This window comes from Hyperoodon ampullatus (genome assembly GCF_949752795.1).
Source record: "Hyperoodon ampullatus genome assembly, chromosome: 5".
NCBI lineage: Eukaryota > Metazoa > Chordata > Mammalia > Artiodactyla > Ziphiidae > Hyperoodon > Hyperoodon ampullatus.
Window position 1 is genome coordinate 59,244,189 of NC_136918.1, and position 72,089 is coordinate 59,316,277.

At 39.1% G+C, this 72,089-nt stretch overlaps 2 protein-coding genes across 6 annotated transcripts in view; both read right to left on the reverse strand.

Annotated features, from left to right (window-relative positions):
- Window positions 1-6,989: 6,989 nt before the first annotated feature.
- On the reverse strand, window positions 6,990-20,804 carry CLDN11 (claudin 11; the record flags this gene model as incomplete). The annotated part of the gene is made up of 3 exons (XM_079705614.1): window positions 6,990-7,222; window positions 16,623-16,787; window positions 20,579-20,804. 3 exons carry the CDS (start codon window positions 20,802-20,804, stop codon window positions 6,990-6,992), a joined length of 624 nt encoding a protein of 207 aa, XP_079561740.1.
- Window positions 20,805-47,084: 26,280 nt separating this feature from the next.
- The window catches only part of SKIL (SKI like proto-oncogene), a gene marked incomplete at both ends in the record, with an annotated part of 27,153 nt that continues 2,148 nt past the window's right edge, over window positions 47,085-72,089 (reverse strand). The window contains 5 exons of one of the 5 annotated variants that reach the window (XM_079705072.1): window positions 47,085-47,243; window positions 47,908-48,132; window positions 48,426-48,667; window positions 51,865-51,959; window positions 60,636-60,729. In XM_079705072.1, the coding sequence (XP_079561198.1) occupies window positions 47,085-47,243; window positions 47,908-48,132; window positions 48,426-48,667; window positions 51,865-51,959; window positions 60,636-60,729 (815 nt within the window). Of the gene's footprint in view, window positions 47,244-47,907; window positions 48,133-48,425; window positions 48,668-51,726; window positions 51,960-53,578; window positions 53,795-54,129; window positions 55,109-60,635; window positions 60,734-72,089 lie in introns of those variants that run through there. The other 4 variants (XM_079705071.1, XR_013810910.1, XR_013810911.1 and 1 more) reach the window with 4 other exon arrangements.

The following is a 72,089-nucleotide window of genomic DNA, read 5'->3' on the forward strand; positions in this document are numbered from 1 at the left end:
GGCTTAATTCTCTGCTGTTGGCATCTCGGATTCTTAATAATTTTATCATTGAACTTGTGTTTTGTAAGTGAAGTCTAATGGGACTTGTATTTTGTAAGTGAAGTCTAATGGGACCATGGAGCATGCGTGTGAGCTGAGAAAATATGTGCAATGCATGTGTCCATCACTTCTTGCCACCTTATCTGTGTTCGTGATTCCCACGAGCACAGATTTCTGATGGACCCATGATGTATGGGAGTTCAGCAGGACTCATAGCAAGTTCAGAGGTAAGTGTTAGTTATGCCTATGACTGAGTGCCATGGTTTGAATGTTTGTATCCTCCCAAAATTCATATGTGGAAATCCCAACACCCACAAATGATGGTACTAGGAGGTGGGGCCTTTGGGAGGTACTTAGGTCATGAGAGTGGAGCCCTCATGAAGGGATTCGTGATTTTATAAAGGAGGCCCCACAGAGCACCCTCACTCCTTCTACCATGTGAGGATACAGGGAAAGGGTGCCAGCTCTGAAGCAGGAAGAGGGTCCTCATTAGGTGACCATGCTGGTGTCTTGATCTTGGACTTCCCAGAACTGTGAGAAATAAATTTCTGTTGTTTATAAGCTTCCGGTCTGTGGTATTTTGTTATAGCAGCCTGAACAGACTAAACCTAGGTAAACAGGTACACGGACAGTCCCCAGAGGCCACATTTACCATTCAAACAACAACTTTCTTCAAATAGAGAAAGAAGACAATGGAATTCTAAGAAACATGAATGACCAAGGAACATTATCTTTGTATTAATTCCCTGTATTCACCAACCACTTTACACTGAAAATGATGACATAGAAGGAAAGGGAAAGATAGGGCAACTTATAGGTCCTATTCATTTCAATCCTTCCTTACTTATCAGTAAGCTGAAGGTAGAGCATGTTGGCAGAATGTGTGCATATCAAGAAGTAAAATAAAAAATGAGTTACTTTTGTGCAATGTTTCCACCATTCTAATAAGAAATACTAATATGTGTACATGCTACCAAATAGAAAATCTGGAATTTTAGTGTTTCCATGTAAAAGTGAACTGTTCTTTTATTTGCATTTAAAACAGATGCACAAAAGAAAGAAGAATGGTAAAATTCAGGCTTGTAATTTAAAATTTTAATTTTTCTTTACTTAGAACAACATTAAATAGCAAAAAAAAAAAAAAAAAAAAAAAAAAAAATCCACCATGACAAGTCAAGAGAGAGACCACAAAAAAAAAAGGAAAAAGCTTTATGTTTTAAGTATTTTTAACCATACTTTTTCCCTGCTTTTTGTAAAAGGAGCTACATATTTTCATTTTATCCTGGGCGCTGCAGATTATGTAGCCAATCTTGATAAAGACCATACTTCCCAGCCTCTCTTGCAGCTACATGTGGCCATGTGACTTACTGCAAGCAGATTCCTGCAGCAGCTTCAGGGAACTATCTTAGGAGATGGTGGGCATGAGGCTTTGGCCCTTTTCTTTGATCCTTTCTCCAGCTGCAATGTAGAAGCTGCCATCTTGCACCATGAGTTCAAGAGTCACCCCCTGGGGCTAGCAAAGCGGTGAGTTGGAAGGAGCCAGGGTCCCTGAGGGTTTTGTGAAGAAGAACCATCTAATAGGCCAAGACTGTGAATTGCTAAACTTTTACCGTGTGTAGAATGGATTTCATGAAATGACTTGGTAATAGCGTGTGCCTGTATTAGTCACTCGGTGAATGCCCAGATTTTTACTTTTATTGTTTGTTTTTTAGTCAGCTAAGAAAAGAAATATTATTCTTCATATTTTTCTTGGGAACAGTTCAGCACCCTTGGACCATCTACAATCCCCAGCATGGGGTCACTGCTTCAAGTTTCCTCTTTGCTCACTATACCTGGTTGAGCCTTCTACGACAAGTCAGTAGCAGCTGACTTCACTGTTCTTGTTGCACCTATCGTAATAAAAGCTGAGCTCTGACACCTGGAGAGGAAGTTTTTATATCATTCAAACAAGAAAAGATTGACAACTTCAACTAAATTCCACCCCTAAAAAACAGCATGCTCCTCTGTGGAAGGTCTCAGCAGGACACGGTGCAGAAACCTGGAGAAAGCCTTCTCTGCCCATTACTCACTCTTCTGTGCATAATTAAATCAACAGAGATTAAGGAGTTTGGGGATTGGCTGACTTTCAACACCCATAAAAAAGGTGCAAAGTTGGGAGAAGATCTGGTCAATATGCCTTTATATATCAAATATTCTGTAAACTCTTATCTTTAATCTGTGCACTAATGTGTTTCTGCTGGTATTTTATTTTCTCCTCTCAGTCAGGGTGTAGATTTCCAAAGTAGATTAAAGATGGCAATGATAAGAAGCTAACGGCATCATGGTTCATGACGTTCCTGACTACACCACTAGGCTGTGAGTTAACTGAGGGCTGGGATTGACTTTGAGATTCTTTTTCATATCTGGTGGCTAATGCATGGCCGGCACATAACAAGTGCTCATCAAATGTTTGCTTAATTAACAAATGAATCAATTAATGAATAAATAATTACTTTTAACAGATGCTCTTAAAATCCATTTTAGGATGACTAAAGTTCTAAGAGCTTGTGACTTGTCTTTTTCTAGTGTTCAAATTTTCTTTAATGAGTGTATACAACTCCAGGTATGAGTCTAGACCAAAAGCATCAGCATGCCCTGAGAGCTGGTTAGATATGCAGAGTCCCAGGCCCCACCCCAGACCTGCTGAATCAGAAGCTGCATTTTAACCAGACCCCTAGGTGATAGGTATGAACATCACAGTTTGAAAAGCAAAGTTGAATGTAACTTGACCTAACATTTTAATTAAAGAAAGCCCCAGACTGTGACAACTAGGTGCTCTTTGCCATTTGGAAGGTAATTTTGCTATAAAGCATAAGCAATTCTTACCTTCTACAATCCTCTAGAAATGGCTTACAGTTTCCATGCTTTTCATTTCAACAATGCGGCATGGAGCAGTGACAAGCCCTTCCATCTCCACTCCCTCCCCCAGCCCCAGGGCCACAAAGCCTGAGCTCTGAGATTCTGCGTGAGGTAAAGAAATATAGATTCCTCAAGAGCTGCTATTCAAGCCATAAGCAGCATGTGCCAATGTTCCACCCACAATTCTGGTTTAGTCTCCTTTAAGCTGCACATCTGGCTGTCACACACTCTTTTGTGGGGACATCTCAATGGCAGCACTGATGCTGCCTTTGCCCAAAGCCAGCCCTACAGTGGCCTCCCTGTCCTCCCAGCATGTGAGGTCATGAGCATGAATGTCCTGCCAAACATTTAAGATGTTGCAGTTCACATTGTGTACATTGTATAGAGAAACACTGAAACGCAGATTTGAAATTTAAAAAAAAACAAAACTACAGGGCAAGATACAACCAAACCTTGTTCTATTGTTATCCCTAACCACCAGTTCAGCACAAATATGTAACTTGTATTCTTAAAGTAGACAATCTTCTCTCTCTCTCTTTTCTTTTTTTTTCTGTCATTGTAACTAGCATCTGTAGATTCAGAGATTTCCTTGAAACATTCTTTCTCTAATGTGGTTTCTATCAAATTCTTGGAAAGCTTGAGCAGAACTGGTTCATTTCAAACCAAAGGTCCCCTGCATGTGGTCCCTTCAGAATAGGCCAAAGAGTTGGAGGGAAGCTGCATATAACTGTTAGAGTAATCTTGCCACCGAGGACCATCTAAGAGGGATGAAGGAAGGGATTAGCTGCACTACAAAAAAGGCATGAGGAAGAGGTCCTTCCCTTCACTGTTTATCAAAGTGCGGCGTGGGAACCACCTCTTCAGAATCACTGGGGATGCACAATAAAAATGCAGCTTCTTGGGAAACAACCCATATCTATTGAGTCGGTGTCCAAGGTGAATCTGCAATTTACCTGACTTCCTGTAGTGATCCTTATCTTGGAGAATAAGGGCTTTAGAGCTAGACTTGAATCCAATTTTAGTTCTCTACAGGGGCAATCTGACCTTGACAAATAACCTGAACTCTCTACATGTTCTTCTCCTCATCTATACAACAGGGAAGGATTGAGTGTGTGAAGTTCCTGGCACAAACAGGTCTCAAGAGCAGGACTTCCCTTTTCCCTGTTATTCAGGTAGAGCTCTTTGGGTCTGCCATTTTACCTGTGACCAGGGGTCATTGTCTTCCCCTGAGTGACAATTATGATATGTGCCAGATTCTAACGGAGCTCTAATGAAGGCAGCTAAAATCATCAAGACTGAATCCCCTTCTGTTGCTAAGGGTGGACCTGCTGTTCTATAGCTGTGCTGTCCAATCCAATAGCCATTAGCCATATGTGGCCATGGCCACTGAGCACTTGCAGTGTGGCCAGGACAAATGGAGAGGTGCTGTAAGTGTAAAAGCCACACTGGAATCCAAAGACTTAATACAAAAAGAAGAGCATAAAATATCCCATTAATAATTGATTACAGGGAATTCCCTGGCGGTCCAGTAGTTAGGACTCCATTCTCTCACACTGCCAAGGGCCCGGGTTCAATCCCTTGTCAGGGAACTAAGATCCCACTAGCCGTGTGGCACAGCCAAAAATAATAATAATAATAATAATAATAATGGATTACATAATGAAATGATAATATTTTTGATGCATTGGATTAAAACAGAATATATTAAAATTAATTTTGCTTGTTTACTTTTAGCTTTTTAATGTGGCCCCTAGAAAATTTTAAATTATACACATGGCTCATATTACATTTCTACTGGACAGTGTTGTTCTGGAGGAACAGCTATACCCCTCCCTCCTACCCTCACACTGATAATAAGACCCAACACTGGAGTTATGACCTACAATATGGGATTCCCTAACTAGGCGGGCAACGATCACCTTGGAGAGACTGGGGTATCTCTTCTCCTGCTGTAGGGAAAAGTGGGGCTCCTAAAGCATACCCCCTCATGAGAGAAAGCAAGCAGCAGTCTCAGGGAGGGGGCTGGGTCAGTGAGTGCATGCATCCATAAGAGGACACTTCTGATTCAAGCCGGTGGTTGTGACGAGGGGGATGGTTGTGGGGACCTAGGGCCTTCCTTGTCCACGCCCCCTGAGAGCCTCCTGCTCTATCCATGTTCCCAATCATTACTCCCTGACAAGTTTTCATGAGGTAGGGAGAGTCCTCCAATATAATCAATCACACCACTTGTGTCCTTACAAGACTGTATCATAACTAAGCAAATATTTTGGTCAACAAGATTATCTTTTCTCCATAGGTAATTTAGAAATAGTTTCCACCAGGTTATAATCTCCTGATGTACACAGATCTCTACAAAAATGACTAGCCCAAGTGGATATTTCCAAAGAGGAAATGTTTGCCAATCATTATACTATCAGCTAATGAAATTAATATTTTTGGAAAAATATGGCCAAAATAGACTGTAATCTGTTTTTTTAGAGCAGACTTGTAACTTGACAGAGTTTCTGGTATAGAAAACACACATAAATCAATTCAATGTATTTGTCTTTGTTCAAAATTACCAAACATATACATACATATGTTTGAATGAAATACATTTAGATATTATGACCTAAAGATCCAATAAAATGGGATTGTTTTATAGTTCCCTTTATACCTAGCCAATTCCTTTACTAAGCACTCAACATAGATAAAGGAGTTTAACTGTGTGATACTTGGCACTTGACATTGATGGCTGCCTATTTATATGTGACTTAAAGAAGCCATAACATCCCCACTTAAGAGACCTAGAGAGCATCTAGGTTACATTTTTACTACCACACATTACCACCACAGTACAGCGAATAAAATATAACTTTTCAATTATTCATGGCAGTGCAGAATGACTTGTTTTTGAATCCCTGACCAGGTTTCCTATAAATTACTAGTAGAGATTAATGAAAAATTTTTCAATTGATGAATGAATACCTCTGGATACAACAGAATATTAAAGGCCAGTTTTGCAGACAGTCCGTTATTTTATTGCACAGATTTCATTTAAAGAACAAAATGCACCATCAATGTTTGGAGAGTTTGGGGTCTCAGATACTGATACACCATCAGTGTTTGCCCCCAGAAAGCCAAATTCAACAGTACAATTTATGTTAAACAATATCGCTTCAAGGCAGCTAACAGAATGAAAATAGAGAGAAATGGGGAAAAGCTTCTAAAATGTGTTAAATTGAAGCACATGCAAGTGTAGGATTCAAAACTACATCATACAAACCTGGAAATCAAAAACGTTTTGTGGAATGTCAGTTAGAGTTATACTCACTTGTACTGTTATTTATGGTATCATTAAAGTCTATTTGGTTCATTTCCTTCATACTGATGAATTGAGAATTTCAGGAAAACCATGGTTATAAAAATGAGCAATCTTGAAAAAGTATGTACAGATAAATGTAAAATCACAAACTAAAAAGTATCTCCACCCCTTGCCCTCAACTTACAAAAGGGAAACCTTCCCATGGAGGGAAAGTTCCACAATTCCCCACCCCATGTTCCCAATTCTATCTTTTTCTATTGGTTATAACTAAGTGACCTTGGAGCTGACAGAGGAGGGAGGGAACAGAGAGGCATCTTTATGAGGCTCCCATTGTCATCTGTAACACTTTGAAAGTGTCTTTTATTTCTCTCCCCACACCCAACTCAGCAATGTTTGCAAGATATTTAAAAGTTAAAGAGAGAGGGAAATTTTTTCCCATATATATGTATATATATATATATATATATACATATATCTATATATATGACAAAGGAATGCCCCCAGAAAACAGCTAATAGTGGGCAAAACCATGGAAAAATTGTGTGGCATCTGAGCTAAAGATTTCTCTTAAGGCAACAAAAGGAGAGGGGGTGTTGAGACTACAAAATGCCAGACAGGATGCTTTTCTAGACCTTTGGCTTTGGAGCCTGGCAGAGGAGTGGGCTTCCCACCCCCTCACTGTGGCAAGCAAACCTAGGGCCATGGGCCCAGCATCTATAGCACCTCCATGGGTAGGCTGGTAGCTCTCTTATACATGGGCACTCTTGGCATGAGTGGGGGAACTGGAGCCCGAAGAGTAGTAGAAACGGTTTTCACCAAACGACTGGGCATCTCCGGCGCAGCAGATGATGACACAGCCACCCACAAGGCACAGCATAGCACCGATCCAGCCCGCGTACAGGGAGTAGCCAAAGCTCACGATGGTGGTCTCACGGTGGGCGCACACAGGAAACCAGATGGTGGCGACCATGGCACAGAGAGCTGGGGAGACATGGAGAGGGCTGTGACTGGGCATCCCCATCACACACCAGCAGCGGGCAGGCTCCCCTTCCCTCCACATACACACCCCTCTGGCTTCCAACCAACTCCCCAAACTCAATACACTCAGCTCTGCCCCCGCAGGGGCAATCTGAACCTAAAGGTTTGAATCTATGGAATAAGCTGATCAAAAGCTTGTACCAAACTGCTAGGTCCTTATTTTTTCAACAGGTGATGGAGACAAAAGAACTCTGATGTAAAAACCTAGAAATACATCATTGAAGTCCAAAAAATATGTATTTGTATTTATTTATATATCTTGACTTTATATACCTATAATTATAATTCTACTCTTACACCTACCTAATTGCATTATAATTCTCTCTTTACATGTCTACTTCCCATTCCAAGTTCTGAGTTCCTTGAAGGCAGGGCCCATGTCTTATGTTTGTAAAGTCAGAGTTTAGCTCAGTACAAAGCACAGAGTATGTGCTCAATGTATACCAGTTGAATGACTGGATGACCTGAGCTATTCGAAAATGAGAAACAAGACAGTGCCCACTCAAATTTCCACTCTATTCTTTCAGTTTGGTCAATTCATAGTACAAAGACCGGAAGAAGCTATGAAAATTCTCTTGCTGTGGTGAATACTGCCAGACCTCAGTGGAGTATCGGCGAAGAGTCTGAGTTTGTATTGTGCTGCTTCACAGTCACAAAATCTCCATACACACATGAACAGTTCTCAGAGTAAAAGAAGTTACCCATTCAAGGGTTGTGACCCATCACAACAAATGTCATCACCATAAGAAATAGCCTCTACATCATTTAGTTCTTCACCTCCTCCCAAGCAAAGTAACAAAACAGGGCAGGCATGGGCTTCCCTGGTGGCGCAGTGGTTGAGAGTCCGCCTGCCAATGCAGGGGACACAGGTTCATGCCCGGTCCGGGAAGATCCCACATGCCACGGAGCGGCTGGGCCCGTGAGCCATGGCCGCTGAGCCTGTGCGTCTGGAGCCTGTGCTCCGCAACGGGAGAGGCCACAACAGTGAGAGGCCCGCGTACTGCAAAAACAAAACAAAACAAAAAAAAAACAGGGCAGGCAGGAGCCTATAAAGACTTGACAAAACATTTTAAACCTCTACACTAGCACTGTCAAATAGGGTAGCTACAAGCTACATGGGCTATTGAACATTTATGAGGCTAGTGAGACTGAAAACCAAATTTTGAATTTTAATTAATTTAAATTTAAATGAACACATGTAGCTAGTGGCTAATGTACTACACGACAACGCTCTAGACAAAGTAACTCCATTCTTCTTTTGGTATCATCTGATCTCTCACAACTACTGCAGGACAGAAATTTTAGTTAAAGATGTAGGTTGGGATGGCACATTAAAGTTGACAGACCAAAAAGTAATAATAATAATAAGGTTTCTCATTGTTAGTCAAAAAGCCTTTGATAAATTCACTGCAGGGCACTGCACTGTTTGCTACAAGGGGTACCCTTGTCACTTTCAACTCAGAAAGCTTTTTTCTGCTCATACAGAGTAATTTTCTAACTTACTTCTATGCCCACAGAGAAAAAAATGTAATTTTTCTTTAACATAGCACTCAAATCTAACAGCCCTGTACATTAGTTCTAAACTGAAGAAAAGATTTAAGTCTTACCCATTTTGAAAGACCTTTTAGACTATCTCATTGCACTTGTGTAGCTTGTAACATAGGGTTTTGTTGACAACACACTAAGCCCATCCCCACAAGGTGTGTATAGATATATATAAATAGATGTGATTCCTGTCCTAAAAAAGTATAGATCCCAGTTGGAAGTCAGAAGTAAGAAAGTGAATTTGGGGGCTTTGAATTGCTCCAACTGGCTTTCTAACAGTTTAAATTCATTCCATTAACTGTGAACTATTCATATATTTAAGCAGTTTATATACTGATAGATTATCTAAGAAGCTAAAATCTATCCATATGTTAATAGCTTCACTTAAAGAGTAAAGCACCATCATGCCAGCTTCTGTAATGTTTTTATATGCGATACCATAAGAAGATGTATTTTCCTTCTGTGAATAGAATATTCTCAAGAACACCAGTTGATCTGGTTGATGGAACCTTCCCTTTCCAACGCAGGGCTTTGAATACTTAAGGTACGATTTTTTTCTTTCTCTTCCTCTGGCCACAGATTCCAAATCTGGCACTCTTGGAGAACTGCTTGGCTATCGTCATAGTTATACTCTCAGTGAGGCACAGAGAAAAGCCTTTTCTCTATCATGAAAGGGGCACAAGCTTTTTCTAGAGTGTTTGAGCCAGAAAGAATTGCTCTAGATTCTTCATATCAAGACACAATCCAGCTACACACCCCTAGATGCCAAAAAGGGGCATTCGTTCTGATACAGGAAAAAACAGCAACCTAGCAAGGGCTTCCAAACACCCAAGCTTGATTAGAGGGAAAGGTGGGGAGGGAAAAGCCGAATTCCATAGGGAAAAAAAAAAGATTTGATTCCCAGTTGATTTGGTTCAATCCAGTTGATCTTTCCTATAAACTATTAACTGGATTCAAAACAAGTTATGGTTCAAATTAAGTTTTATGTTTTTCAATTACTTTGTATTTATATATACCACACACACACTCACACACACACAAACAAAAGCATTCTCCACATTTCATTTAAACCTCACTTAACTTGCAGGTTGGTTTAGATTTTATAGAATAAGATTTAAAAGTTGCCTCTAATTTCACTGAACTCTTTCCCTTTTCCTAAGCAAAGTAATAAAGCTAGGTTATCTTCACATAGGGAAAGAATCAGGCTCGCTATTCAAAAGTAATTATCAGTCTTGATTTTGAATGTTTTAGAGATTTTGTTAGATTTTATTCCTATATAATTCACTAGAAAAGGAAAAATCATAAAAATGTCTGAACATTTAAATAATGAACTTATAGGACTGGGTGAGTGAATGGGTGGATGGATGGACAGACAGATGGAGAGATGAGAGGTAGATTCATTTCTAGTCTATTCTCCACCTCATCCACACCAAAACTGACTTCCAAAACTATAAAACTTTAATGTGACTTTAACACACTCAAAGCTACAAGCTCATGATTTACCTCATTAAAGATTTCCTTCTTTTACAATCCATGCAAAACGAGGCAAATGAGCACCAGCAGGCTCTTTATTTCCTAGTAGATAATTGAACTCTGGGTGGAATTCCTGTGGCTCTCAAAGATGGACCACATCAAAAACCACTAGAAGATGACAGACTGCCACACAACATAAAGGGAATGAGAGGTTCACTGTGACCTTCAACTGAACTCACAATGAAGAATGTTTAAAAACTAAAAAAGGAGTTTACTCAATTTCAGCATGGTTTGAAGGGAAAGGGGATTTACTGATTTACTAGTTTTAATCAGTGAAGTTAAAAATGCAGGTCATATCATACTCAACTAAAAGATGTGACACATTAATAGAACTGGCAGTAATTTTTGGCTTTCTTAAAGACATAGGAGGCCTGCTAGAATTATTGCTATTTGCAGAGACACACACACATACAAAGAGTTTGTAATGATTCTCTCCATATTTGGGGAAAATAAAGAAAATGTTTTTCTTAAAAAGTCACAGTTACCCATAAGGTAAAGAACATTGAAGGAAGATAAAGGGAATTTTCATTTCTTTTTACGTCATCAGAATTTATTTTTAAATTAAGTCTCTAAAAATAGGACAGGGGCAATTTTAACACTTAGATTTTTCAATTTGTTTCTCCTCTTCTACCTTCAGAAGATGCAACAGTTACCTGCACAAGAGGAAAAAACTTCTGCCACTTGTGGGGGACTAGAAAGTGAAAATTAGGAATATCTTCATCTGAAAAAAACAAAAGAAGGAGAAGGGGAGAAGAAAGCTTCACTGTGTAGATATAGATTCATCTGGACTTGGTCCTCTCACAAGCAGAATTCCTTGCTCTTCATAGAATAAAATTGTTTGCCCTTTTTGATAAATGTCAAATAATTTAATACATCAGTTCTTTAGTTGATAGGAAATACCCTTATTAAAAGTTAGCAATGATCTTGATGTAGCCAAACACAGAAAATATTTGGGAAGGCAGTTTAAGAGGAATGAAATGTAAGTGTAGCTTTTCATCTATTTAGGGATTAGATGACACAGGGTGATACATGATACATGGAGTTAAATAAATGTGATGAAGTTGAATAAAATTGGTACAGGTGTGTTTGGCTTTGGAGGTAACAACTTAGAGAGAGAGAGAGGACAGACAGACAAAGAAGCCCAGAAAGACAGAAGAGCAGCAGACCCTGACATTTCTTCCTTCCTCCAATGAACACCTCTGTTTTCAGGCTTTGTCACTTTCAGTATTAAGCACTGAAAGAAATTTTAAAGGCATAATTTCCAGCACAAAGCAATATTTTCATTAAAATAACTTAAATTACTCTGACTTACATTAGTAATACTGGAAAAAATCTTCCTTGATCTGATATCTGAGATTTGCTTCAAAAAAATCTGGGGAGGGCTTCCCTGGTGGTGCAGTGGTTGAGTCCGCCTGCCGATGCAGGGACACGGGTTTGTGCCCCGGTCCGGGAAGATCCCACATGCCGCGGAGCGGCTGGGCCCGTGAGCCATGGCCGCTGAGCCTGCGTGTCCGGAGCCTGTGCTCCGCAGCGGGAGAGGCCACAGCAGTGAGAGGCCCGCGTACCGCAAACCAACAAACAAACAAACAAACAAAAAAATCTGGGGACTGGGAGAAAAGTAGACGTACAGAGACGAAGCAGATTGAATGTGAGTTGATCATTATTGGGAATGAGTTTGGGTTCACAGGGGTTCATTACACTAGCCTCTACTTTTGTGTATGTTTCAAATTTTCCACAACACCTTTTTTTAAAATCCCCTTCCATTTAACATTTTACAGTGCACCGAACGCCATCTTCCGCAATTGATGCTATTATGTCATACGATCTAACTAGCAATTCACTTTAGCTTTTCACAAAGAAGCCAGTTAACTCAAGACAACAAGTAATCAGATTTCTAACCAGCTGTTGGTTGGAGTCATATGTATTTGTTGTTTCCTTATAATTTGAAACCAGAAAATTTTTTGTCTTTCCTTTTTTCATTTGTCACTGTCTAAATTTTGACTTAAGAAAACAGCTGCCAAAGGCCTCTATGCAATGACTTTTATGAAGATCTAATATTTACAACAATCATCAAGTCAATGGAATATTTGAGTACATTATTTTCCTGGCCTGCTTTCAGCACTTTTTTCTCTTTATTTCTATTCCACACATCGTTATCTCTTTTTTTCCTACAACCTTTTTTAAAAGCCAACTTCGTGGTTATTTGTTAATTTTTTAAAAAACACTGAAGTTAGAGACAGAAAAGACCTCATAAAGCAGTTAGTTCCTCCAATTTTACTAATAAGGTCATTTTAAGCCACAACCATACTAAGATGCTACATCCTTTCTTCTACCCACATGAAATTTGATTTAGATTAGGAACTTTGTGTAAAGTTAATGAGTTTGAAAGAAGACTTTTTCTATTATCTCAATACTCCGGGATTAAGGGCATCACTGTTTATTTCACACCCAAGGATTCCCAATCCCCCTAGGACATCCGATTCTCTGTGTGTGACAAGCTCAATTTTTCCCACATTTGCATATAGCCTTTATTTTACGGCACTTTCATTATTAGCCTATAAGTTCCAAGTTGAAAACTTTTTTCCAATACAAATAGGATTCCTGAGGCCATACTTTTTAAAAGGAGGAGAGAAGACGAAGGATTCCACTTAGGAAGGAAAATACATTTCCTTTCCTTCCATTCCCTACCCCATCTCCCCAAGAAACACCCAAATCAAGTACTTTGTAACTTATAGTGAGATGAGAATTAGACTGAATCAGAACTAAGCTTGAGCATTTTCAGTTGGGTAGCTTATCATGACTTTTCATAATGGAATAAGTCAAAAACTCAAACTATTGATCCCTACACTCTGGTTTTTACAAAGTAAGCAAAGAAAATATTTCCATTAGACCAGGATGTGACCTGGTGTTTCCAGGAACAGTTCGTCATCTCTCCTTACCAGTTTCACGTGTGGAGATGACCCTGCACAAATCAGATGTGATGGAAGGAATACCCAGTTGCCTTCTAGGTTAGCTCTCTATTTCCTCTAAACAACAACATCTATAAAATAGCAACCAGTTGTTGAGCACCTACTAGGCGCCAGACACCATGCACGCTAAATAACTTGCATACATCATTTCACTATTCTTACCAACCTCAGAAGTAGGCAGTATTGTCCCCGTTTTATATAAAGCCTCAGAGACATTAAGTAACTGGCCCCATTCACACAGCTAGAAAGCGGTAGGTCCAAGATTTAGTACAGTTGGTCTGACTCCACATAATAAGATGAAGCATCTCAGGGCATAGATACCTCTTGCCTCAGCAGGGGCTCTTGAAAAGCCATAGGTTAGAATTAGATTTGCCTCTGCTCTGTCCTGGATCTGAGGCACCTGCTGCTCTTTGAACTACTCATCTGGCTTAAGAAGTCGGCAGCATCAGGCACCCATTCCTTCCCCCACAGCAGGAACCAAATCCTCACAACACTGAACTCAGACTCCTGAGAAGATAAGCTGTTGTACCACAGACATAATTTTTTTTAAGCTTTCTGAAAAATAATGAAAGGTTTTCAGAGTCAGGAAGAATTGATTTTAATTAAAAGTGCTTACAGTTTTCATCCCAAGATTAGCTTTGACACCATTTCCGGTTCCCAGGCTCCCACACCCCAGTGTGCCTGGCCCCCGTTGGAAGGGGACCACACCTCAACTGGAGCACCTCTGGTGACCCCTAGGACAGAAGCCCATCCTGAGCCACACAAAGGGAGGCTTCACTCTCTCTTGTTCCTCCCACCCACTGCCCAGCAGGGGAAACAAGGCACTCGGGCTCCCTGCCGAGAACACCTAGGGGAGGCCAGCAGATGCCACACTTGAGACAATGAGCTTTACATTTCCAGATCAAGCAAGCAAGCGAGCTTGTTCCAGTCTAAACAACATCCAACCCAAAGGCAAGCTGCGACCCACTGAGAAACAGATCCAGGCAGGAGCCATCAAAGAGGACGCAAGTACCACTGGAGATGCAAGGCTACAAGAGGGCAAGGAGCAGTGCCCTCATCCCATCCTTACAGTGAGTGGCCAGAAAGGGGCAGCCTCCCTGGGGGAAGGGGTGTCAGATCACTCAATGCCCCCTCCATCGTCTCCCTCTGGGAAGCAAACAAGGACTGAGAAGCTCACACCCATACCTGCCCATCCCTCTCACTCTCCTCTCTATGATTCTGTCTGCATCCACCAACCCACTTGAAAAAGATGAAGAAAAACAGTATTTAATTCGTCTAGGAAGTTTCAAACAACGGGTTGTTATTTTTTAATAATCATTATATTCAACTGGACAATTAAGTTGTTTTCAGGGGTTTTTAAAATACCAATTTGTCTCTATGACTTTGCTTTTATATCTTTATTTTCTACAGGGTTTGGGTTTGGGGTTTTCTCATGTATTCTCTTACTTGTGGATATTCCGTGACTCTCATATGGAAGGCTAGGATTTCTAAGGATGAACACTCAACACAACGGACCCATCCTTTGGTTTTGGGATCCTCAGAGCTAAAGAGAAATCCTTCTGAGGCTTCTATAAGAATGTGAGGAAAGTTACAAACAACTGCAAATATCTAGGATGAAAAGGGTTTCACCTGGATTCTGCAAACCAGTTTACTTGTAGAGCTTTTGTCTACCTACTGGAAAGGGAGTTCAGATGCAAAGATCTGGGCATCGAAAAGCACTACAAGGAAGGACCCTGTGAGTTGGATGAAGCACGTGATGCTGATTGTGTGTTCCGTGTGGCACTCCCACACAAATTCTTTGTGGCAGGAACCAAAATGTCCATGCCCAAATTCTTCTCTGGAAATTACAGAGGTTTTCTGGTCTTTTCACGCCTATTAACACACACACACACACACACACACACACGCAAGCCCCTCCTCTGAATTCTCCGTGGCTTCACAAGCCTCTAAAAACCTCCATCCCTTTGCAATCAAGGGAAACCTTACCCCTATGTCTCATGTCTCCTCACCTCACCGGTGTCACTGTGGGTGACCATCACTAAGTGGTACTGATCCACACAGAACCCTGGCTCCTTACCTTTCCCCCTCAAACACATGGTCTGATACCAGTTTGGGGATGGGAATTTCCTGTCCCAGGAGAACATGATTTATATCTAACTCATATCCAAACCAATGTCTCCTCACAATGTCTCAGGGCACTTGGCAACAAGAGCTGCTGTTCTTAAAATGCATGTCAGAGAGTAGAGCTAGAAGGACCCTCCCTAGGTTGTTAAATCAAGACCCCCGTGTGCAGGTGTAATCAGGAACACTGAACAAGCACATGTCATGTCCTTGGCCTGAGCTGTCCCTCTCTCCAATCCATGCCCTGACCACCTTCTATCCAACTCTCAAAATTCATCGCTAGGGTCCTCTGCTCTGGAAAACTCCTCCAATCTGGATCAGGTGCCTTCCTATGTGTGTGCACAGCCTGTGTACCTTTTTTAGGTGAGCAAGCACACCAAGTACATCAAGATGTCCAAGTACACTCAAAGCAGAGACTACCTTCTTTTCTCCAATATCCCCAGTGCCTACCATAGTGCCTGGCACTCAGCAGATGCTCAGTGAATGCCTACTGAATAAAAGATGGAATCATCACCTAGTGATCTACTACCCTCAGCATCTTACTTTTATCTTGCCCTCCTCTTTCTCTGGTCTTTCTTTATATGTTAACTGAAGTTCTCAATCCTGGTTGCACTCAAGAGTCACCTGGGAAGCTTTCAAAAAATATCTTTGCCTGGTCTAATGCCCAGAAATTCTGACTCAACAGACCTGCAGTGGGACCTGGACACAGGTGTTTCCAAAAAGGGATTCTATCGTGAAGCCTGAGTGGAGAGCTGCCCTGTAACTCTCTTCTGCCTTCTGTTCTCTCTCTTAGGTATACCCTCAAAATCCTTTTTGTTTGTTTTTTTTACACTTTTTTTTTTCCTTGGTGGTGCCAAACGGCCTGTGGGATCTCAGTTCCTGGACCAGGGATTGAACCCGCACCCCCTGCAATGGACGCGCAAAGCCCTAACCACTGGACAGCCAAGGAAGTCCCTTAACTTACTTTTATGTTCAGTGACTCCCACAGACATTACTTATCCCTCTGCATCAACCGCCCAAGAAACATAAAGGGATACACATTGTGGGGGGCTTTTCCCCCAATGGATTCACATGCCTTCCTTGCACACGTCTCTTGAACTCGATGAAGCAGCAGCAAGACCCGAGATTCTTCAGGTTTGCTGGGAGCTGGGGTGCTCTACAGAAAGCTGTCTTACCCAGCAGAATGAGCATGACGCCAGCCAGCTGGGCCCGCCTGTACTTGGCCACGCCAGGCTCCTGGCCCATTCGGATGAAGGGGAGAACCGTCAGCAGCAAGAGAATGGCCGGCAGACCCAGGACTGAGGCAGTGATCATCAGGGCTCGGCAAGCCTGCACGTAGCCTGGGAACAAGAGTGCAGACAGGGTGGGTTAGGCCACGGGTCCCCTTGAATCCTCAATCCTGCCTCACGGGAATTCAGCACCATCTGCCTTCCTCCCTCTTGTCCCACTCCAGGACTTACAATATGTTAAATGTTGTCCAAGATCACTTTGCATGTTCAACTCTTAAAGTGATTCAGTGACAAAAAAAGGAAGGTTGGGGGCTGGAGAGACTGAATGGGGATCCCTGGTTTAGACCACTCATCCAAGCTTCCGAGATGAAGAGGCCAAGAGTACAATTACACTGTTACATCACCTTGTGAAAAATTCAGATTAAAATTCAAATCTTTGAAGAATTCTTCTGTGATGGTCTGTGTTGATCCCAGCCTGCTGTTGATATGCTCTACCTGTGTGACCTTGGGCAAGTGTCTTGACACTTTCCTCACCTATAGAGTAAAAATAATAATAGTACCTACATCTCTCCAATGGAATTCAACTAAGATTAAATTCGTTAATTCATGAAGTGCTCAGAACAGTGCCTAGCACAGGCTAAGTACTCCAAAAAGGGTCAGCTATTATTACTGGTATTCCTAATATTACTCTGTGTCAAGGCAGTACTTTTATCTCCAGGTGTACTAGGTGATTTTGTCCCTTAACCATGTGCTTTTAATTCACATTGTGTATAAACAGTATGTGGCCCTAACTAGACTAAGCTAAGGCTCAGGCTTCCTCTCTTGATATCTCCCCAGATACTGCTTGCTCATGAATCCTGTCCCCTATAGATGGTCAGGCTCCATCTCCTGCCTCCCCGACTGGGCCCTGGGCATGCTTCCACAATGGTCCATTTTCCATAAAGGCATCTCTCCAGTCCCAGGGATTCCTAGAACACAGACACCTGCCTTGGTCTTCATGGAGTTAACACAGTGCCCACAATAGATGATGTAAACATACAATTATGAATGAAGGAATTAACGAGTTGAATAATAAGAGTGGAGCAAAGCTATCTGAACTTTATACTGTCAAATAAAATGCCAGGTAACTACTTTATTAAGAAACAGATTATAGGGCTTCCCTGGTGGCGCAGTGGTTGAGAGTCCGCCTGCCGATGCAGGGGACACGGGTTTGTGCCCCGGTCTGGGAAGATCCCACATGCCGCGGAGCGGCTAGGCCCGTGAGCCATGGCTGCTGAGCCTGCGCGTCCGGAGCCTGTGCTCCACAATGGGAGAGGCCACAGCAGTGAGAGGCCCGCGTACTGCAAAAAAAAAAAAAAAAAAAAAAAAAAAAAAAAAGAAGCAGATTATAATATGTGCAATATTTATGTAAAATAAATCTGACAAGATGCTGGGAGAATATGACACAATTAAATGTATCGTTTCTCACTAAAACACTCTCCCTCCTTCAAAAAAAGGGGGTGGGGGAATTGTAACTCTCCCTCTTGACTCAGAGGAAAGTAGAGCTAGTGACGTGGGGGAGGCAGAGTTAATGGCAAACCCAAAAACAAGCCCCAGCTTCTGCCTCATGTGCCAGGACCCTCACACTAAATGTGGCCAGCCTACGTGTGCACCAAGACCCAACTGCAAGATTGCCTCTTAGCAAGATTTGTTTTGCCAGAATTCAGACTCCACAAGGACACACTCCCAACAATTGTCCAACTCAGTTTCTTCCGAATTAAGGGCAATCAATCAATCAAGTATCTGTTGACTTGAAGACCCCCAGAAAGGAGCCACAGGAGGTCTGAGGCAAGACCTCTGACCTCAGCCCTAAGCCCCTGCGACTGGTCAGAGAACCAGGGCTGGCATAAAGGAGAGTCAGCTAGCCACCCGGATTCTGAAATTCATGGCACAGTCTGTGAACATGCTAGGTGCCAAGGCCACATTTGAGAATCTAAAGATGGAGACTGAGATCTGTCCCTGTGCCCACCTACTGTGTGAGGGAGGGGACCACAGGAAGGATTAGGCCCTCCCTAAAATGTACTCCATCTGTAGGATGGTCTATGTTCTCTAAAAATAAACCACTTGTCACTGAATGCTCAGCAAACTTAATTTCAGGAGGAAGGAAGCAGAGAGTCATTTTATGCTTCAAGTCAGATTCTTAAAAATACCATGCCCGGCTTTTAATTAAAAATATAGCTACCATTTATGGAGCCTCTACTACATCTAAGGAGGCTTACATTTCTCATCTCATTTAATCCCCAAAACAACTCTGAAAGATAGGCGGTTGGTTTCATTTTAATTTTTAAAAGAAGACAACTGGGGTTCACAGAGGTTAGGAACGTGTCCCAAATCACTCGGATTGTGAGCACTGCATCCCAGAGTCTGACCCAGGTCTACCAACGGCAGCTTTAACTGAAGGTGGGTCCACATCTGGGTTCCCCAGACCTCTGTCATTCTGAAAGTCCAAAATGGAGGGCAGGACTGGCACGCACTGTGCGTACCTGCTGTGTGTCAGGGGCAGTGCCAAGTACAGGGGAAGATGCAAAGAGGGTAGGATGCTAGCTATATCTTTGAGGAATTTAAAATGTGGTAGGAGAACTTGACTCACAAACAATGAACAGAAAAGTCAAAACGTGCACTGACGGGGATAGGGGTCAAATACCAGGGTGGCAAGGAGGAAGGGCGGATAGATTCCGACTACAAGGACCTGGAAATAGGAAGCACTTGAGGTGAGGCTTAAAGAGGGGCAGTCTTCGGGAGCGAAAGGCTCATCCAGGAGAAGGCCAAAGCCAAAGCCTCCCAGACTGGCGGCGGCCTCGGGGCCAGTTACTCCGGCAGACCGCCCAGTTACTCCACTTGTTAAGGAAACTGGGATAGGCCTTTAAAGGCGCACCATCCTCAAAGGCTAGCGAGACAGTCGTTCTTAGGCCTGGGCCGGGATAAGCCATGATTCCGAGCAGAAAACCTGAAGGGGCTCCGGAGACCTTGTCAATCATCCAACTGGCTCGAGGTTTAAATCTGAATTGAAACTTGCCCAGAATTTTTCAACGGGGCAGCAAGTTAAGATTCGGCACCGGCTGGCGTCGGGGAAGGTGGAAACTAGGCAACTCTTCCCTCCCCTCCCCACTCTGAGGCACAGCCGTAGGGGAGGGGGCGACCCGCGGAGGTGCGCCTTTTCCCAAAGTCAGTGGGCCCTCCCAGGGGCGCCCGTTCTTCCCTCTCCGACCCCAGGGTGCGGAGACTGGGAGGGGAGTCTCGGCAGGCCCGAGGACCGACGCCCTCCACTGCGGGGGCAAAGGGGTGGGGGAAATGGGAGTGGCCCCGGGGCCTGTGGGAACCGACTGCGCGCAGGTAGGAGGGCCCTAACTTGGCCAGGACACCTCGGCCGTCCCACAAGGACTGGGAAACTCAGCCTGCGCCTGTTCGGATAGCTGGAATGCTTTTGTTTCTCTCTTTCCTCCTCCAGCCTCTGCGGGTGGATTCTAACAGGGAAAGCAGGGCGCCTGCAGGAGGAGGCCGGGGGATGAAGTACTTCTGATCCACCCACAGTGGGAGCACGCGGCAGGGGAGGCTACGGTAATTAACACGTACGGAGTTCCAACTATGTGTCTCTGTCTCAGTTCATTACCTTCTCAGGGTGACCGGGCCAGTGGCCACCACTGTCATCCCAAATTCCAGATAAGAAAACTGAAGCTGAGAGAGGTTAAGTTCAGGGCTACCTAGTTCCTCCTCAACAAAGTAGGACGGAAGGTGTCAAAAGATGCCCCAAAGTCTTCAAGCCCCCAAATGATTCTGTGAACGCTGCCTAATGCTCCCCTCCCCCGTCTGCCCGGAAGGAAAGGGTTTATTTAGGACAGCCACTTGCAAGGCAGGGTCCTTACCCGGCAGGATGAGAATGTCCACCAGGGGCTTGCAGTGGTACAGCCCCGTGGCCAGGACGCAGTCGGCCCACAGCCCCTTGGAGCCCAGCTCGTCCAGCTTGCGGCAGGTGGGGATAGTGTAGCCGCAGGTCACCACCCAGTCATTGGTGGACGTGGTGACGATGATGCCGATCCAGCCCACGAAGCTCGTGACGAAACCCACTATCTGCAGGCATGTGGCCACCATCGTGGCCGCCCTGGAGTCCCTGCGCCTCGCCCCTCACTAGCTGTGCACGCGCCCGGGCTCGACGGCGCCTGGCCCGGTCCTCCTTCTCCCGCGCTGGCGAGCCGCTGGCCTGCGACGGCGAGATGCGGGATGCTGGAGGAAGCGGGAAGCCACGAGACGCAGCGAGCCCAGCTGCACGACGGGCGCGCGGCGAGGACAGCAGCGCGGCTGGGCTGCGCGTCCCCGCCCCCCTCTTTAAACCCCGCAGACCCGGCCGGCGAGCTCCAATCCGCGACGGCCCCGGGTCCAGCAGGCCAATCGCCGGGCGGGGTCAGGAGTGGGATGTGGAGGGAAGCGGAGTTAGGGAGGGGGTGATCCCGCCGCCCCGCCGGCGAGCGTCGCACGGTGAGTGTTGGAAATAATAAAATTTGGAAAGAAAATTCGATCCAGGTCCAAGTAATGGACAGCGACAAGAGGGCCCGCGTCAGGCGCGAGTTCTATTTTGCTGCGAATTCTTTTTCTCTTCTTGCTGCTCCTCTCTCATCCTATCTCTGGGTCTCCGCTTCGCTCCATCCCTCCTCAGCTTCTCCCTACTCCTTCCCAGCTGAGAGCAAGGACCTTGGTACTCCCAAGAGCGCCCAGTACAGTTCCTCCTTGGCCCAGGATTGTTTTGTTTTTGTTTTTTAATGCATCTTTATTGGAGTATAACCGCTTCACAGTACTGTGTTAGTTTCTGTTGTACAACAAAATGAATCAGCCACACGCATACATAAATCCCCATAACCCCTCCCTCTTGAGCCTCCCTCCGCCCTCCCTATCCCACCCCTCTAGTTTTCCCAAAGCACGGAGCTGATCTCCCTGTGCTACGCGGCTGCTTCCCACTAGCTATATATATATATATATATAGTCGATGCTACTCTCACGTCCCCCTCCCCGCCCAAGTCCATTCTCTATGTCTGTGTCCTTTATTCCTGCCCTGCCACTAGGTTCCTCTGTACCTTTTTTTTTTTTTTTTTTTAGATTCCATATATATGTGTTAGCGTACGGTATTTGTTTTTCTCTTTCGGACTTACTTCACTGTGTGTGACAGACTCTAGGTCCATCCACCTCACTACAAATAACTCAATTTCATTTCTTTTTATGGTTGAGTAATATTCCATTGTCCAGGAATATTCCAGGATGGTAACTGATGAGCTGAGAATTGCCCTAAGAAACAGACTTGAAGCATTCAGCATACCATAGTTACTGGTAGAAAGAAAATGATCCTTTGCCCGTGGTCAAAACTCATCAGAGGTGGCCATGGCCAGAGTAATGGTAACAACAACAATAGCAACTCACATTTATGCAGCTGTCATGTACCATGTGCATGTGTTTATATTTTATAAATTATCTCATTTAATTCTCTTAGCAACCCTTTATGGTAGGGACGATTGTTTACACATAATACTCATGAAGAAACAGCATGAGAGAGGTTAAGTTGCCCAAGTTCACATAACAAGGAAGGGGTAGCCTGCATCCCACCTCATTAACCATTCCTGGGAACCTGTCCTGATTGTCACTTTCTGAAAATTCCTAAAGGGCTCGTGTCTCTTTTTTTTTTTTTTTTTTTTTTTTTTGCGGTTCGCGGGCCTCTCACTGTTGTGGCCTCTCCCGTTGCGGAGCACAGGCTCCGGATGCGCAGGCTCAGCGGCCATGGCTCACGGGTCCAGCCGCTCCGCGGCATGTGGGATCTTCCCGGACCAGGGCACGAACCCGTGTCCCCTGCATCGGCAGGCGGACTCTCAACCACTGCGCCACCAGGGAAGCCCCTCGTGTCTCATTTTTGACACTCAAAGCTAGGCTGACGGCTCCTGCTCACTGTAGATAAGTTAGTATCTGCACTCCGCTGAGAACACTGCCTAGCCTAGAGTCAGTGCTCTGCGAGTGTAAGCTGTCATCATCACCATCATCAAGCCCCCTTCTCCCCATGCATTCAGGTAAGACCTATTATATGTACTTTTCTATCATGTAGAGAAGTTGTCCTTGGGCTGTATTTACATTAAACAGTTTTAACTCCCTTTGATACATTTGGCTTATTATATCCCTCTATCAACAATCATGAGATTTAAAGATGAGAAGGATTTCAGCAAGCACAAAACTTCCTACTCAACACTCTAAGATATAGATCATAAGTCACAGGTATTAAGCTTTCCCATATCTCTGCTGGGCAAATCACCATGTCTTCTAGAGAAGACTTGCCTCAAGGAGACCCCAAAGAAATCAACTGCACAGACAGAAAAGGCTCTGTAAGAGATGAGAGAGTGTCAAGTAAAAAGCTGCAGTAATCACCCAGGAGAGCACAGTGGGTAAGAATGCAGGCTGCCTGGCCTCGAATCCTGTCTCCACCATTTACTAGCTGTGGATTCAAGTTACCTCACTTCTCTGGGCCTCAGTTTTCTCATTTGTAAAATAAGGGTTAAAATAGTGCCTAACTCATAGGTTTCTTGATGATTATGTGAGTTAATATACATACAGAGCTTTAAACAATGTCTGGTACAAAGTAAGGCCTCAGGGAACCTGGGCTGCTATTATATATGATATATATAATATGATTTTATATATATATACATACATACACATATTTTTATATAAAATTCAGAACCCTTGCTTTTGCACTCTTATATGTTCTCCTTGAAATCATACAAGTTTGATTTGTAGGAAATACTGTATTATAGGAATATGTCCCTTTTTTGAGTGAATCATTGTGTTTGGGGCATTTCATCACCAGGGTCTATTGACCTGGATGTTTTCAGATATTTCCTTATAACATAAAAAAGAGCTTTTGTAAGAAGTAAAACATAAAACCCAAGCAACATCAATTCATTAAAAAAGAAGTTATGCAATCTGCACTCTTGCGACTCCATGAGCATTTGACATTCTAACAATAAAAATTCAACCAATCATAATTCAACGATGCCCAGATCACCCAGAGGTCTCATAGACACACAGAGACATCTGTAAAGGCAGATTTCAGAACTCAGGCTCTAACTGGTAGAAGGAGTTGTGAAGTTAAGATCTTGGAATGGAACTTCCTGAGTTCATATTCCAACTTTATTACTTGGGCTTTCCCTTATCCTATGTGACTCTCAGGTTTTTCATCTATAAAGTGAGACTAGCAGATGCCCCGATACAGTTATTGCGAGGATTAAGTGAGATAACTTTTACGAAGTACATAGCACAGTGCCCGGCACTGATGGGCACTCATAAATGTTAGCTACTTTTAGTATTATTCATAGGCAATATTGATCAATTGGAAATATGAGTTGCCTTTGATAAAGACTAAAACTAAAATAATTAGGTTATTGCTATTGTTATCTATTAATGGGAGAAAAAACCCTAAAATGAATGTTTAAATGATCACAGCACAGATGTACAAAAGGCCACTCAAGGGAGCCCATCAAAATATAACCTATTTGAATGAATTAGCCATAAATAAAGAGAGAGTGTGTCCCTTGAAAAGAAAGTTGGGCAGCCATGGAAGAATAGAGAACTGGGGTCAGCTCCCTGGTCCCCCCGTTTCTCCTCCTTCTCCTGGCATCTCCATCCCATGGGAAGGGTCCAGGCAGGAGGCTGAATCCGAGCAACACTCTCCTGTTACTCCCTCCTCATCCCTGGATCCCTCTTGGGGAACCAAGAAGGATAATTCCCTTTTCCTGGTTCTCAAATGGAGGGTCTTAACACCAGCCAATGTTTCAAAACCAAGAGGCAGAGAGAGGCCGTGAGAATCCTCTACTATCCACAGGAGATGGAAATGGTATGGTGGCCACAGAATCCGAGAATGTGGTCCCTTTGGCAAGGCTCTCTGTAAAGTGGGGAAGTCCCTCAAGCTATCTCAGCCAAGGTACTGTTCCTAAATTCATCTGCATTCTTTGGCTGTGACTGTACTCCCCAAGCCCTACTCTTCATTAGAATCTGACTTCCTACATAGCATAACTTAATAAACTGACATTCCAGGTCTACCACAGTCCCAGGTACCCTTTTAGTTGTGAGAAGCAGTCTCTCAGGGTCCAGTCACCCCAGATAAGTGAGAACAATGGATCCCCAGACCTCCCAGATGGAGGTTTTTCCAGTTAATTTTCTCCCAGAAAATTTTGCCATGCCATCTCTTCACATTTCTGTAGTATGTAACAGAACTGGTAAGGTATACCTGAAATCTGATTCCAGGTCTTCTGACCCTAAGTCCAATATTCTTTCCATGATGAAAAATGTAAGAGTCTTTCCTATGGTCTGAGCATAAGTTCCTCAACTTATTCAAAGATATTTAAAGGGGAGGATTAGAGAGATTGTCAGTGCCCTAAACCCCAGATGTGTACTGAACAAAGGAAGCAGCCTGGTTAACTGTTCTTCTACCATTTATACCTAAAAGTAGTTAATCAAACTAAGTGTGATTCAGTTAGAGTACAAATACATATCGTACTGGCAAATGTATTTGTTGACAAGCATCGAAAGCCCACATTGAAAGCAAAGCTTGGGCCAAAGGAGTGGGCTTGCAGCGCCTACTAGTGGTTGTCTTTTATCATTGCATAGCTGGTAAAAACATTTTCTGTGTAAAGAAGCCTATGACTCGTAGGGAAACATGATTAACCGCAAATTCCAAATGTGTGATCATTAGATCCAAGTGGAATGTACACTTATTTGTGAAAGCTTTCCTCATATATTAAAATGTATCTCTTTAGGAAACCAAACATGAAAACATAGGACATATATGAAATTACTTAAGTGAGATTATTCATTTAAAAACACTTTTAATAAGACCCCTTTTTAAAAGGAGAAATTTCTCTGGTGGATTTTGCTATTTGGTAATGCAAAAATTCCACATACACACACATTTTTAGAAACATTGTAGTACCAATTCATAGTGTAAAATAATGTATCAGACATAAGCTTTAAGAAATGAAATGCCAGTTACAATAGCTAAGATATGGAAACAACCTAAGTGTCCATCAACAGGTGAATGGATAAAGATGTGGTACATACACAGTGAAATACTACTCAGCCATAAAAGAAGATGACATCTTGCCATTTGTGACAACATGAATGGACCTTGAGGGTATTATGCTAAGTGAAATATGTCAGAGAGACAAATACTGTATTATTTCCCTCATATGTGGAATATAACAAACAAACAAAATAAATGAACAAACCAAATGAAAACAAACATGTAGATACAGAGAATAGAGTAGTGATTATCAGAGGGGAAGAGGCAAAAGGAAGGCAAAATGGATAAAGGTAATCAACTGTATAGTGATGGATAGAAACTAAATTTTTGGTGGGGAGCATGCTGTAGGGTATACAGAAATAGAAATATGATGTCATACACATGAAACATATATAAATCCAAGATCAGGACACCAACTAGCATATTCGTGTCTGGTGAGAGTCCTCCTCCTGGTTCACCGATAGCAGTCTTCTCACTGTGTCCTCTCATGGTGGAAGACCATGTTCACTGGGGTCTCTTTTTATAAGGGCACTAATCCCATTAATGAAGGATCCATCCTCATGACTTAATCACCTCCCAAAGACCCCAACTCCAAACATCATCACATTGGAGATTAGGTTTCAACATATGAATTTTGGTAGGACACAAATATGCAGTCCATGACAGATGGGAATCTGAAGACAGCACAGAAGAAATCAGGAGATGGGGATTATAACTGGTCTGGGGGTGGGCAAGAGGCAGAGTGAAGGCCTAAAGTGGAGCTCTCTCCAGTAGGAGGAGGGGATGTGTGCTACTCAGGTCTCAAGCAGGAAAATCTCTGATTATCAAGAGATGCTGGCCTCAGTCAAGGTTTCTCCATCAAGAGAAGAGTAGCACCTTTACAAATTATTTCCATCTAGAATTTCAAATTCAACTAAGGAAAAATTTGCATTTTCAGGGTCCCATTTCTTGGCCTTCGTGGTGCAATTAAACTATTGTTCCTTCAGAAGCCATTTTATTCCAAATTTCCCCTCTGTCCACTTGGAGATAAAGCAAAATAATGAAAAGCTTGTACCTGGGGTATAAGGTTTGAGTCCTTTCCAAAATGTTTTCTCTCTTCTGCTTTCTAACAGCCAATTCTATTTTTCTGCTTCTCTACCAGAAGTTTCAGAATACATTGGATGAAATCATGTCTAATTCAACCAATGAGATCATACTTCCTGAAGAGCAGTAAAAGTCCTTAGTTTTAGCTCTAACTGGGGATCACATTTACTAAAATATAATAGTAATAAAGTATGGAAGTATGGAAAGGGAAAATAAGAAAATTAACTAGAAAGCCACACTATTAAATTTGCTTAGAAATTAAGAGCAGGTGTTTGCATTTAGCTACCTAAGGCAACAAAGTGTCAAACTTTTTCTTTTACTGAAAACGTATGAACTATAAAGTGATCAAAACTATCATGTGTCATTACTCATTCAATATATAATATAAAGTCATAGATTATGTTATCAATATTATATTGTTCCAATTTAAAAATGGCTAGAAGAGAAGCTTATGTCTCAATCTTACTAATAGTTTTTGTTGTTTGTTTCTTACATAAATAAAGATCCTATTTTATGAAATTATTCTGAATGGGAACATTCTTGGACACCAAAGTCCCAGGGAGACATTAGAGCAGGGAGGTTAAGGGCCCTGGTTGGAATCTTGGCTCCAATACTTACTAGCTGTGTGGCCTTGGGCAAGTTATTTAACCTTTTTGATAAGTAACTCTGGTTAGAAACTAATATTCTATTTCCTGCCAGTAAAATGGTATTTAAAATAGTAATTATTTCATAATAGCCATGAGAATTAAATGCATTGCTACATGTAAAATGTTTGGAGCACTGACACATAGTAAATACTCAATAAATATTAGCTTTAACACCAAAAAATAATCAGTTGATATTAAACCTGTTTGAAATTACATAATCTTTTCTTAAATTTTTTTATTATTTATTTTATTTTTCACTGCATTGGGTCTTCATTGCTGCGCACGGGCTTTTCTCTAGTTGCAGAGGGGGGGCACTCTTCGTTGAGGTGTGCAAGCTTCTCATTGTGGCAGCTTCTCTTGTTGTGGAGCACAGGCTCTAGGGGCGTGGGCTTCAGTAGTTGTGGCACTCAGGTTCAGTAGTTGTGACTCGCAGGCTCTAGATCACAGGCTTAGTAGTTGTGGTGCCAAGTAGTTGCTCCACGACATATGGGATCTTCCCAGACCGGGGCTCAAACCCGTGTCCCCTGCATTGGCAGGCGGATTCTTAACCACTGCACTACCAGGGAAGCCCTGAAATTAACATAATCTTAACCTTCATATTACACAGCAGTGAAATTCAAAACATTTCGTAGTCTGATGAACAAGAATTTGAAAGGATGAACAAGAATTTGAAAGGAAAGCAAATTGCACCTCTTCTCTAACTATAGGATAAGGCCTTTAAAACAGCTAAGATATTTCTAGCCACTCCCCTCTTTCTGCCATTAAGATTTAACAACTAGATACAATTCCTTTTTAATCAACTGATAATATTTTTGCAGAAATTAGCTTGGCCATTGGGGGCCTCTCACAGGCTCTCATTAATGCTATTTAAAAGTGATTCAATAAAAATAACTAACACAAAGAATGAACATCACCAAATACCAATAACACAACTGATAAACCCCTTTTCAAAAGTAATTCAGCAATATATATCAAATAGAATAAAACATGTATATTCTTTGATCCAGCTTCTAAAAGTTTATCTAAAAAATTATGTTGATGATATCACTTATACGTGGAATCTAAAATACAACACAAATGAACCTGTCTACAAAAGAGAAACAGACTCTCAGACATAGAGAACAGACTTGTGGTTGCCAAGGGGGAGGGTATTAGGAGAGGAACGGACTGGGAGTTTGGGATTAGCAGATGCAAACTAGTATATATAGGATGAATTAACAACAAGGTCCTACTGTATGGCACAGGGAACTATATTCAATATCCTGTGATAAACCATAATGGAAAAGAATATGAAAAAGAATATATATATGTATTAACTGAGTCACTTTGCTGTACAGCAGAAACCAACACAACACTGTAAATCAACTATACTTCAATAAAATTTTTAAAAATAAAATAAAATTCAGTATTAGTTACCTACAAAAAATAAAATAATTATTATGAAAGTGTTCAATTAACTTTTTCAGTTTACATTTCAATTAAGTGTTCAACTAAGAACTAGATGATAATGTTATAAAATATTAATTTCAAAATGGAAATTGCTAAATTTTATTTCAAAATACCTGTACAGTTGGAGACTAGTTTTTAAATATAAATAAATATATTTGGAAAATATACACTGAAATATTAACAAGCGTTCCTTGGAGTAGTGAGATTGAGGGGTTTTACTCTCTTTTGTTCTTTAGGCATTTTCCAATTTTCCATAATGAACATGAGTTGATTTTATGGTGAGAAAAAAATGTTTAATTTTTAAATTTAAAATATTTTGGGGGAATTCCCTGGTGGTCCAGTGATTAGAACTCCATGTTTGCACTGCAGTGGGGCACAGGTTCAATCCCTGGTCTGGGAACTAAGATCCCACAAGCCACACAGCATAGCCAAAAAATAAATAACTAAAATAAAATATCTTTAAATTTTTTAAATATTCATTATTATTAGGGTCTACGAAGAGTACTCAAGTCCCTATACACTATGTGACCCTCCTGATGATTATGTGACTACCTCACCAGCAGTCCTCTTTACCTTCACAACGTAGTTCAAGCCCTTTAGGATATAGGGTTACACAGGCCCTTTATGACACAAACCCCTCAACAACCCTTACATTTCAGTTAAGTGAAATCCCCTCCACTGTGCAGCTCCCTACCCCACGCAATGTCCACACCAATCATAATGAACTCCTTGGACGTTCCTCATAGCAGAACACCACACTTTCTGGTCCCCTATGCTTTACACCTTCATTCTGCAAGAAGTGACCTCTCCACCCAGCTACTTTGCAGTCACCCAAAATTAGCCCAAGAACCTCCTACGACAGGACTTTCCTACCTCTTCCTATGAAGTTCTGAAGGGTCCCATAAGACCTTGTGCATGCTTTTATCAAAACATAAATTACCCATACTATGCTGTCTAGTTTCTAATTTAACCATGTGGATTGTTTTCTCAGCAAGAATAATATTGCATTCATTACTAGCCTCCAACCTATCCTCATGCAGATCCTTCTACCTAGAATGCCTTCCAGCACAGCCACAGCTCACTCTCTCTAAGTTCTATCCAGGTATCATTTGGAACAGGAACATCCCTCACCCTCCAGGGTGAGCGAAGTCTACCCCTCAGGTTCCCCTAGCCCTCTGTATAGGACTGAGTCGTGCTGCTTTCAAATTACCTGTCCAGCTGTCTGGGAGTTCCTCAAAGGCAGAAGCTGTGCCTGACTCATTCCCCTAAGAAGTCCAATATCTAGTAGATTACTGTTTGCCAGGGCAAACAGTAATCATTGTTATCTGAGCTAAACACCTCCTCTTAATGTTTTCCAAACTAAAGTTCTAGCTTAATGTCTAGGGAATTGTGGTAGTGAATTCCCTATCAGTTCAGTGATTAGGACTCTGAGTTTTCACTGCCGGGTCCCGGGTTCAATCCCTGGTCGGGGAACTAAGATCCCTCAAGCTGTGTGGCCAAAAAACAAGGGAAAAAATAAATAAAATAAAAACTGTGGTTTCAACCAACATCACTTTAGAGGAAAGTTCTCATCCTATGCTGTGGTAAGCAACCTCTAAGATGACTCCCAGTGATCCCCACCTCCTGGTATTCACACTCTTGTGTAGTTCCTCCTACATTGTTCCAGGGTGAGTCTGAATGAACAATAGCACATGACAGAAGTGATGGTAGAGACTTCCGGGTAAGATGGCGGAAGAGTAAGACGCGGAGATAACCTTCCTCCCCATGGATACACCAGAAATACAGCTACACGTGGAACAACTCCTACAGAACACATACTGAACGCTGGCAGAAGACCCCAGACCTCCCAAAAGGCAAGAAACTCCCCCACATACCTGGGTAGGGCAAAGCGGAGAGATTCCCGCACAGAGGAGCGGTGCCGAGCGGCACTCACCAGCCCGAGAGGCTTGTCTGCTCGCCCGCCGGGGCGGGCGGCGCTGGAAGCTGAGGCTCGGGCTTCGGTCAGAGCGCAGGGAGAGGACTGGGGCTGGCGGCGAGAACTCAGCCTGAAGGGGGCTAATGTGCCACAGCTAGCCGGGAGGGAGTCCGGGAAAACTCTGGAGCTGCCGAAGAGGCAAGAGACTTTTTCTTCCCTCTTGGTTTCCTGGTGCGCGAGGAGAGGGGATTAAGAGCGCTGCTTAAAGGGGCTCCACAGACGGGCGCGAGTCGCGGCTGAAAGCACGGAGCCCAGAGACGGGCGTGGGACGCTGGGGCTGCTGCTGCCACCGCCAAGAATCCTGTGTGCGAGCGCAAGTCACTGTCCACACCGCCCTTCCGGGAGCCTGTTCAACCCGCCACTGCCGGGGTCCCGGGATCCAGGGGCGGCTTCCCTGGGAGAACGCACGGCGCACCTCGGGCTAGTGCAACGTCACGCCGACCTCTGCCACTGCAGGCTCGCCCCGCACTCCGTGCCCCTCCCTCCCGCCCAGCCTGAGTGAGCCAGAGTCCCCGAAGAGGCTGCTCCTTTAACCCTGTCCTGTCTGAGCGAAGAACAGACGCCCTCCGGCGACCTACACGCAGAGGCGGGGCCAAATCCAAAGCTGACACCCAGGAGCTGTGAGAACAAAGAAGAGAAAGGGAAACCTCTCGCAGCAGCCTCAGAAGCAGCGGATTAAAGCTCCACAATCAACTTGATGTACTCTGCATCTGTGGAATACATGAATAGACAACAAATCATCCCAAATTGAGGAGCCAGGAGTCAGTGCTGTGCCTCTGAGGTGGGAGAGCCAACTTCAGGACACTGGTCCACAAGAGACCTCCCAGCTCCACATAATATCGAACGGCGAAAATCTTCCAGAGATCTCCATCTCAACACCAGCACCCAGCTTCACTCAACGACCAGCAAGCTACAGTGCTGGACACCCTATGCCAAACAACTAGCAAGACAGGAACACAACCACACCCATTAGCAGAGAGGTGGCCTAAAATCATAAAAAGTCCGCAGACACCCCAAAACACACCACCAGACGTGGACCTGCCCACCAGAAAGACAAGATCCAGCCTCATCCACCAGAACACAGGCACTAGTCCCCACCACCAGGAAGCCTACACAACCCACTAAACCAACCTTAGCCACTGGGGACAGACACCAAAAACAACGGGAACTACGAACCTGCAGCCTGCAAAAAGGAGACCCCAAACACAGTAACATAAGCAAAATGAGAAGACAGAAAAACACACAGCAGGAGAAGGAGCAAGATAAAAACCCACCAGACCTAACAAATGAAGAGGTAATAGGGAGTCTACCTGAAAAAGAATTCAGAATAATGATGGTAAAGATGATCCAAGATTCTATTTCCCAGATCCAAAATCTTGGAAATAGAATAGACAAAATGCAAGAAACAGTTAACAAGGACCTAGAAGAACTAAAGATGAATCAAGCATCAATTAAAAACACAATAAATGAAATAAAAAATACTCTAGATGGGATCAATAGCAGAATAACTGAGGCAGAAGAACGGATAAGTGACCTGGAAGATAAAATAGTGGAAATAACTGCTGCAGAGCAAAATAAAGAAAAAAGAATGAAAAGAACAGAGGACAGTCTCAGAGACCTCTGGGACAACATTAAACGCACCAACATTCGAATTATAGGGGTTCCAGAAGAAGAAGAGAAAAAGAAAGGGACTGAGAAAATATTTGAAGAGATTATAGTTGAAAACTTCCCTAATATGGGAAAGGAAATAGTTAATCAAGTCCAGGAGGCCCAGAGAGTCCCATACAGAATAAATCCAAGGAGAAATACGCCAAGACACATATTAATCAAACTGTCAAAAATTAAACACAAAGAAATCATATTAAAAGCAGCAAGGCAAAAGCAACAAATAACACACAAGGGAATCCCCATCAGGATAACAGCTGATCTCTCAGCAGAAACTCTACAAGCCAGAAGGGAGTGGCAGGACATAATTAAAGTGATGAAGGAGAAAAACCTGCAACCAAGATTACTCTACCCAGCAAGGATCTCATTCAGATTTGATGGAGAAATTAAAACGTTTACAGACAAGCAAAAGCTGAGAGAGTTCAGCACCACCAAACCAGCTTTACAACAAATGCTAAAGGAACTTCTCTAGGCAAGAAACACAACAGAAGGAAAAGACCTACAATAATGAACCCAAAACAATTAAGAAAATGGGAATAGGAACATACATATCGATAATTACCTTAAATGTAAATGGACTAAATGCTCCCACCAAAAGACACAGATTGGCTGAATGGATACAAAAACAAGACCCATATATATGCTGTCTACAAGAGACCCACTTCAGACCTAGAGACACATACAGACTGAAAGTAAGGGGGTGGAAAAAGATATTCCATGCAAATGGAAACCAAAAGAAAGCTGGAGTAGCAATTCTCATATCAGACAAAATAGACTTTAAAATAAAGACTACTAGAAGAGACAAAGAAGGACACTACATAATGATCAAGGGATCGATCCAAGAAGAAGATATAACAATTGTAAATATTTATGCACCAAACGTAGGAGCACCTCAATACATAAGGCAAATACTAACAGCCATAAAAGGAGAAATCGACAGTAACACAATCATAGTAGGGGACTTTAACACCCCACTTTCACCAATGGATAGATCATCCAAAATGAAAATAAATAAGGAAACACAAGCTTTAAATGATACATTAAACAAGATGGACTTAATTGATATTTATAGGACATTCCATCCAAAAACAACAGAATACACATTTTTCTCAAGTGCTCATGGAACATTCTCCAGGATAGATCATATCTTGGGTCACAAATCAAGCCTTGGTAAATTTAAGAAAATTGAAATTGTATCAAGTATCTTTTCCGACCACAATGCTATGAGACTAGATATCAATTACAGGAAAAGAGCTGTAAAAAATACAAACACATGGAGGCTAAACAATACACTACTTAATAACGAAGTGATCACTGAAGAAATCAAAGAGGAAATTAAAAAATACCTAGAAACAAATGACAATGGAGACACGACGACCCAAAACCTATGGGATGCAGCAAAAGCAGTTCTAAGAGGGAAGTTTATAGCAATACAATCCCACCTTAAGAAACAGGAAACATCTCGAATAAACAACCTAACCTTCCACCTAAAGCAATTAGAGAAAGAAGAACAAAAACATCCCAAAGTTAGCAGAAGGAAAGAAATCATAAAAATCAGATCGGAAATAAATGAAAAAGAAATGAAGGAAACGATAGCAAAGATCAATAAAACTAAAAGCTGGTTCTTTGAGATGATAAACAAAACTGGTAAACCATTAGCCAGACTCATCAAGAAAAAAAGGGAGAAGACTCAAATCAATAGAATTAGAAATGAAAAAGGAGAAGTAACAACTGACACTGCAGAAATACAAAAGATCATGAGAGATTATTACAAGCAACTCTATGCCAATAAAATGGACAACCTGGAAGAAATGGACAAATTCTTAGAAATGCACAACCTGCCAAGACTGAATCAGGAAGAAATAGAAAATAGGAACAGACCAATCACAAGCACTGAAATTGAGACTGTGATTAAAAATCTTCCAACAAACAAAAGCCCAGGACCAGATGGCTTCACAGGCGAATTCTATCAAGCATTTAGAGAAGAGCTAACACCTATCCTTCTCAAACTCTTCCAAAATATAGCAGAGGGAGGAACACTCCCAAACTCATTCTACGAGGCCACCATCAACCTGATACCAAAACCAGACAAGGATGTCACAAAGAAAGAAAACTACAGGCCAATATCACTGATGAACATAGATGCAAAAAGCCTCAACAAAATACTAGCAAACAGAATCCAACAGCACATTAAAAGGATCATACACCATGATCAAGTGGGGTTTATTCCAGGAATGCAAGGATTCTTCAATATACGCAAATCAATCAACGTGATACACCATATTAACAAATTGAAAGAGAAAAACCATATGATCATCTCAATAGATGCAGAGAAAGCTTTCGACAAAATTCAACACCCATTTATGATAAAAACCCTGCAGAAAGTAGGCATAGAGGGAACTTTCCTCAACATAATAAAGGCCATATATGACAAACCCACAGCCAGCATCGTCCTCAATGGTGAAAAACTGAAACCATTTCCACTGAGATCAGGAACAAGACAAGGTTGCCCACTCTCACCACTCTTATTCAACATAGTTTTGGAAGTTTTAGCCACAGCAATCAGAGAAGAAAAGGAAATAAAAGGAATCCAAATCGGAAAAGAAGAAGTAAAGCTGTCACTGTTTGCAGATGACATGATACTATAAATAGAGAATCCTAAAGATGCTACCAGAAAACTACTAGAGCTAATCAATGAATTTGGTAAAGTTGCAGGATACAAAATTAATGCACAGAAATCTGTGGCATTCCTATATACTAATGATGAAAAATCTGAAAGTGAAATCAAGGAAACACTCCCATTTACCATTGCAACAAAAAGAATAAAATATCTAGGAATAAACCTACCTAAGGAGACAAAAGACCTGTATGCAGAAAATTATAAGACACTGATGAAAGAAATTAAAGATGATACAAATAGATGGAGAGATGTACCATGTTCTTGGATTGGAAGAATCGACATCGTGAAAATGATTCTACTACCCAAAGCAATCTACAGATTCAATGCAATCCCTATCAAACTACCACTGGCATTTTTCACAGAACTAGAACAAAAAATTTCACGATTTGTATGGAAACACAAAAGACCCCGAATAGCCAAAGCAATCTTGAGAACGAAAAATGGAGCTGGAGGAATCAGGCTCCCTGACTTCAGACTATACTACAAAGCTACAGTAATCAAGACAGTATGGTACTGGCACAAAAACAGAAAGATAGATCAACAGGATAGAAAGCCCAGAGATAAACCCACGGACATATGGTCACCTTATCTTTGATAAAGGAGGCAGGAATGTACAGTGGAGAAAGGACAGTCTCTTCAATAAGTGGTGCTTGGAAAACTGGACAGGGACATGTAAAAGTATGAGATTAGATCACTCCCTAACACCATACACAAAAATAAGCTCAAAATGGATTAAAGACCTAAATGTAAGGCCAGACACTATCAAACTCTTAGAGGAAAACATAGGCAGAACACTCTATGACATAAATCACAGCAAGATCCTTTTGGACCCACCTCCTAGAGAAATGGAAATAAAGACAAAAATAGACACATGGGACCTAATGAAACTTAAAAGCTTTTGCACAGCAAAGGAAACCATAAACAAGACCAAAAGACAACCCTCAGAATGGGAGAAAATATTTGCAAATGAAGCAACTGACAAAGGATTAATCTCCAAAATTTATAAGCAGCTCATGCAGCTCAATAACAAAAAAACAAACAACCCAATCCAAAAATGGGCAGAAGACCTAAATAGACATTTCTCCACAGAAGATATACAGACTGCCAACAAACACATGAAAGGATGCTCAACATCTTTACTCATTAGAGAAATGCAAATCAAAACTACAATGAGATATCATCTCACACCAGTCAGAATGGCCATCATCAAAAAATCTAGAAACAATAAATGCTGGAGAGGGTGTGGAAAAAAGGGAACACTCTTGCACTGCTGGTGGGAATGTGAATTGGTACAGCCACTATGGAGAACGGTATGGAGGTTCCTTAAAAAACTACAAATAGAGCTACCATATGACCCAGCAATCCCACTACTGGGCATATACCCTGAGAAAACCATAATTCAAAAAGAGACATGTACCAAAATGTTCATAGCAGCCCTATTTACAATAGCCCAGAGATGGAAACAACCTAAGTGTCCATCATCGGATGAATGGGTAAAGAAGATGTGGCACATATATACAATGGAATATTACTCAGCCATAAAAAGAAATGAAATTGAGCTATTTGTAATGAGGTGGATGGCCCTAGAGTCTGTCATACAGAGTGAAGTAAGTCAGAAAGAGAAAGACAAATACTGTATGCTGACACATATATATGGAATTTAAGAAAAAAAATGTCATGAAGAACATAGGGGTAAGACAGAGATAAAGACACAGACCTACTTGAGAATGGACTTGAGGATATGGGGAGGGGGAAGGGTAAGCTGTGACAAAGCGAAAGAGAGGCATGGACATATATACACTACCAAACGTAAGGTAGATAGATAGTGGGAAGCAGCCGCAGAGCACAGGGAGATCAGCTGGGTGCTTTGTGACTGCCTGGAGGGGTGGGATGGGGAGGGTGGGAGGGAGGGAGATGCATGAGGGAAGGGATGTGGGAACAGATGTATATGTATGACTGATTCACTTTGTTATAAAGCAGAAACTAATAAAAAAAATCAAAAAAAAAAAAAGAAGTGATGGTATATCACTTGCAAGATCAGGTTATAAAAAGACTGGGGCTAAATAAAAGAGTGGTAAAGACAAATGATGAACTAGGAAACTCCAATATGTTTGATATTGGATAAACACTGATATGTTTCCACAGAAACATCCAAAAAGAGAGAGAGAGAAGGAGAAAATGTCAGGACCGTTGTTGATGCTCTGAAAAATAGTCAAAGGTTTATAGCAACAAAACAAATACCCAATCAAGAAAAAGCCATCTTCAAAATGATAGGAAAGTTTGGGGGCATTTTTATTCACCCTTTCACCTTCCCACCCCAGTGCAACAGCAGTCCTGATCTTGAAGCAGCAGCAGCCCAGTTCCCAGTTCCCTCCCTTGACAAGGGAACAGAGCAGACTTTATTTGAAAAGCATCATGTACATCTATTCTGACATCTCTGGAGGTGCTTGAACTACCGACACAAGACGCTCATCTTCAATTTGCCTAACTTGGAACTTGGAAAAAGCAGTGGGCACTGCTTGTAAAAGATGCAAGGTGGACTACAGACTCACAGATGCCTGGGACAAAAGATTACAGGTATAGGAACTTTCCTGGTGGTCCAGTGGTTAAGACAATGAGCTTCCATTGCAGGGAGCATAGGTTCATCCCTGGTCAGGGAACTAAGATCCCACATGCCACATGGCCAAAAAAATAGAAGAAGAAAAAAAAAGATTACAGGTGTAAACAACCTATAGATTGTCTAAGAACTGGAGGATGAGTTAGGATGTGATTCTTTGGGAAATTAGGACATTCAAAAGCAGCTGTCTATAGGGGGAATTTAGAAAGCTACACACATGCCCAGGCAAGCTGCATACCCAGGAAGGCCTGAAAAGGCCTTAAGTTTTCACTTTGGGCCGATTCCTAGGATCAGAGAAAGCCTACTGGAGTATTTGAAGGAGTGTTTTAACATAGAGCCAAGATGCAGAGACTGTGAGAAGTAGTTGGGTTTTTTTGTCTTTCTGCTTTTTAAAATTTTTTGTGAGTTTTTGTTGTCGTCTTGTTTTTTAACTCCTGACATTCAAGGAAATCTGTCAAAACATTAGCTGGGGCTTCCCTGGTGGCACAGTGGATGAGAGTCCGCCTGCTGATGCAGGGGACATGGGTTCATGCCCCAGTCCGGGGAGATCCCACATACCACGGATCGGCTAGGCCCGTGAGCCATGGCCACTGAGCCTGCATGTCTGGAGCCTGTGCTCCGCAATGGGAGAGGCCACAACAGTGAGAGGCCCACGTACTGGAAAAAAAAAAAAAAATTAGCTGAACATGAGCTAAAGGAACAGACACTTCCATGACCACACACAATAAGGAAAAGTCTTTGCAAAAGGCGTGGAAAAATCTCAAAGCATGTGGACTACCACAGCCTACAGCAGTAATAATTTTAAAAAAGGAAAAGCAAACCCTGGGGAATAAGGAAAATCTGATTTCCAGAGTTACCGCATTATAACTGTCAGATGCTCAACTTTCAACAACAACAAAATCACAAGGCATACAAAAAAAGTGAAAAATATAATCCATCCAAAAAAACAAATTGATAGAAACCACCATTGAAAAAGCACAGACATTGGACTTGCTAGACAAAAACTTCAAAACAACTGTATTAAATATGCTCAAAAAGCTAAAGGAAAATCTGGACAAAGAGCTAAAGAAATCAGGAAAACATTTTATGAACAAAATAAGAATATCAATAAAGAGATAGAAATTATAAAAATAAACCAAACAAATTTTGAAGAATTATGGGGGTGTCCTAGAAGAAGAAAGAAGGGGGCAAAGAGATTATTTGAAGAAATAATGTCTGAAAACCTTGCAGATATGATGAAATGCTTAAATCTACAAATCTAAGAAGCTTAATGTATTGTGCATAAGACAAACTGACACATTATAATCAAACTGTTGAGAGACAAAGTCAAAGAGAGAATCTTGAAAGCAGCAAGAGAAAAGTGACATCACAAATAAGGAATCCTCAATAAGATTTACTAGCTGACTACTCAGAAGAAACCTTGGACACTAGAAGTCAGTGGAATGATGTAAAATGTCAAAAGAAAAAACTTTCAACCAACAAATTTATATCTGGCAAAACTGTCCTTCCAAAATGAGGGAGAAATTAAGACATTCCCAGATAAACAAAAGCTGACTACCGCTAGACCAGCCCTATAAGACATGCTAAAAGGAATCTTTAGATTGAAACAAAAGGACACTAGACAATAACTTGAAGAAGTAAGAGGAAATAAAGATCTCCAGTAAAGGTGAATACATAGGCAAACATAAAAGCCAGAATTATTGCAGTTTTGGTTTGTAACTACTTTTCATTTTCTAAGATGGAAATTTATAGCTTTAAAGGCATCCATTTAAAAAGATCTCGGGCTTCCCTGGTGGCGCAGTGGCTGAGGGTCCGCCTGCCGATGCAGGGGACACAGGTTCGTGCCCCGGTCCAGGAGGTTCCCACATGCCACAGAGCGGCTGGGCCCGTGAGCCATGGTCGCTGAGCCTGTGCGTCCGGAGCCTGTGCTCCGTGGTGGGAGAGGCCGCAGCGGTGAGAGGCCTGCGTACCGCAAAAAAAAAAAAATCTCAAATCAATAAGCAAGCTGTAAACTTTGAGGAACTAGAAAAAGAACAAACTAAACTCAAAACTAGTAGAAGGAAATAATATACATTAGAGCGGAAATAAATAAAGAATATAAAAAGGAGAAAATTGATAAAAATCAAAAGTTGGTTCTTTAAAAAGATCAACAACATTAAAAAACCCTTAGCTAGATTGAATAAGGGGGAAAAAGACTCAAATTCCTAAAATCAGAAATGAAAATAGGAACATTTTCACTGATTTTATGGAAATAAAAAGGATTTTGAGAATACTGTGAACAATTGTATGCCATCAAATTAGATAACCTAGATGAAATTGATAAATTCCTAGAAATACACAATCTGTGAAAACAACTCATGAAGAAATAGGAAATAGGTAAACTTATAACTAGTAAGGAGATTAAATCAGCAATCAAAAACCTCCCAACAGAGCAAAGCCCCGGACCAGATGGCTTCACTGGTGAATTCTACCAAATATTGAAAGAAGAATTAACACCAATCCTTCTCAAACTCTTCCAAAACAATCAAAGCAAGAAAGAACACTTTCTAGCTCATTCTATGAAGCAGGATTAACCTAATAACAACAACAAAGACACTATAAAATAACAAAAAACAAAACAAACAAAAAACTGCAGACCAGTATCCCTTATGAATATTGCTTCAAACATCCTCAACAAAACCCTAGCAAATCAAAATCAGCATATTAGACTATATATAAATATATGAAATGAACATATACACCTTAAATTTATAGAATGTTATATGTCAAATTATTTCAAATAAATAAATAACAGCATATGAAAGGATTATACACCATGAACAAGTGAGATTTATTCTTGGAATGCAAAAGAAATTTCAACTTATGAAAACCAAGCAATGTAATATATCACCGCAATAAAATGAAGGGAAAAAACTACATTATCATCTCAACTGATACAGAAAAGGCATTTGACAAAATTCAACACCCTTTCATGATAAAAAAAAAAAAAACCTCAGTAAACTAGGTATAAAAGGGAACTTCTTCAACATAATGAATAGGCCATATATGAAAAAACCACAGCTAATATCATACTCAAAGATAAAAGACTGAAAGCTTTCCCTCTGAGAACAAAACAAGGACGCCTGCTTTAACCACTTCTATTCAGCATAGCATTGGAGGTTCTAGCTAGAGCAATTAGGCAAGAAAAAAAAAGCATCCAAATTGGAAAGGAAGTAGTAAAATTATCTCTATTCACAAGTGATGTGATCTTATACACAGAAAACCCTAAAGATTCCACACACAAAAACTGTTAGAGCTAATAAATAAATTTAGCAAAGTCCCAGGATACAAAATCAACACCAAAAATCAACTGCATTTTCTACACACTGGCAATGAACAATCTGAAATGGAAACTAAGAAAACAATTCCAGTAAGAGCTAAAACTACAAAACTCGTAGAAGAAAATACAGGGGGAAAGCTTCATGACATTATATTTGGCAATGATTTCTTAGATGTAACACTACAAATACAGAAAATAAAAGAAAAAATAGAAAAGTTGGACTTGATCAAAACTTAAAACTTTGTGTATCAAAGGACATTATTGAGTGAAAAGACAACCTAAAGAATGGGAGAAAATATTTGCAAATCATATATCTGATAAGGGATTAATACCTAGAACATATAAAGAAGTCCTACCACTCAACAACAAAAAAAGAAACAACCCAATTTAAAAATGGGCAAAGAACTTGCATAGACATTTCTCCAGTTGTATACATACACAATGGCATATTATTCAGCCATAAAAAGGAATGAAATTGATACATGCTACAACATGGATGTACCTTGAAAACATTATGCTAATTGAAACACAATGCTAAATCAGACACAAAAGGACAAATATTTAGATTCCACTTATATGAGATACCTAGAATAAGCAAATTCATAGAGATAGGAAGTAGAATAGAGGATACCAAAGGCTGGAGGGAGGGAGGGAGGGAGGGGGGAGGAATAGGGAGTTATTGTTTAATAGGCGCAGAGCTTCTGTTTGGGATAGTGAAAAAGTTCTGGATATAGTGGTGATAATTACACAACATTGTGAATGTACTTAATGCCACTGAATTATACACACACCTTAAATGGTTAAAATGGTAAATTTTATATGTACATTTTGCCACACACACACAAAGTTTGGAGGATATGGTAACCAGACTCTAAGATATCCCCCAATAATACTTGCCTCCTGGGATTCATTCCCTTGTATAATCTCCTCCAACTGAGTATGGGCTGGACTTAGTGACTGGCTTCTAACAAATAGTACCAGGCAAAAGTAACAGTATATGACTTAAGAGTCCAGGTCATCAAATTGTGGCATCACTCTCTCCTTTGGATCACTCATTCGGGGGAAGCCATCCACCATGCCGTGAAGAGCTCCATGAACAGGTCCGTACAGTGGGGAACTGACTGCCTGTCAATAGCCGAGTGAGCTCAGAAGCAGATCCAACAGCTGTCAAGCTCTCATATGACTTCAGCCACAGGTAACATCATAAAAGCACTTTCTAAGAGCTCTTGAGCCATCACGTTCAACTAAACTGCTCTTGGATTTCTGACCCTCAGATACTGTGTGAGATATGTTGTTTTAAGCTGCTAGATTTTAGAATAGTTTGTTATGCAGTAATTGACAACTAATACCAGAAGTGGAAGTGAGGAAAAGATGTTAAAGCAAAAGTCCAAGTATCTTGAAAGAAAATAATTACAAAATGCTATATTCATCACATAAAATATTACATATTTCATATTTTACAATAAAAAAAGTTTCTCAAGTTAGTTATTTGCTATGTAATGAATAGACTTTAAAGAAACAAAAGGAGAAAATGTCAATCTTAAGAAACAAGAACATTGAACTCACACAGGATACCAAGAAAGCTTGAATCAATTTCATTGGCATTAAAAGTTTTTATTTGGAATTTAATCCACAATCTATACAAGTTATTTACAAGGCATGAAAATGGAGAACAGCACAAAATACAGTTGAGGTATAAGCTAAGAGCACAGTATGTCATGTTTCAATAAATATAATTCAAAATTTGTAAACTAAGTGACCAGATAGATGAGTCTTGTTTTATAGTAAAACCATATAAAATATTTATTTCACGTGAGGTAGAGGACAGTTTTGTGTGTCATGTAATACAACCAACCACAGCAATTTTAACCATAAAACTGTACATCATTGGCAAGATTTTAAATTGAATTATGGTCAATGTAGTCAACAATTTGTTTCAACAGTTGCACAACAGATCTTTCATTTACTGCCTTCACAGATTAGAACTTCAGAAATAATTTAAGACTACTGTGTTGGCTTAAAATTATCAGGACAAATAAATACTTCTAACAGGATGGTTAAAAGCAAGTATATTTTATTTCTCCCAAACTATAATTCCCCAGGAGTTGTTCAAGATTTAGCAATTCTTTTAGTAGGATTTTTTTTTTTTTTTACTAGAACTACTTTAAGTATGCTGTGCTTTATTTTCAAGTGAGGTATTTATATTGAAGAAAAAAAAACTTACGAAGAAAAAAAAACTTACGAATTTCTCTTACATTCAACTAACTTAATACACTATTTTGTTTTCTGGGCTTAATTTTTAAAATTTTGGTTTTTACATTTGTTCACTTTAATTCAAACACAGTAGCACTATATAAGACATTTAATTCTATCACTAAAAAACAGGCTCCAAATTGCATTATGTATTATAGTTTAGAAGCCAATTAAAATGGAAAGATTTTACAAAAGAAAAAAAAAAGACTGTCCTTTTAAACAAGATGCAATATTGAATACCCATACGAATTTCTTCCAATAATGGAAATTCTTAAGTGTCTTACACTAGAAAAAAATTTTAAGCTGTTTAAGTTATTCAACCCCACAATGTATAATACAGCAGTAATGTGTCCCTTATTGCTGGCAGCTCAATAAAAACTAACAAGTAGTTTCAAGCACAGAAACAGATGTACAGTATGAGCACAACTTTTCATTCCATTAATTTTTAATATCCTGTCGTGCAGATTAAATGTGTAAGAGCAAATAAAAATGAGGATTCTTCCCTAAGCAATCAAAACATAAGTCATTGAGAAGAAAATTTTAGAAACTGATCAAAAACTTTCAGCACCAGCTTTCCTATTACTTTTAGGGAAATAACCTTGAGCATGTTTCATATTACTCAAGTTTCTTTATCATTTTACTTTCCTTCAAACAGAAGCCATAGATGTGCAAATAAAATGGTTGTTCTGTCATGTCTTCTAAGGTATATGGATAACCTGCAAGCATCATTGTACTCAGTCTATTACACCTACTTTAGTAACTGGTTTTCAATTCAATATGTACAAATGATTTTATAGCTCAACTGGTAATATATTAAATATGTTATAAAATTAGTTCAGGAACCATAAAACATCCTGACTCTCCTGGACACAGAAATTCAAGCAAAAGAATATGCTTTACAAAACTAAAGCACAAGCCAAACTTATGTTGTTGGTCAAAGCCTTTCCTAGTGTTACAAGTTGCATTTGTGAAATAAGGGTTGTTTAGAGCTTCCTCAATGACAGCAGGTTTTACATTTACTATAGATTTGGTACCTTTTTCTCATAAAGTTTAGAGTATAGAAACTATCATCACCCAAATTAAACATTACTCATCACCCAGTAAACTAACATTCTATCTTTTCTTCCTTTTAAAGATGCTCTAGCACTTTTGATAGGCCGTTCCTTTAATGCAGCTTTTTAAAGTAAATATTTTTATATTTTTCCTAAAAAGAAAAATATTATGACATCTGAGGGAAAATCCGCTTGCCTGATGAATTGGCACACAAAAACTAACACTGAAACAAACTTTAAGCTAGCAACCAACACACAAAATGAGCATGCAAAAATAGAATAATAATTATATGGATATTTTTAGCAGAGGCCACTTGTAGAGTATTACAAAGTCTATATTTTCGAGCTATGTTGTACAGTTTAACTTGAAATTACTTTTAACTATAATAGGCATACTATTTACAATTGACTAAAAAAAATTTTCAAAGAAGTTAGACAGAAACTGATGGCACATCAGTGTATCTTCTGGAAAATGAAGACTACAATTTCATGTGGCAAGTTTCCCTTATGTGAAGAACTAGAAAAAATAGTTCTTTACTAAACTCTAAATTAAGAGTTTATGATAATTTAAAGGTGATTAAGCATTGCTTAGGATTTTTAAATAACATATTTCAAAGATTAAGCAATTTGTTTTAGAAGTTTTGAGTTAAAACTTAAGTAAGCTTACAATTTAACTAAGTAACGTAAGTAGATTTTGAGTGAATTAGAAAAATAAATGAAATTATAGGGGCCTGAATTATATCTCCCAAAAAGCTTAGCTGTGACACAACTAACACACAACTAAAACGAAACGGTATCATAAAATGTATTTGTGATTTTTCTTTCTCCAGATAAAGAAAAGATATTAGGAGGGTATATCATTTTTAATATTTGTTCCTGTATGTCATTTTAACATGCGTTCCTCCTTAAGGAGGAACAAGGATCAACAAATTAATTGCAGGTTTAATATAGTAAAAGTTAAATGGAAAATAGAAAATACACATTTAGACCATACTCTAGTATTTGGGAAGTACAAAAATTCTTTTAGGATATATAAGTACCATTAAGCAAAATATGAAAATAACTGGCTAAATGATTACCTACGTATTTTTGAAGTTCTATACCAAGTATCTATCATCTAAGATGGGAATAGTAAATAACCTTAACCTTAGCTGATATATTTAAAAAATAAACTTAGCTCTCAAGTTAATTTCATACAGTACCTTACACGAGAACATAAACATAAAATTCATGGGATAATAATGTCAATTAATGGTAGCTTCAGGAAACTTTCTTTAAAAAATGCATACTAAGGATTTTACCTAGTATCTTTTAAGCCAAGAATTAACTAATATGAAATTTGCCATTAAAGAATGACAGGATTTTCTGTGCAAAAAAAAAAAAAGTGCAGAAGTTGTTTCCCCTCCCCCAAACTATGGAATTCCTGTCTTCTAAAAATTATCTAAAAACCTTTTAGTAGCAGATAACTAAACTTCCCTATATTAACCTATCATACACTACCAGTTGACTGTAAATTCCTGATTTTGATATTAAATAGTAACTGAAAATGGTCCATTCATGCACATTTTGGTAAGACTTAACATTTAAACATACAAAAGTCCAAAATAACCTTCAAAGTGTTTAATATTTTACAATTTAAAGGAAAACAAATCCATTAAGGAAAACAAATCCATTATATAAATTTCAGTAAGACCCACAACTACATATAAAAACTGTACAGGAGGACTATGGATTGTATGGAAACTGATGTACATCAATGGTATCAATTTTTCTCAAGTACATTAATATTTTCACACCACTATTAACAACATAAACAAAAGTTCAAAAATTATTACATTTTATTCCCTCTTCTAAAGTTGCTGCATAAAAAATTTTTTCTAAATATAACCACATTTAAACAGAAAATCTAATTATAACCGCTTCTTGTGTTTAGCAGCAGTGTATAAGAAAGCATGTTATCCTTCCCCATGGGGTGTGCTATAACCTCATCAATGAAATTCCTCTATTGACAAAATGTCTCTTAGGAGACATTAAATAGAAGAGAACTGGTGGAAATTCATTCAACAATATGAACAAAATAAAAGCAAATTTTGATTATAATAATGAGTATACCATATTAACTCAGAAAGGAGATTGTGTTCATGAAAAAAAATGGAGATTCAACCCCTTGAGTAGCTCTACATATGAAATATGAAGCCACCATTGTATCTAAAATTGAATCTAAAATATGGATAACAAAATTGATCAAAACTATTTTCCATCACACAATGCAGCTTTTAAAAAGTATGCAACTGTTAAATTGCATTAGAAATATAGGCAGATTATGTAATAGTTGAAACTGTAAAGTATTGTTACTAAGCTGGTTGAAAAAAAAGTACAAAGAAACATACATTTTCATTCATTTGGAAAATGTAAAAATTTATATACTAATATATAATCTCTTCACTTTCTCTGATCTACAAATGGATACAATGCCTAGTTATTTTCATGCAGATAAATTGTTCAGAATTCAATTACCAAAGCAAACAAACAAACAAAAATAAACCCTGTTGGGAACACACAGACGAATCTCTTCAAAGGTTTCTATTCTTTAGCAGTCTTCGATGATTTCAAAATTTGCAGCTTTAGCTCTTTTATCATCATCTCTAACTTCTGTCTTGCCTCCCGTTCCTGTCTGAGTTCATCCTGGAGTTCTTGCCTATCAGCCTCGGCATGGTCCAATCTCTGTCTCAGTTCTGCCAGCTGTGTGATTTAGAAGACTGTGTCAGTTTTCATTCAGTTTTGTTTTTCCACTTACTCCTCACATCATGGCAAAGACCTACTTTCAAATTACTTATCACAAAAATGAACTATTTCATGCATGCATCTCTTGAATATCTAATACTATTAATCATACTTTGACATGACCTTAAAATGAGGGTGACACAAAAGGTCAAGAGAACTGAACACCTAGAACACTTTCATTATGCCCTACACTTCAGTATACCTCTCATCACAGCTGGCTCAGGTTAAGAGTTATTTGTTCATCTTCCCCAAGTTGTGAGCTACTATTCATTTTTGCCCGAGTGCTGTGAACATAGTGGGCAACAGTTCATGTTTGTTAATTCGTTGATTAGAAAGCCCATATACTACATTAGAATAACATAACCTCTGATATTCAGATAGCTAGAGATTAGCAATCTGGACAACTAAACTACAGAACCCTGATAAGTTTAAAGTAATAAAGTAATCAAGGTCAAAAAATCATCTTGGAAGATATAAAGTTGTGTTTAACAGAACTGTCTATTTTGAAATCTAGTCTAAATGAAATGAGCTTAACATAAAGTAATTTCTTTAATGAAATTAAAATAACGGCTTCAATTTCCACATTGAAAGGGCAACACTATACAAACTGTGTAATTCTTACCTGTGCTGCATATTCAGCCTCTTTATCTTTTTCTAAATTTGAGTCACAGGTACATTTTTGCTTCATTACCTGCTCTAATTTTTTCTCTAAGTCTTTCTGTTCAACATAAAATTCTTCCATTCTTTGAGCATGTTCATTCTGCAAAGATTCAAGCTCTTTCTGTAAATTCTGCTGTTCTTCAGTGAGTTCCTTCATAGCTTTTGAACTACTCAACATTTCAACTTCCTATAATTTAAAGAATCACAATATAATTTTTACTTTATTTCTGTCACATTAGAATTTTCAATTCAGGAAAAAACAGGACAGAAAATATCTAAAATTCAGCTGTCACGTCAATTCTATACATAAGTAATTATCTTGAAAACTATCTTCTCTAAAAATTTTAAAGTATATTAATCTTTTTTATAAATGTAAAACTGAATAATCTTAAATACATTTACAGCATCTCATCTTGACTTCTTTAAGAATATGCAAAAGTATCTTTTCACAATGGACTATCATTTAGATAACAATTTTACCATCTGAAGTTGTTGCTTCTTCTGCAAAATTGAGTTCAGTTTTTCCTGTTGTTTTACGTAAGTTCTCATTACTTCTTCCATGATTTTTCCCTTATCATCCTCACAAATGACATCTTTGACAAGAAGTGGAGATGAAGCTGCAGCATCACGGTCAATTCCCGCCTTGCTTGTGTCTCTGGCTAAGTTGCAAGTGGTAGGCTCAGGTTTCTTTTTGCTTGTAGAATTATTCGAGACTGATGGATCTTTGAGAGGCAAAAATGAAGTAACAAAGTATGAATATCACTCTGTTAAAATGTCACTAGAACAATCCATAAATGAAATTAAGAAAACAATTTCATTTACAAATGAAATAAAAAATAATAAGATACTTAGGGATAAACTTAACAAAATAGTATAAAACTTGTAAAATGAAAACTACAAAACATTATTGAAAGAAATAAAAGATCTAAATAAATGGAAAGCCTCCCATGTTTATGGATTGGAAGACTTAATATTGTTAAGATGATATCATGATCTGAATGTCAGTGACCTCCAAAATTCATATGTTGAAATCCTAGCCCCCCAATGCAATGGTATTAGGAAATAGGGCTTTCAGGAGATAATTAGGTCATAAGGGTAGAGCCCCCACTGATGGGATTTATGCCCTTATAAAAGAGACTCCAGAGAACTCTCCCACCATTTGAGTACACAGTGAGAAGATGGCCATCTATGAACCAGGAAGCAAGCCCTTGCCAGACCAAATCTGCTAGTGCCTTGACCTTGGATTTCCCAGCCTCTAGAACGTTGAAAAGTAAATGTTTGTGGTATAAGCCACCCAGTCTATGTTATTTTTGTTACAGCAGCCCAAATGGACTACAATAAATGATAATACTCCCCCAAATGATCTACTTTTTCAATGCAACCCCTATCAAAACTTCAACTGGCTTTGTGGCAGAAACTGACAAGCTGATTCTAAAATTCATATGGAAATAAAAGGAAACCAAAATAGCCAAAACAATCTTGAAAAACAATAATAAAGTTGGAGGACTCACAATCCCCAATTTCAAAGCTTATTACAAAGCTACAGAAATCAAAATTGTGTGTACTACTGGCATAAAGACTGAGTCCAGAAACAAACCCATACTTTTATGGGCAACTGGTTTTCAACAAGGGTGCCAAAACAATTCAATCAGGAAAGAGTATTCTTTTCAACAGTGCTGGGACAACTGTATCCATATACAAAGAATGAGGTTGAACTTCACACCTTATATAAAAATTAACTCAAAATGGATCATGGACTTAAATGTAAGAGCTAAAACTCTTAACTGGATTAGGCAATGGTTTCTTAGACATGACACCTAAAGTAAGCAATGAAAGAAACAATAAATTGGACTTCATCAGAATTTAAAACTTGTGTTTCAAAGGACACTACCAAGAAAGTAAAAAGACAACTGACAGAATGGCGAATCCTATATCTGATAAGGGTCTAGTACCATAATGTACAAAGAACTCTTACAATTCAGTTGTAAAGAGACAACCCGATTTAAAAATAGGCAAAGGATCTCAACAGGCACTTCTCCAAAGATTTGCAATGTCCAATAAAAACATGAAAAGATACCCAGTATCATTAGTCATTGGAGAATTGCAAATCAAAACTATGAGATATCATTTCACAACCACTAGAATGGCTATAATCAAAAGACAAACAATAACAAGTGTTGGCAAAGATGTGCAGAAATCAGAGTCCTCAGAAGCCGCTGCTGGAAATGAAAATGGTGCAGCTGCTCTGAAAAGTTTGGCAGTCCCTCAAGATATTAAACATAGAGTTACCATTTGACCCAGCAATTCCACTCCAAAATATATAGCCAAGAGAAATGAAAATGTACGTTCACATTAAAACTTGTGCGTAAGCGTTCATAACAGCGTTAGTCATAATAGCCCAAAAGTGGACACATCCAAATGTCCATCAACAGATGAATGAATAAACAAAATGGGGTATTATCCATCCATATGATAGAAAGTTATTAAGCCATAAAAAGGGAAGAAGTACTAATACATGCTATAATATGGACTGAGAAAATATCCTTGGTGGAAGAAGCTAGACAACAAAAGGCCATATGTTGTAGGATCCCTTTTATATGAAATGTCCAGAATAGGCAAATCCATAAAAACAGAAAATAGATTTATGGCTGACAGAGCCTGGTGAAAGGAAAGAATGAAGAGTAACTTCTACTGGATTACAGGGTTCCTTTTTAGGGTGATGAAATGTTCTGAAATTAAATATTTGTAATCATTGCACAACTTTGTGAATTTACGAAAAGCCACTGAATCATATACTCTAAAAGGGTAAATTTTAAGGAATATGAATTACATCTTAACAATTTTTTTAAGTCTCTAGAATTAAATAACGGGAAATATAATGCAAACACGGTATAATGGTATTAATACATTACTAATTATTGTTTGCCATATTTAAATACAAGGAAAACTGAGTTTTAAAAATCTCAAAATTAAAGTACAAAAACTCCGGAAGAATCTCAATTATCTATGAAAACAGGTAACTAGAGGACTCTTAGATTGCTCTGAGAAAGCTGAAAAGAACTGTCACACTTGCCTAAGCTGTAAGCAAAGCTGTGCATCTATGAAGAGGGTAACACAGGCAGCATGTGAGCAGACATGTCTTGTCTGGTCCACGGTATTTTAAAAGGCACTGTAACTATGCAGTTTTTTTTTAATGTCCAGCCAGCATTCTGCATTTATGCCATCTGCCTGGCTCCCACAGCTATGAGTTTTCAAACCTTGCTTATTCTATGACTAAGTGTCTCTGAGTCCTATACCTAACTACTCTTACATACACTTTTTTTTAAATTAAAGTATAGTTGATTTACAATATTATATTAGTTTCAGGTGTATAACAAAGTTGATTCAATATTTTTATAGATTATCATATACTTTTCATATTATTAGTTAAAAGGTTTCTCAGTTCACAGCAAATTAGAAAGAAAAATAAGGACCTTTTAAGAAATCTGACAGTAAAGAAAAGGCTGGAAGAAGAAAAAATAATTAGACAAAAGTCACTTGCAATATGCAGCCAGGTAGTCTATTTTCTATCTCATTAGCTTCTATATATATATCACCATTCTAGATAAGCAGAACAACTGAGGGTCTATGTAGCCACTCAAGAGTTTTGAAAGGTGGTATTTTTTTTTAAGATAAAAGCTTCCATTATCTGGAAAATTCTCTTAAATAGAAATCCTCTTTGAAAATGCTGAATATGTTTATTAGATATTTGATTTTAAAAAGATAATTTCCGAATACTCACCTAAGCGGCTATATAATTCTCTACTTGTTTTTAGATCCATTTTCTCCTGTTCCTCCAGTGAAACATCTGGATAAGACACTATTTTTTGATGTTTCCCACTACTGTGAGGCTTCTCTGAGTGTCTTGGTATAGATCTACTTGCCTCTGTCTTTGTGACCTCTTTAGGCTGGGATACAGCCGAAGTAAGCGACACATTTGGGGCAACCACTTTATCACACATGTATAAGTAGTAGCTGAAAACAGAGAACGGCAAAAGAAGATACATATTACATTTAGGTAAAAAGCAAAATATATTACGTCAATTTCTATGGTTAAACAATTTTTTAAAAATCACAACAGATAACAGAACAACTCAGAAAATAAGGGTCATAGAAAGGAATTCTTGAAAAAGTAGTTGAGGCAGAAAGAGTAAAATTATGAGGTTATTTTTGTTATTTTACAAAAAGTAGTTTCTAAGCACTTAAAGATACTGGAAAATCAGTCTCTTCTCCTTCCCTCAAAACCACATGAGAACTAAAACCATGAAGTACTTTACAGAGCAGTTCAACAGCCCTGAGTAGGTAAGGTTTATGCCGAAAGAAAACAGACTATACACTACTCCGGAGGACTACTGCTTGTCTGCCACCCCTCCAAAGCAAGGAATCCTTGCTCTTTATTGTGGTGAGACTGATTCAGTCCCACACTGCAAGGCTATGGCCTGACTCATCACAGCCCCAACAAAGAGCTCCCAGGGCCTTCTCCCTTCTCAGGGAGAGAAGCAGCATTCTGAATGCTGCCCAGCTACTGGGCAGTCCTCCTTGGATCAAACCCCACAGAGCAATCTTCTGAAAATACTTTAGCATTTCTTACTTATTTGATAAAACAGCAATAATAAATTGTGCAAAACTAAGATCAAAGGGATAACTACCAATTTTACTCAAAGCTCATATAAAATTGTTCAGGAGATTATCTGAGAGACTCATGGAACAAAATTTGAGCTAGATATTTAAGTACCATATGATTAACTATAATCTGCTGAACCTTTAGCCAAAAGATGCAACCATTTAACTGACCTAACACTTCATCTTCTGAACTCTAAATAATCTCATCTCGTATCACAGTTCCCTTGTACAGGACATCTATATAGTCCCTCTTTACCAATCACATGAATTCTGAGAATGAAAACTCAGTATTCTGCTAAGAAAACTGACAGGTTTATTACTGCCCAAAAACTTACTTCAAATGTAATAGGAATAGAAGGAACTATATAAATTAAGTAAGATTGAGATTCTTTATCACTGTGCTTAGGGAGATAAATATGTAGAGCAGCAGATAAAAATCTAGGTTTTATAAATAAAAACTGTAATCTAAGATGCATTTTTATTGAAAATATGAAAATTGATTTTGAGGGGTGTGGCTACTATGAAATCCTCTAAGTTTCAAAATGTTTTGTTTTAAAATATCAAAGTCGACAGAGAGGGGAAAGATGGTGGAAGAGTAAGACGCAGAGATCACCTTCCTCCCCACAGATACAGCAGAAATTCATCTACACGTGGAACAACTCCTACAGAACACCCACTGAACGCTGGCAGAAGACCTCAGACCTCCCAAAAGGCAAGAAACTCCCCACGTACCTGGGTAGGGCAAAAGAAAAAAGAATAAACAGAGACAGAATATGGACAGGACCTGCACCATTGGGAGGGAGCCGTGAAGGAGGAAAGGTTTCCACACACTAGGAAGCCCCTTCACGGGCGGAGACTGCGGGTGGGGGAGTGGGGAGCTTCGGAGTCGCGGAGGAGAGTGCAGCCACAGGGGTGCGGAGGGCAAAGCTGAGAGATTCCCGCACAGACGATCGATGCTGACCAGCACTCACCAGCCTGAGAGGCTTGTCTGCTCACCCGCCAGGGCGGGCGGGGCTGGGAGCTGAGGCTCGGGCTCCGGCTTCGGTTGGAGCGCAGGGAGAGGACTGGGGTTGGCGGCGTGAACACAGCCTGAAGGGGCTAGTGCACCACGGCTAGCCGGGAGGGAGTCCGGGGAAAAGTCTGGAGCTGCCGAAGAGTCAAGAGACTTTTTCTTCCCTCTTTGTTTCCTGATGCATGAGGAGAGGGGATTAAGAGCGCTGCTTAAAGGAGCTCCAGAGATGGGCTCGAGCCACGGCTAACAGCGCGGACCCCAGAGAGGGGCATGAGGCGCTAAGGCTGCTGCTGCTGCCGCCACCAAGAGGCCTGTGTGTGAGCACAGGTCACTCTCCACACCTCCCTTCTGGGGAGCCTGTGCAGCGCGCCACTGCCAGGGTCCCGGGATCCAGGGACAACTTCCCCAGGAGAACGCACGGCGCGCCTCAGCCTGGTGCAACGTCATGCCGGCCTCTGCCGCCGCAGGCTCACCCTGCACTCCGTACCCCTCCCTCCCCCCGGCCTGAGTGAGCTGGAGCCCCCGAATCAGCGGCTCCTTTAACCCCGTCCTGTCTGAGCGAAGAACAGACGCCCTCCTGCGACCTACACGCAGAGGCGGGGCCAAATCCAAATCTGAATCCCGGGAGCTGTGTGAACAAAGAAGAGAAAGAGAAATCTCTCCCAGCAGCCACAAGAGCAGCGGATTAAATCTCCACAATCAACTTGATGTACCCTGCATCTGTGGAATACCAGAATAGACAACAAATCATCCCAAATTGAGGAGGTGGACTTTGAGAGCAAGATTTATTATTTTTTCCCCTTTTCATCTTTTTGTGAGTGTGTATGTGTATGCTTCTGTGTGAGATTTTGTCTGTATAGCTCTGCTTTCACCATCTGTCCTAGCGTTCTATCCATCCGTTTTTTTGTGTTTTTGTTACTTTAAAAAAATTTTTTTCTTAATAATTATTTTTTTATTTTAATAACTTTATTTTATTTTACCTTACTTTGTTTTATTTTCTTTTATCCTCTTTCTTCCTTTCTTTCTACTTTTTCTCCCTTTTATTCTGAGCCGTGTGGATGAAAGGCTCTTGGTGCTGCAGCCAGGAGTCAGTGCTGTGCCCCTGAGGTGGGAGAGCCAACTTCAGGACACTGGTCCACAAGAGACCTCCCAGCTCCACATAAGATCAAACGGCGAAAATCTCCCAGAGATCTCCATCTCAACACCAACACCCAGCTTCTCTCAATGACCAGCAAGCTACAGTGCTGGACACCCTATGCCAAACAACTAGCAAGACAGGAACACAACCACACCCATTAGCAGAGAGGCTGCCTAAAATCATAGTAAGTCCACAGACACCCGAAAACACACCACCAGACATGGACCTGCCCGCCAGAAAGACCAGATCCAGCCTCACCCACCAGAACACAGGCACTAGTCCCCTCCACCAGGAAGCCTACACAACCCACTGAACCAACTTTAGCCACTGGGGACAGATACCAAAAACAACAGGAACTACAAACCTGCAGCCTGCAAAAAGGAGACCCCAAACACAGTAAGATAAGCAAAATGAGAAGACAGAAAAACACACAGCAGATGAAGGAGCAAGATAAAAACCCACCAGACCTAACAAATGAAGAGGAAATAGGCAGTCTACCTAAAAAAGAATTCAGAATAATGATAGTAAAGATGATCCAAAATCTTGGAAATAGAAGAGAGGAAATGCAAGAAACATTTCACAAGGACCTAGAAGAACTAAAGATGAAACAAGCAATGATGAACAACACAATAAATGAAATTAAAAATACTCTAGAAGGGATCAATAGCAGAATAACTGAGGCAGAAGAACGGATAAGTGACCTGGAAGATAAAATAGTGGAAATAACTACTGCAGAGCAGAGTAAAGAAAAAAGAATGAAGAGAACTGAGGACAGTCTCAGAGACCTCTGGGACAACATTAAACGCACCAACATTCGAATTATAGGGGTCCCAGAAGAAGAAAAGAAAAAGAAAGGGACTGAGAAAATATTTGAAGAGATTATAGTTGAAAACTTCCCTAATATGGGAAAGGAAATAGTTAATCAAGTCCAGGAGGCACAGAGAGTCCCATACAGAATAAATCCAAGAAGAAATACGCCAAGACACATATTAATCAAACTGTCAAAAATTAAATACAAAGAAAACATATTAAAAGTAGCAAGGGAAAAACAACAAATAACACACAAAGGAATCCCCATAAGGTTAACAGCTGATCTTTCAGCAGAAACTCTCCAAGCCAGAAGGGACTGGCAGGACATATTTAAAGTGATGAAGGAGAAAAACCTACAACCAAGATTACTCTACCCAGCAAGGATCTCATTCAGATTTGATGGAGAAATTAAAACGTTTACAGACAAGCAAAAGCTGAGAGAGTTCAGCACCACCAAACCAGCTTTACAACAAATGCTAAAGGATCTTCTCTAGGCAAGAAACACAAGAGAAGGAAAAGACCTATAATAACAAACCAAAACAATTAAGAAAATGGGAATAGGAACATACATATCGATAATTACCTTAAATGTAAATGGATTAAATGCTCCCACCAAAAAACACAGACTGGATGAATGGATACAAAAACAAGACCCATATATATGCTGTCTACAAGAGACCCACTTCAGACCTAGAGACACATACAGACTGAAAGTGAGGGGATGGAAAAAGATATTCCATGCAAATGGAAACCAAAAGAAAGCTGGAGTAGCAATACTCATATCAGACAAAATAGACTTTAAAATAAAGACTATTAGAAGAGACAAAGAAGGACACTACATAATGATCAAGGGATCAATCCAAGAAGAAGATATAACAATTGTAAATATTTATGCACCTAACATAGGAGCACCTCAACACATAAGGCAAATACTAACAGCCATAAAAGGGGAAATGGACAGTAACACATTCATAGTAGGGGACTTTAACACCCCACTTTCATCAACGGACAGATCATCCAAAATGAAAATAAATAAGGACACACGATACATTAAACAAGATGGACTTAATTGATATTTATAGGACATTCCATCCAAAAACAACAGAATACACATTTTTCTCAAGTGCTCATGGAACATTCTCCAGGATAGATCATATCTTGGGTCACAAATCAAGCCTTGGTAAATTTAAGAAAATTGAAATTGTATCAAGTATCTTTTCTGACCACAATGCTATGAGACTAGATATCAATTACAGGAAAAGAGCTGTAAAAAATACAAACACATGGAGGCTAAACAATACACTACTTAATAACGAAGTGATCACTGAAGAAATCAAAGAGGAAATCAAAAAATACCTAGAAACAAATGACAATGGAGACACGATGACCCAAAACCTATGGGATGCAGCAAAAGCACTTCTAAGAGGGAAGTTTATAGCAATACAATCCTACCTTAAGAAACAGGAAACATCTCGAATAAACAACCTAACCTTGCATCTAAAGCAATTAGAGAAAGAAGAACAAAAAAACCCCAAAGTTAACAGAAGGAAAGAAATCATAAAGATCAGATCAGAAATAAATGAAAAAGAAATGAAGGAAACGATAGCAAGGCTCAATAAAACTAAAAACTGGTTCTTTGAGATGATAAACAAAACTGGTAAACCATTAGCCAGACTCATCAAGAAAAAAAGGGAGAAGACTCAAATCAATAGAATTAGAAATGAAAAAGGAGAAGTAACAACTGACACTGCAGAAATACAAAGGATCATGACAGATTACTACAAGCAACTCTATGCCAATAAAATGGACAACCTGGAAGAAATGGACAAATTCTTAGAAATGCACAACCTGCCAAGACTGAATCAGGAAGAAATAGAAAATAGGAACAGATCAATCACAAGCACTGAAATTGAAACTGTGATTAAAAATCTTCCAACAAACAAAAGCCCAGGACCAGATGGCTTCACAGGCGAATTCTATCAAACATTTAGAGAAGAGCTAACACCTATCCTTCTCAAACTCTTCCAAAATATAGCAGAGGGAGGAACACTTCCAATCTCATTCTATGAGTCCACCAACGCCATGATACCAAAACCAGACAAGGATGTCACAAAGAAAGAAAGCTACAGGCCAATATCACTGATGAACATAGATGCAAAAAGCCTCAACAAAATCTAGCAAACATAATCCAACAGCACATTAAAAGGATCATACACCATGATCAAATGGGGTTTATTCCAGGAATGCAAGGATTCTTCAATACACACAAATCAATCAATGTGATACCCCATATTAACAAACTGAAGGAGAAAAACCATATGGTCATTCCAATAGATGCAGAGAAAGCTTTCGACAAAATTCAACACCGATTTATGATAAAAACCCTCCAGAAAGTAGGCATAGAGGGAACTTTCCTCCACATAATAAAGGCAATTTATGACAAACCCACAGCCAACATCGTCCTCAATGGTGAAAAACTGAAACCATTTCCACTAAGATCAGGAACAAGACAAGGTTGCCCACTCTCACCACTCTTATTCAACATAGTTTTCGAAGTTTTAGCCACAGCAATCAGAGAAGAAAAGGAAATAAAAGGAATCCAAATTGGAAAAGAAGAAGTAAAGCTGTCACTGTTTGCAGATGACATGATACTATACATAGAGAATCCTAAAGATGCTACCAGAAAACTACTAGAGCTAATCAATGAATTTGGTAAAGTAGCAGGATACAAAATTAATGCACAGAAATCTCTGGCATTCCTATACACTAATGATGAAAAATCTGAAAGTGAAATCAAGAAAACACTCCCATTTACCATTGCAACAAAAAGAATAAAATATCTAGGAATAAACCTACCTAAGGAGACAAAAGACCTGTATGCAGAAAATTATAAGACACTGATGAAAGAAATTAAGGATGATACAAATAGATGAAGAGATATACCATGTTCTTGGATTGGAAGAATCAATATTGTGAAAATGACAATACTACCCAAAGCAATCTACAGATTCAATGCAATCCCTATCAAACTACCACTGGCATTTTTCACAGAACTAGAACAAAAAATTTCAAAATTTGTATGAAACACAAAAGACCCCGAATAGCCAAAGCAATCTTGAGAACGAAAAACGGAGCTGGAGGAATCAGGTTCCCAGACTTCAGACTATACTACAAAGCTACAGTAATCAAGACAGTATGGTACTGGCATAAAAACAGAAAGATAGATCAATGGAACAGGATAGAAAGCCCAGAGATAAACCCACGCACATATGGTCACCTTATCTTTGATAAAGGAGGTGAGAATGTACAGTGGAGAAAGGACAGCCTCTTCAATAAGTGGTGCTGGGAAAACTGGACAGCTACACGTAAAAGTATGAGATTAGATCACTCCCTAACACCATACACAAAAGTAAGCTCAAAATGGATTAAAGACCTAAATGTAAGGCCAGAAACTATTAAAGTCTTAGAGGAAAACATAGGCAGAACACTCTATGACATAAATCACAGCAAGATCCTTTTTGACCCACCTCCTACAGAAGTGGAAATAAAAACAAAAATAAACAAATGGGACCTAATGAAACTGCAAAGCTTTTGCACAGCAAAGGAAACCATAAACAAGACCAAAGGACAACCCTTAGAATGGGAGAAAATATTTGCAAACGAAGCAGCTGACAAAGGATTAATCTCCAAAATTTACAACCAGCTCATGCAGCTCAATAACAAAACAACAAACACCCAATCCAAAAATGGGCAGAAGACCTAAAGAGACATTTCTCCAAAGAAGATATACAGACTGCCAACAAACACATGAAAGAATGCTCAACATCATTAATCATTAGAGAAATGCAAATCAAAACTACAATGAGATATCATCTCACACCAGTCAGAATGGCCATCATCAAAAAATCTAGAAACAATAAATATGGAGAAAAGGGAACACTCTTGCACTGCTGGTGGGAATGTGAATTGGTACAGCCACTATGGAGAACAGTATGGAGGTTCCTTAAAAAACTACAAAAAAAAAAAAAAAAAAAAGAAAGAAACTACAAATAGAACTACCATATGACCCAGCAATCCCACTCCTGGGCATATACCCTGAGAAAACCATAATTCAAAAAGATTCATGTACCAAAATGTTCACTGCAGCTCTATTTACAATAGCCAGGAGATGGAAACAACCTAAGTGTCCATCATCGGATGAATGGATAAAGAAGATGTGGCACATATATACAATGGATTATTACTCAGACATCAAAAGAAACAAAATTGAGCTATTTGTAATGAGGTGGATGGACCTAGAGTCTGTCATACAGAGTGAAGTAAGTCAGGAAGAGAAAGACAAATACCATATGCTAACACATATATATGGAATTTAAGAAAAAAAAATGTCATGAAGAACCTAGGGGTAAGACAGGAATAAAGACACAGACCTACTAGAGAACGGACTTGAGGATATGGGGAGGGGGAAGGGTAAGCTGTGACAAAGTGAGAGAGTGGCATGGACATATATACACTACCATACGTAAAATAGATAGCTAGTGGGAAGCAGCCGCATAGCACAGGGAGATCAGCTCGGTGCTTTGTGACCACCTAGAGGGGTGGGATAGGGAGGGTGGGAGGGAGGGAGACGCAAGAGGGAAGAGATATGGGAACATACATATATGTACAGCTGATTCACTTTGTTATAAAGCAGAAACTAACACACCATTGTAAAACAATTATACTCCAATAAAGATGTAAAAAAATAAATAAATAAAAATAAAATAAAATATGAAAGTTGCACACCACACTCTTGAAGAGTTGGTTTACTTCTTGAAGGGAAGTAAGGAAATAAAAAGAAAACTTCCAATTTTTTCACTTTAGGGCAAAAAAGAAATGACCTATTTCTAGGGAAAAAAAAAAATAGAAACACACAGGAAAGGTTAATTCAAATATTCAACACTATTTATAATTCATTTCATTGATTAGCAAAAAAAAACTAAAACTATAAAATGAATTCCCAGGGCCTAGAATAGTACCTGATGCATAGATGTTGAATGAATGAATGAATGAGCCAATACCCACTCACCTGGGGTGTAGAAATGAATGTGTCTGAGAAACATGGTCACCTTCCTGCTTTATAACTGGATACCATGACTGTAATTCCATTCCTGGTGGTGTATCTATCTGTAGAAAAATGTGGAAGGGGAAAAGTTTATTGAAGGAGGATGTGATGGGTAATTTTATGTATCTACTTGACAGAGCCATAGGCTGCCTCCAGAGAACACTGACTAGTAAAGAATAATGTTATTTAAGAATCATCTTCTAATAAGGCAGTCTTTCCTTAAAGTATCACGTGTAGTCACTTAAAACCGAAAAGGGACATGAACTGTCCCATCACAAGAACAGTTTTAGCATGTATGTTAACATGGACTACCAGAATGATTTCATCAAATATCATACTTACGGAATCTATTTTAAAAATCCATTTTAAATAATAGTACTCTGCAAATGTGCAGCATTGCTAAGTTCTGATTCTTCTCACTGTTACAATTACCTAGAATATACCCCCCATCCCTATAGTATTTCTTAGCATATTATATTAGATAACACTCTACAGCAATATTTTGCTAAACTTTAAAACCACTGTGTCTGCTAACACTTATCAATAAACCACATTTTCTCATAAATATGAAAAGCTCTTTTTAGCCCTGAAGGATGAACTCTACCTGTAAATAAAGTAAGAGGAGAAGGTAACTGGCTACCTCAAAGTTCATGATAAGAACTTTATATCCTGCTTATTTCTAATGAATACCTCATTAAGTAGGTATAATTATCTCCATTTTACAGCTAAGAAAACTGAGGTTCAGAAACTGATAGACAAGAATAAATAACCTGTGGCTACTAACTTCCTCATTTGGTTTGTTTTATATTTTGTCTCCCCTCCCCCAACACACGCACATATTGGTAGGAGATCAATGTTTTGTTAAGAATTACTGGGCAATGGGGCTTCCCTGGTGGCGCAGTGGTTGAGAGTCCGCCTGCCGATGCAGGGGACACGGGTTCGTGCCCCGGTGCGGGAGGATCCCACATGCGCGGAGCGGCTGGGCCCGTGAGCCATGGCCGCTGAGCCTGGGCGTCCGGAGCCTGTGCTCCGCAACGGGAGAGGCCACAACAGTGAGAGGCCCGTGTACCGCAAAAAAAAAAAAAAAAAAAAAAAAGAATTACTGGGCAAGGAATTTGAAAGACTAACAAGAGCACAAGATTATAGCGAAAAGAACAGCATTTCAAAAGGACTTAAGAGGTGAGTATTCAGTGACGGCCTCTAGACTCTATAAGAGTAGAATTTGTTTCAAAACCTCACAATCCTGATAAAGTATTCTAAAGTTCAGAATCTGGGGCAAAATCAACTGCTTATTTATAAAATAAATCAATCATTTGTTTACACAGTTTCTCAGCCTATAGCTTAGTTCTACCATAAATTAGAAAGGGAACTGACTGCTGGCAACAGAAATACTAAATGATAGATACCAGGTGCCAGCTGACAGCCTAGGGAGAGAGGAGAATTACAAGACACAAACACAAAAACTGATTAAAAAAGCAAGACAATCTGAGGGCTTTATCACACATAGGACAGGGCAAATAATTTAATATATCTCAATTGTTCCCTACCCTTATCACAACAGAGTAACTGATGTTTAAGAAGTCTTGAGTCAACATGACATAGTTATAGTCGATATTTATATTTATTAGTATACCATATACATATATATACCATACACATACCATTCAGAGAGACTGAAAACTATTTAAGACATTTTAGAATTCATTTTAAAAAAGGTTAAAGTTTTTAAAAAGACACAGTGCTGAGAAGAGTAGTTTCATCATCTAGAAAACTCACTTAGGCAGAACATTTTTCACCCCAACACTGTGATAAAACAGGTGTTAATGAGCAGGGATAAGCTCACTCTAACAAATCAATGAAATATAAGATTGGTTCAAATTAAATGATAACTTCATTTTTAGAAGTTATTTGTTAAACTCATTATTTAGAAAACATGGAAAGCTCCACTTTAAATCAGTTTTATATCTGAGACAATTCTGGATGTACTGCCCAAGAAATCAACTGTTTCCAGATTTTTTAAATTAAAATTACTTAAATTGATTTATATATTTTAAAGTTTTCCCTATTACAGATAACTGGAATGTCAAATCTTCAGAATAACAAATTCTAAACTTCTTCAGCCAGAGATCTTGACTTCAAATCTGACTCAATTTTGATCAAGTGCATTTTAAAACTCTACAGTTTGATTTGTGTAAGTTTTACCTTTATTCATGATCCAAACTCAGTACAGCTTTGTTTCTATGATGTCTCTAAACTTCAAATGCCACCTTAAATAAATGCTAGCACATTCTTTCTATTTAAACATCCATCCCTCTCTAGTTTCTGACCTTTATTTTGTTTCCTATTCTTGCACCAACACATGAAGAGAGTCACAGAGGAGAGGGTTATTAAAAAAAAAACCTTCCTTAAAGATCACCTAGTGCAGTCCTCTAATGTCTGAACTCCCTATACAAAATCCCTGACGAGTGGCTATTACGCCTCTGCTTAAACAGCAGCTTGAGGTCAAGTACTGTCTTAATCACTTTTGTATTTTCAGTACCTAGCACCATGCCTGGCATGTAGTAGGGACTCAATAAATATTTGTTGAATGAATTCTGAAGGACAGTGTAGCTCATTAATTCCCAGGGTGGCCTTTTTTAAGGTTAATCTGCTACCACAACACTCACAAGATAGTCTCTTTCACGTTTAATACCCTTCTGTTCAATGAAGTACCAACAATCCTAACAGTCTCTGGGCTGTATTTTTAGAGATCAGATCTACAAATTAAATAATATAAATGATGGGGAAATGCACAACACTAACCATGATAAAATGTTGGGAGTTAATTTTACCTAATATGCTGTGGTAAGCCATAAACACATTTATAACAAATTATCCTAACTGCATGTTAAAAACAATTACGAAAAGCACATATTATACAACAGAACATTCACGGGCATGCCAGATTTTCTCATCTATTCTGCATTTGTGGCAACATACAAATTAGGTCTTCAAAAAAATAACAATATAATTAAATGGCACAGCAATAATGCTACTACTGATCAGGAATAAAAATGAGACACCAAGATAAGCACATCTATTGCCTTTTCTTTTACCTTTCAATATGAGAATAATTTAATTCCCTTCATGTACTTAAACATTAAAATAGAATACATTACATTACTTGGCAAAGAAGAGAAGTAGATCACTTAGTAGCTTAAGTTAGAGCCTTAAGATTTTAAAATACTTCTATTGCCCAACTTCCCCATAATTATCTACCACAAAATGAACAGATGGCATCCTCATCTGAAACATATAAGAAAAATTTCAGACATATGATTTCATTCCAAAAGTTCTTTCTCTAAGTCGTAAAACAACAAATAACGTCTATGAAAGCAAAATTTAAATAAGCCCAAACTGTATAGAAGTTAACTTTAAATAAGTAAAAATTAGGAAATGTTATATGCAAGTTTCTCTAAATTTCAACTTACTGTGTTATGTACACATGACCCTTTAATAATCAGGTTTCCTAATAAAGAATCATTGTATTTTGCTACCATGCTTATTAGCCTCACAATGACAAATAGTTTAGAGAACTTGATTTCATTTACAAAAAGACCAATAAGCATTTGTCACCACTTTCTAGTTACAAAAGCAATTCCACCCGCTCAGCACCCTTTGTATACTAACATTCCAATTTGCACTAAAAAAACCCCCAAAAACAAAAATCAAAATGCTTGAAAATTCCCAGACTTATCTTCAATAATAAACTTTGATTTTAGGTGGCACTTTAGTTTCTAATTACAGTGTCAGATTAATATTGTGATCTTTAAGTCCTAATGACAAACAATGATGAACTAAAGAAATCAAGACAATATCTCAAAGTATTGATGGGATTTCAAAAATTCCCCTCAAAAAATAAGAATTAAATCTTTTTAAAATATGTGGAAAATATTTTTTAAAATAGAATTTAGAAAGACAAAGATTAATTTTTACATTTTGGTATTTATAAGCCAGTAAGCATATGAAGGACTAGTAGACTGATAAATTTCATAGTCTATCCTCCTATAATGGTGTGCTTACATAAAAAGTAAAATATAATGCATATTAAATACACATTACTTTGTACAAGCCAAACATAAATCGTTAGCAACCTTAGTAAACACATGACCAAACACATAGTTAAGCAACAACTCCTTAGCTATATAAAGCCAATATACCTGCCAGGTTCCTTTTACTGTGTATAATACTAAGACATTCAAGTGGTCCATAAATGATTTCAGAAGGACACAAAAGACACCCTACCAGACAGCTGCCAACTCCTACTGAAAGAAACTGAATCTCTCAGAATAGGATCAGGTTTCCTCAATACTTCCAACAGGCTGTGAATGAGTGTTTCAACAACTGAAACAGGAATAGTGTTACAAGGTAGCAAATAGCTACTTAAGAGATTTTAAGGCTTAGTTTTGTGCCTCATTTCATTGTAATTATTAGAATTAATCAACCTAATGCAAAACCGGAACAATATGGTCTAAGCACTTCCACTAACTTATCAAAGATGGATCTGCAGAAATCACAACAATGTCTGTTGCTCCTCCACACTGCAGAATCATATCTACCTCACAAAGCCAATTTTAGGTTTAAAGTGCTTAAAAACTCTCACAGGAAAAGCAAAGGCTCACATTCTTATAATGTGCAACTCTCTTCTTAAATCCTTCATGGAAACAAAGCCATGTAAAAGTCAGTAGTATGATATTCCTCCCTTAAACTTAAAGAAAAACTGGTGGCACAGTGGTTAAGAATCCGCCTGCCAATGCAGGAGACAAGGGTTCGAGCCCTGGTCCAGGAAGATCCCATATGCCGCAGAGCTATTAAGCCCATGAGCCACTGCCACAACTACTGAGTCTGCACTCTAGAGCCAGCGTGCCACAACTACTGAAGCCCGCACGCCTAGAGCCCGTGCTCCACAAAGATAAGCCACTGCAATGAGAAGCCAGCACACTGCGAACTCGCCGCAACTAGAGAAAAGCCCGTGTGCGGCAACGAAAACCCAATGAAACCAAAAATAAATAAAATTTATTTTTAAAAAAACTTAAAGGAAACAGAACAAACTGATAAAAATCCTGTTAATTTCTGGGACTTGAAAAATAATTTCTTTACACTGGAATTCTATGGTGTCCAATCCACTTAATATTGCAATTATTTGAAAATTTCCATGTCATATACATCTTTTCACTAAAATATGTTATAAAAAGTTTTAATCTAGGGCTTCCCTGGTGGTGCAGTGGTTAAGAATCCGCCTGCCAACGCAGGACACATGGGTTCAAGCCCTGGTCCGGGAGGATCCCACGTGCCACGGAGCAACTAAGCCCGTGCGCCACAACTACTGAGCCTGCGCTCTAGAGCCCGCGAGCCACAGCTACTGAAGCCTGCGCGCCTAGAGCCAGTGCTCCACAACAAGAGAAGCCACCACAATGAGAAGCCCGCGCACTGCAACGAAGAGTAGCCCACGCTCACCGCAACTAGAGAAAAGCCTGGGCCCAGCAACAAAGACCCAACGCAGCCAAAGATAAATTAATTAATTTTTTTAAAAAAGTTTTAATCTATATACCTGTAAGGCTTTGCTTTTCTATCCCATTTCGGCATAGATGCTTTTTAAAAATTATCTCAGGGCTTCCCTGGTGGCGCAGTAGTTGAGAGTCCGCCTGCCGATGCAGGGGGATGCAGGGGACGCGGGTTCGTGCCCCGGTCCGGGAAGATCCCACATGCCGCGGAGCGGCTAGGCCCGTGAGCCATGGCCGCTGAGCCTGCGCGTCCGGAGCCTGTGCTCCGCAACGGGAGAGGCCACAACAGTGGGAGGCCCGCGTACCGCAAAAAAAAAAAAAAAAACTCAGATTATTTTGGCCTTCAAATAATGTAAATTGACAATATCAAAATGTAAATTAATTAATTTTACTATGTGCAATATATTGCATTTTTAAAAATTTTACTCGATTTCATGTATTTTTAAAATGCTGGTGACCCAGTCAGTTGACTTCTTTGATATTCCCCCCTCACCCTTCTCAACTGAGGTTCTCAAGAAAATTAAGCCCAAACTCTGCAAAGCTTCCATTGTATGCACTAAATTAACTTCTCTCCAAAGGACTTAGAAAGGTACTATATACCATCCTTTCTATGGCTTAATTCTCCTCTCATAGAGCCCCAGATGAGAAAGGCTGCATGGGTGACAAATTGCAATTTGATAAACACTACTCTAAGTACATGTCCTAAAGTTTGTCCAAATGTATTATTTCAACAATTAGGTCTTAAATTAATAACATGTGCACTCTACAGATGCTTTTGCACAGATTTACAAAGCATTACGTACGTAAAGGAATCAATTCCAATGGTGGTTATCACTCCATGGTGAAATAATGAGGAAATTTTGTTTTCTTCTTTGTACTTTTTTAAGGATTTACTCTAATGGGCCTACATAGCTTTCATAATCACACCAAAAATTTTTTTCAAAATGGAATAAAAGCCGTAGTACTATGTACCAAAATGGTCTTTAGTAATTTTCTTTAACTTTTGTATTCCTTGTACCCATAAGATAAACAAAATATGCACTTTTAAGGCTATTAGAAATCTCAAAATAAATTCAATACCACAAATAAAAACAAAATGCTGCTTTGCTTTAAAACTAAACTCTTTTCCGCCTTGAAAATCACTGGTAGCTTTCGAGGGCTACTAAGACTTTTCATTCAGTTGTATCCAAACTTTTGTTAAGCATCCATCACATTCTAGGTTTAGAAACTACAAGATGAATTCCTGCCCTAGGGAGCCTCCAACTAGTCTTTACATACATATTTCTGTGACCCATTTCTAAGTCTAGGAATCAAAATGAGTTTTAAACTAACTATAAATCTTTCCTATTCATTTCTCTTTCGCCTAGCATGGTGCTGTAATACTTTATTTAGTGATGGAACCAAACCACACCTTAAATTATATATTCTTTATGCCTTTTTAGTCAAATAAAATCCTTACATTATTTTAATGTATATGTAACATATATGAAACCTCAACAGACCAAATTTTACGCATGGACAAAATAAAGGTTCAAGCCATTACTAAAACTATTCCCAAACTAATTCTGTCTCTTTACTTGAACAAATTGAGTTCTGGCTCCACACTCTCTACTCCCAGAATTCTAAAGGCATTGAAATTAATCCAATTCTTGCTTTCTTCCTTGTTCTCCAAGTGGTATAAATTATAACATATGCATAGGTATGAGAACACTACTGGCTAACTATGTACTGATTCAGGCCTATCCTTTTTCTTTTCTTCCTTGAAGTTTCTTAATTTTTTTCCCATTTCTCAGACCAAAAGGATAAAGCTTTTTATCAGAAGCCTTTTTTTAAATATTAACATTTTAAAATGTTTAAAATGTTAAAAAAATTAAAAAATTTTAATGATAAAATGAATATAGACTCTATATTTTCTAAACCATAAGGGGGCACTATTCCCAAAGCCATTCTAAAGATTTCACTGAAATTTCCTTCTTATAACACATTTTATAACAACGTGTTTTGTACTTTCTTCTTGCATACTTCATTTTGATAAATAAACAAATATCCAAATAGTATAATTACTGTGTACAAACAACTAAACGTGAGATACAGCTGAGCCCAACACTCAGTTATCTTACTTAGAAATATCTTCAGATAATTCTAGATAAATCAAGAAAATGTTTGGGGAAAGGAAAAATCCTGAAATACATATTAGTAAATATTTCAATAATAGTTTGAAGTACCATCTGATATTTCTAGACTCTTAACTTCCAAAGTACTTTTACATCCATTCTCTCATTTGATCAGCTGTCTTATTCAACAGTTTATTTGCAAATTATATGTTTATTAAGGGTTAAACCATAATTTCTCCAAAAAAATCCCCAATGTTCTAAAATACAATGGAGCATTGTCTCCCAAAAATTTATTCAGTTTAAAAATTTTTTTCTTTTTCACTGAGTAACTTTGACCTGCCAAGCAGTAAACTAAATTCTGGGAAAACAGGAAAAAGATAGTCTCAAAACTCATTAAGACAGTTGTTAATTTTAGAAAGTTAGAAAAAAATATTCATACTCGTCCCTTATATGAGCACAAATACTTCATTTGATTCTGACCTTATAGCCACTTAATAAAAATTTATGCTAATCATAAAATGCAAACTCTGCCTCTGATGTAACAAATTACCATCAAATCTATCACAATTATTACTGGTACACATTTTGTCCCAACACTACTCTTTGTAGTTACCCATTCTCTCTAGTGTATTTCTTTACCTCACTTAGGTTTGTATTAAGAAACACACTTCCTAAACAAAAGTATAATAGCTTACAAGAGGGGAGAAATATTTTGTAGGATTATCATTATTGCCAATGACCTCACAGAAATGAACTGTAAGAAAAATGCAAAACTAAAAAAAAGTGAAATGTTTAATTAATAGGCTTTAAGAGGAAAACTTAAGTTGATATCTTTAGGTAATCTATTTGCATCACAGATAATCCACAGGGTTTTTTTCCCTAAGCAAAGTAAGAACTATATTATTTTACTTACCTAACAGTAGTCAAGTCTAAATGTTAGAAATCTAAATTTTAACCCCTAAAAAATTATAAAGGCATAAACCATCTTTACTTAGTGAACTGGACACTATCAGCCACATGCTGTAACAGCAAAGAATCACCTATAATGATCTTATCAGTTGACTACAAATAGGTTTTTCTAATGTGCTTGAAAATAATCTCAAGGAAACATCACCCTTCAAATTTTACTTACAAATGATCAGTTTGCTTGGCAAACCTTTTTTCCACAGATAGAAACTAAGATTCAACAAAATCAGAATTAGATCAAATAAATAACACCCACTGGAGATATGGAAAAGAATCAAGAATATATTCTTCCATATATTTGTGCACTATAAAATACAATAATAATTTTTCTAATAAAAACATAAAAAACTCAAATGATATAAAGAGACAGTTTGGGGGTTTTTTGTTTGTTTTTTACAACTTTATTGGAGTATAATTGCTTCACAATGGTGTATTAGTTTCTGCTTTATAACAAAGTGAATCAGTTATACATATACATCTGTTCCCATATCCCTTCCCTCTTGCATATATATCCCTCCCTCCCACCCTCCAGGCGGTCACAAGGCACCGAGCTGATCTCCCTGTGCTATGCGGCTGCTTCCCACTAGCTATCTATTTTACGTTTGGTAGTGTATATATGTCCATGCCTCTCGAAGAGACAGTTTTGATAACACCATTTTGAAAAGCAACCTAGGCAGATCTAAAAATCAAGTATTATTTCTTGTGGTGACCTGAGTGAGAAAGAGTTCAAAATACTATACCTCTGGTGTCTGCAAAGAATAGTCAGCTCTTCACTTAGAACACTGACCTTCTACCACTTATTTCTCCCATCTAAATATAGCTCCTAACTATGCAAAGTAAATACAGGTTTTAGTTATGCAAATAGTTTGGTGACCATCACTAATATAATTTCCATCCTTAGAAATAATTCAACAGTTGCTACATTTCAAACAATTGCCTACTGAGTTTGAGGGGATTTTTAAAATCCAAAACCCTACTCTGACTACATTAACTAAACATACCCAATTACATTAGTGTTCACACTAAACATAAGGACCTTTAGATAAGAGGTTAATATATTTAGCATATGCTTTAATTTTTTTTTTAAAAAGCCTGTTTTGACTTTTTTTAATGAGCTTCCTCTGGATGTATTTGGTTTGTTGGGCAACCAATTCAGTGACTCACAGAAGATAATGAAAAATGTTCCCCAGCCAAGGACTATCCCCGTGCCCCCTTCCCAGTAAAATACCTTAGTCTACATACAAGTTAACAGAGAGCTTAAGAACCATTATACTAAAGTAAGTTGATAAGAAAAGTTAATGTTTCTCAAAATTCAGTTTCTGCTACTGAGTTTGCTTATGGGAAAAGTAGTGAAAATTACTAGACTTGAAGTCAGAAGACCTGCATTCAACTCCTGATTCTACCACCTACCAGTTATACAACCAGAAGCATGTGACCCATCTGAACCCACCGGTTTCTCATCTCAACTTCAAAAGAGAACTACTTCACCAAGTTTTGAGGAGTAAATTTTCAAAATGTGAAGCGGCAAGCATATATTACTACACATGAACTCCCCAAAAACTTCTTTCTTAAAGGTTTGATTACTGGAAATTTTCAAATTCCCTTAAATTGCTTAAAATTCACATAAAATTGGAAAAAATAACAGAATACCCCAGAAACACTAGCAAATACTGCAAAACATAACATAGTAAAAAGATGGGGGAAAAAATCTCACAGCTTCCCCAAATAAAAACTGAATTCAAATTAATAAATTCTGAGACAATAAATGACTACATCCTGATGAAGGACAGTTTCAATTTTAACCAAACCCTAGCACATTCAGTTTCAGTTAAGTAAATTCATCACCTTTTTTTTTTTTAACCTTTATCATGGTTCTCAGATATTTTTTCTCACAAACACAAAGCAGGAATATTAGGCAAAGTAATTTATCCCCAAAATGCTTACGTCAGAGCAATCAAGATTGGACCAAGAATATCTGGCAAATAATGTGGCCACCTATGGACATGTAAGAGTCCTAGTTAGGTTAGGGCAAGATATCATAAATATCAAAAGGGGCATTCCACATTTTGAGAATACAGACAATTCTAAACACAATTTTCAGCATGGGACCAGGCCAGCTGTAAGCATGTCCAACAATGTGAGAACTGGCTTGAAGTCAATTCTGCTTTAAAATCAGTTAAACAATATACTTATCTAGTAGCCACAGGCAAGGAATTTCCAAGAAGTACTGACCCTTTGGAATCAGCAAGTAGCAAACGACCCTGAATTCAAGTCTGAAATTATCTTCATTGGGCTTCAGAAGCAAATCACTGTCTTAAAACTACACTGTAACTAAATTTCCCTCAAAACCTGAAAGGTTTAAAGCACAGGCCACGAAACCTTAGTTTCTTGCCCAAGCTCTAATCTTGCTGTAAATAAACTTCAGTCATTTAATACTTCTGTGAAGTAGAAAGAGCACAGATATTCAAGGAATAAAAACTAATTAATAGTGGAAAAATTAGATTCTTAAGATGAAACATGGCCAATCTTTTGTGGTACCAATCAAATAAAATTATACGTGTAAAACTGTTCAAATACAATGCTTGCCACATTTTAAACACTTAGTGTTAGCTATTATACTGATTTTAATCAAGTAGGAAAATATTTAAAAACCAGATCAACAAACTGAATATTTAATAGCCTAAATCTTATCTATTAGCCAGCCATTCAAACTCTTAGAATGAACTAGTTTAGCCTACCAGATAATGCAGTGGGAAAATAAGTTTAAAATCTCTTTGCTGAGACATTTTTATATT